General features: G+C 33.1%; 3 protein-coding genes, 1 long non-coding RNA gene and 1 pseudogene across 5 annotated transcripts in view; 3 read left to right on the top strand and 2 right to left on the bottom strand.

Moving 5' to 3' along the window:
* Window positions 1–13,599: 13,599 nt before the first annotated feature.
* Window positions 13,600–16,331, bottom strand: LOC146918915 (G-type lectin S-receptor-like serine/threonine-protein kinase LECRK2; annotated as a pseudogene). Its single transcript, XR_015010650.1, has one exon. The product of XR_015010650.1 is annotated as a G-type lectin S-receptor-like serine/threonine-protein kinase LECRK2 (transcript).
* Window positions 16,332–18,611: 2,280 nt separating this feature from the next.
* On the top strand, window positions 18,612–21,594 carry HSP70T-2 (heat-shock protein 70T-2). The gene is made up of 2 exons (XM_085712141.1): window positions 18,612–18,719; window positions 19,751–21,594. The coding sequence occupies exon 2, from the start codon at window positions 19,752–19,754 to the stop codon at window positions 21,468–21,470; it is 1,719 nt and encodes a 572-aa protein (XP_085568267.1). The 5' UTR covers window positions 18,612–18,719; window position 19,751; the 3' UTR covers window positions 21,471–21,594.
* Window positions 21,595–23,939: 2,345 nt separating this feature from the next.
* Window positions 23,940–24,573, top strand: LOC146918917 (uncharacterized). The gene is made up of 2 exons (XR_015011266.1): window positions 23,940–24,079; window positions 24,358–24,573. It is a non-coding gene; the product is annotated as an uncharacterized LOC146918917 (long non-coding RNA).
* Window positions 24,574–39,818: 15,245 nt separating this feature from the next.
* Window positions 39,819–44,680, bottom strand: LOC146918918 (uncharacterized). Its single transcript, XM_085710562.1, has 4 exons — window positions 44,608–44,680; window positions 42,096–43,532; window positions 40,305–41,032; window positions 39,819–40,220 (listed from the first exon to the last, which is right to left on the bottom strand). Exons 1-4 carry the CDS (start codon window positions 44,678–44,680, stop codon window positions 39,819–39,821), a joined length of 2,640 nt encoding a protein of 879 aa, XP_085566688.1.
* Window positions 44,681–52,863: 8,183 nt separating this feature from the next.
* The window catches only part of LOC146918919 (Protein kinase superfamily protein), a 9,185-nt gene continuing 8,122 nt past the window's right edge, over window positions 52,864–53,926 (top strand). Inside the window, exons 1-2 of the mRNA XM_085712142.1 lie at window positions 52,864–53,155; window positions 53,227–53,284. Of these exons, the coding sequence (XP_085568268.1) occupies window positions 52,896–53,155; window positions 53,227–53,284 (318 nt within the window). The 5' untranslated portion in view covers window positions 52,864–52,895. The remainder of the gene's footprint in view (window positions 53,156–53,226; window positions 53,285–53,926) is intronic.

A 53,926-nucleotide genomic window follows, 5' to 3' on the forward strand; every position in this document is an offset into this window, starting at 1 on the left:
AACAAAGCAAATAGAAAATTTAAGGCCTACAAGCTATCCTATAACGCCTACAACTGCTGCTCTCTTCAATTTGCAAACGATTGACTTTTTTACTCATTTTCTGAGGCACCAAGCAATAGCATGAATAGCTTTTAGCTAAGTAAGAAGAGACAAAGCATAATGTCCATATAAAAGTGAAATCTCCTTTTGACATTGGAAGATATTATCAGAAAGATATGAAACAATGACATGACATTTCTTAGAAACATCGTCGCAGTAGTAAGGGCCAGGCTCAAATCCCTCGTTAACCTAGCCTTGGTGAGGTGACTCTTGGAGACCTCCTAAAATAAAACGAATGCATTAACATCATACTCCCTCCGGTCCTATTTATAAGAGAAATTTGAGTCAACAAAAGTTGATGTATCTAATTAAAAATTCAGTCCAAATACATTCACTTTTTTTGACCTAAATTTCTCTTATAAATAGGATCGGATGTTGTATTCAATACAACATACAAACAAAAGAAATATTTTTTAGGGTGATTAATAATATTAACAAGAGAAATGATATTTGTACAACCATTTTGTAACAACTTTTTGACAACTTTCTCTCTCATACTCACATTATGTTTTTATTCTCTCTCTTCCTTTTTCTCTCTCTATTATTTTTGACCAATAGAAATAGAGAAAATGGAAGTTGTCATGAAAGTTGTCACCGATGGTTGTTCATATATCATTACTCTGTTAACAAACATTATTCTATATGTTTTGAATAGTACACCCAAATTTAAACATCATAACTTTACAAACAAATTAAGCTCAACACGTGAGATAACATTGCATACACAACCATGGCGCCATTTCAGGTACGAGACTGCCATGGGTCATGTACCATACATGACCACTTTTTAGTTTTTTTTTTTTTTTTACTGCAAGACCAATTATAGCCATTGGATTAGTTTGAAAGGCAATAGATGGTCGAGATTTCAAGCTCTCTTACCTGCTAAAATGTATGCAATTGAATTTGAAATTAAATGTAGTAAAGGGTGTTTTGGAAATTCTCTTCAAAATCTATAAATGTTTTTTAGGACCGTTTTTATTGTTGCCCAGATTAATTTTTAATTTTTTTTCTTCGTTTATTTTAGTTTGGGTTAAATATGTTTTTGATCCTTATAAAATTAGGGCATTTTAAGTTTAGTTATTACTTAATTTTATTAATTCTTTAGTCCCTAAAAAAAGATTTTGCACTCAATATTAGTTCCTACTCAATTCAAATTTGCTTAATTTATGTTTAAACTCTTAAGTTTTGAACAATTTTTTTGCAGATGTGTTACGAACATTACTTAAAGTTCATCCATGAAAAATTATTGCAAAATTTGATTTTTATTTTCAGATTTTGTTACTTTTATCTTTAACTTTTCACGTTTTAAAAATTCATATTTAATTCATTTCGTGTTAAAAAATTCTAAATTTTAGTAATTGAACCTTTCATAGTGTTTTAAACTTGTCTCAAAAAAATCGTTCAAAAATTTAAGAGTTTGAGGATAATCAAACAAAAATTGTCTTATCAGGGACTAAAATTATAAGTAACTTTATTTTGTATGGACTAAAAAGACTATTAAAATTAAGGGGTTAATTAAGTTTTTTTATTTTATTTTGGTCAAGTAGCCTAGTGGCTAGAGCTCGCACAATTTAATTGTGGAGAAGTTGAGTGTCCGGGATTCGAACCCCGGCCCATGCATGTAGAATGCAATATCCCTACCAACTGAGCTAAGCTCACGAAGTTAATTAAGTTTTTAATCCCTATAAATATTCACAGTTTTGTTTTTACTCTCTACAAAATGAAATCACACTTTTTATTCTCTGTGACATTTTCCTTAAGTATTTTAGGGACCAAAAATGTTGATGGAAATTTTTGATGGGGACTAAAAAGGCTGATGGAAAATTTTTGTAGGAACTAAAAACAAAATTCTGAATATTTATAGGGATCATTTACTTAATTAACCCTAAACTTAGAAGTTCCAAATTTCATATGGACCAAAAACATGTTTAACCCTTTTAGTTTTAATACTAATTTTTTAAAATGCAATTAAACTTAGATTATTTTAGTTTGGGTTAATACCGCTTTTGGTCCTTGTAATATTAGCAAATTCCGGTTTTAGTCCCCGTAAAAAAAAATAGATTCCATCCCTATCATTTGAGATTCTTCCACTTTTAGTCCCTCACTTAAACTTGTCATCAGAATCTACTGACGTGTCTAGCTGATTGTGTAATTATTTTTTGTTTTTATTTTTTTAAAAAGTAATCAGATGCCACGTAGATTAAGTTGTTTGTTTTATTTAATAATTAAATAAAAACAAATTAAAATTACAATTAAAAAAACATAAAAATCAAATGTCCTTGTTTTTCCAACTTCTTCTTCCATCGTTCATCTTCTTCTTTACATGGTCCATGTTCTTCTTCTTCCTATTCATCATAAACCCAAGCAACAAGAACAAATATATGCAGGAAGCTTCATGTTTATATAAAATAAAATAAAAACATATTCACAAATCCATAAAATTTCAAGAACAACAACAAAAAAAATTCAAGAACAACAACAAAAACAAGAACAACAACAACACAAGGTTCAACAAGAAATCCATAAATTCACATAATCACAAAATATTAACAAGAAATTCACAAATTCGAAAAGCTTCTACTCATGCCATATCTGACTCACACAAACCCAAAAAACTTCAGCACAAATTTACATTTCAATTTCATCTCTAATCTTTTATGGATCTAGATCCCCAAATTGATATTCATGAATTTTAATTAAAAAAATTGTGAGTCATTAACTTAAACACAAAACCAAAACGATCTACAAAACCAAACCTAGAAATTGTGGATGATTCAACTCAGATTCTTCTTCCTTCATCCTTTCTCTCTTTAAAAACAAAGTTTTCTCTTTCTCTCTCTAAACAACACTCCTATTCATGTTTATGTTTGTTTAAGTGTGTGGTTCAAATTTTAAGAAACTCATAAATTCAAAATTGAAAGATGAGATTTTTATAAGCCCAGAAATTCAATTGTGTTCTTTTGATAAAAGGACCAAGAATGAAAAAAAAATAAAAAAATGGGTTTCAATTTGAGATATATTGGGCCAGATTCAATTTGGAGAAGGAAGATGAAGCTTCAAGAAGAAAGTTAATGGGGGAAAGGAAGGTGATGATGGGTCGAGATTTTTGGGGCGCTGGGTCAAGCACTCAAGCTGGAGAAGGAGAATTGGGAAAGGAAAGGGAAAGATGAACATGAAGAACATGGGAAGGATGAAAATGAAGTTTTTATTTTAATTAATTTTAGTTTCTTATTTTAATTTAATTTATTTTATATCAATTCTAAATTTTATTTTCAATTAATTAAATAAATGTAAATCAAATATAATCAATGGACACAACCGATTAACAATGTCAAATATAATCAATCTGACTATTGAATATGACCTTAATTGAACAAGAAAGAAGTAGAAACTAAAGTTTTGGCAATTAGAATCTTCGGTATAAGCCAAAATATGAAAACCTATCCCGTTGGAAACCTAGTCAACATGTAAGGACATTATTCCGTCAGAGTAATATGCTTCCAAGTTGACTAGGTTTTTAATGGGATAATTTATCAGATTGACTTATACCAAAGATTTCGATTGCCGAAATTTCAGTTCCTACTTCGTTCTTATTCCAATAAGGTCATATTCAACGGTAGGATTGATTATATTTGATATCGTTAGTCGGTTGCGTCTGTTTTGGTAATCAAGGTAATGTCCTTCCATGTTGACTAGGTTTCTAATGTGATAGTTTTCAGATTGACTTACACTGAAGATTTCAATTGCCAAAATTTTAGTTCATACTTCGTTCTTGTTCAATTATGGTCATATTCAATGGTCGGATTGATTATATTTGATACTGTTAGTTAATTGCGTCCATTTTGATCGTAAGAGGAATGTCCTTTCATATTGACTAGGTTTTTAATGTGATAATTTTTGAGATTGACTTATATCGAAGGTTCCGATTGCTGAAATTCTAGTTTATACTTCGTTCTTGTTCAATTAAGGTCATATTCAACGGTCGGATTGAAGGTGAGAAAAACACAAGAAGGGGGGTTGAATTGTGTTTTGAAAAATTCTTCGTTTCTCCTAAAAACTGAACACACTGATCAGAAGCTAAGTGAGACAGCTTCTGAAGTGATGATCAGAATCTAAATGCAGCGGAATAAAACAGAGAGAGAGAGAAGAAGAACGACACAAAGCAATTATACTGGTTCCTTCCACAATCCGGAAGTAGTCCAGTCCCCCTTGCACTTCCAAGGAGATTTCACTAAGAGTAATATCTGATTACAATTGCTCAAGCACACAAGCAAGAGACTTCCTTTGCTCAAGCACACAAGCTAGAGACTTCCTTTGCTCAAGAACACAATCAAGAGACTTCCTGCTCAAGCACAACTGCAAGAGACTTCCTAACTAAACAAAATTACACAGAAAATTGTTTAAGGTTGAACACTTGATATACAATCAGAGGTGCTCACAATACAAATCAGATACAGACTCAATGGACTTAAGAATTTCTAAGATATGACTTTGAGACACAGAAATTCTAAGTGAATGCAGAACAATTTCAGCAGAGGTTTGGCACTTGTAAAAATGTTGAGTCTTTCGTTCAGCGTTCTTGCATTACCAAAACTCTAAGTCTTCACTCCTTTATATAGAGGTGTGAAAGAGACGTTGTGAAATTGCCAGCACACCAAAGAGTCGTTGTTGAAGCTTGATCTTTCACCAATGATCTTTTGCCTGATTTGGTTGTTGTCCTATGAAGAACCAATTTGAAATCCATTCCTTATCCAAAGGAACATATATGCAGGCGAGACCGTATTCTGGAGCTGTTTTCTTGTCTTGTAGCGTGGACACAAAACAGAGTAGTGGAGAACGTGGTTGTACAATTCGTACAAAGTACAATGTCAACGCTTTCGTCCAAATTGCAAGCACATGCCTTCAAACACCTTTGAAATGACCGTTGCAATGTTCCACTGATTTTCTGCTGTGTTTTCGAAACCAATAGACAGCTTTTGCAATGTAGATTCTTCAATCTTTGAATGTTTTGCAAATCCAGTTGATCTTCAGCTTCTGGTGAAATGACTTCTGATGAGGCAGCTTCTGATGGTGCAGCTTCTGCAGCTTCTGATGGTGCAGCTTCTGCAGCTTCTGATGGTGTGGCTTCTGGACCTCTTGTCTTCAGGAGCACTATTCTTCAGGAGCAGCTTGACTTCAGGAGCGCTTTTACTTTCAGGAGCGTATTGCCTTCAGAATCATCTAAGCTTCATTTTCTTTTGCTCTTTATTTGCTCATTCAGAACCAATTAATGATGTAACTTTTTTAACTGTGGTCCTGTACACTTGAACAAATATTAGCTAGTCCAATTTACAATTTTTAATACCTTGTTATCATCAAAACTTTCTAAGGTTCATTGTTAAACACATTTTGTTCCAACACGGATTTATTATATTTGACACCGTTAGTCGGTTGTGTCCGTTTTGATCGTCGGAGTAATGTCATTCCATGTTAACTAGCTTTTCTAATGGGATAGTTTATCAGTTTGACTTATACCTAAGATTCCGATTTTCAAAACTCTAGTTCCGGCTTCGTTTATATTCCAATAAGCAACTTACTCATATATCAACATAAAAATTTGTTTTCGCATATATAAGCAAATAAAATCCGTAATTGGTGTGACTCCACTATTTAAGAAATTTTTGTATATATAAGAGAAAAATATTTAATATAAACATTACATTAATACTTATGTTTTTTATTTAATATCTATAAACATTCTACGATATAAACAATCTAATTAATGGGTAGTGTTATCTTGTGCCCTTAGGACACATGTTAAGAAACCTAAAAGAAGAAATATTGTTTAAAATTTTGTGCATTTAAATGATTAAAAAGTTAAATATTAAATGCAATGCACACATTCCAATAAGTTTTTTCTATATTTGAATCATTAACTTGTGCCTTGAGGGCACAAGTTAACATTTCCCTTATTTTTTATATAATTATCTCATAGATGACCCATGTGAAAGCACTCATTTCTTACTAGTTTTGTAGTCAACCGCAAAAAATCTATTACTATCAATTTCATAAAGTTAGTATAATACAAATTTTTATTCATGTCAATTTAATATCTTATAAATTAACATCATATAACTTCTTCTTTTTTAAATATATTAACGTATTATATGGTTAATAAGAGTCAAAATGGTTTAAATGATTATAATAAAAATAATTTTTTTGACAATGGTTTAATGTTTTAAACATTATAACGAACAAAAGAATTCCAAAAATTACACTGGGAAAAAATGGTCTTGGAGAACATTTCTAAATTTTTAAAAGAATTCCCAAAACATCATATACGACATTTAATTTCAAGTTCAATTGCATTTTAAAAATTTCTAATGAAACTAAAATAAGCGAAGAAAAAAAAATTACAAAAATTATACTGGGCGAAAAAAAAACGGTGTCCTAAAAAACATTTATAGATTTTGAAGAGAATTTCCAAAACACCCTATATTACATTTAATTTCAAATTCAATTGCATACATTTTAGTAGGTAAAGAGAGCTTGAAATCTCAACCATCTATTGCCTTTCAAACTAATCCAATGGCTATAATTGGTTTTGCAATAAAAAAAAAACAATAAAGTGGTCATGTATGGTACATGACCCATGGCAGTCTCGTACCGGAGACAGAGCCCACAACCATACCCCGAACACATATAATGAAAACCGAAGATTAATTTATTTTGCATTCAATAAAATATTACCAAGCAAAATTTATTTTATTTCTTTTTAAAAACAGTCTTTGAAAACTAATTAATTTAATTTTAAAAAACAAAACAAAATCAAAAGTCAAAGGAAAAAGCTGACTTAGTAAGAACCACTGAAGTCAGTGGACCATTCGCCACACGAACAAATGCAGATTTGACAATGATCTTCACCATCAATCCATCCAGCTCTGCCTCCGAAGTAGGATGAACAAACTCCATTCCGACTCAAAGAGAGGCGCTGAAGATGGCGTCCACAGAAGAATGTGTTGTCGATGTGGATGTGTGGTGATATGGGTTGACGTGTTTGGAATTGTGGTAATTGATGACATTCTGTCATTACGTAATATTAGGGACTTATTGTGACATTTTGATAGAGTTCTCATGCAATTTATACTGTTCTGGAGTGCAAAAAGCTTAAAATTTGAAGTCTGTTCGAAGGAAATCGCGCCACGCCAATTTCAAGCCGTGCTGCGATTTTTGAAGCAAAAATACACACTTCCTGTAAAGGGGAAATCGCGGCACGCCAATTAACAAGGCGCGGCGCGATTTTGATGGGTCAGGCCCATGACTTCTATAAATACTGCACTCAATCTGAAGAACAGGGGTTACGATTTTGGAGAGCAAAGTGCGATTTTGAGACATCGGAGACGGCTAGAAGGGCGATTTCTTCATCCTTTTACCAATTCATGTATGTTTTAATTATTTCATTGATTATGCTATTTGTAAACTCGATTATGAGTAGCTAAATCTCTTAGAGATTAGATCCGAGATGAATCTTTGTAACCCTAATTGACACATGTTGCTGTGAAACTCTATTTTGTTTATGAATTCAATTCTAGTTTATTCAATTCAATTGTTCTTAATGCTTTTTATATCTTGATCACATATAACTTGATTTCGTGAGAATGAATGACCACTGACCATGGCTTTCAACTTAGACCTAATTGAATTGTTCTAATAAACAGGGTTAGTCTAGGAATAGATAATCGTTTGTTAGTGATAATAGGTTAACGTTCGGTAAAACCTTCAAGAATTAATAGACCACCTAAGGAATTAGGGGCTGTAGTTTAAGAAGAGAGTCCTAACTCAAGGGATTGATTAGGGCTATTTTGTTAATCATCGTAAACTAGAAGAGGGTTCATAACAAATAGGTGCAGTAGACCAATTAGGGGAACTTAGAGGATTCGACGGATCTGATCTCATCTTTCTCTCTTATTTTCTTAATCAAATCTAATTTCTTTTATTTGATTTCATAAAATCAAACCAAATCTTCTGCCAAGTGGCAAACTAAAAATAAACTTTACACATCCTAATTATATAACGAAATTGAATTATTGAAGTTAAAAACAGTCCTCGTGGGATCGATATTTTTACTACTTCGATAGTATTTGGTGCACTTGCCAAACGTCTATCAAGTTTTTGGCGCCGTTGCCGGGGACTGTTGAACTATTTCAACAAGGCAATTACGTTATTATTTAGGATTTCTGTCTTTTATATTTTTGTATATATATATATATTTAAAAAAAAATATTATGCTCTTTGTTTTCTTCTCATTGTACTGTGCTACTGAAAAGTTTATCCAAGTTTTGCAGCTATGATAGACAGGGTACTCCTCTATGACACAGAAGAGATTGCTAAGTTGCAGTATGAAAAATATATGCTATCTTTTAAGATCAAAATTTTGGACAACAAAATCTCGAGTTGTGATCATCATGAGGCAAATCAACCAGGTAGTGATGGTGAAGGGAAGAAAGAGATGATCAACATCGATTACAATACTCAACTTCAGAATATTTTAGATGATTTCTTGGTGTCAAATCAAGTTTCATTTGAGAAGTTTGATGTTCAGTGTGGTGATCTTGTTGAGAAAGCACATGAGTCTCAGAGGAAGCTGGTTCAGATGAAGAGTGAGTGTCACAAGGTTGAGGTGGAAGAAAAACCCAAAGTGAGGAGTGTTGATATATTCCCAAAGTCTGAACCAACGGAGGTTGAGGAAATCACTCGTGTGCAGATGGATGCACGTCCTTCTCTACGGTGGGAGAGCTTAAACTCTAAAGGTTTAACAGTGAGAGCATGGGAGCATCTACTTCTTTGCTACAAATTCATGGAATTCCTACCAAACAAGAGGAAGAAGAAGGATGATATATTCTTTCTGACATATTTGCCACCCTAACAGTGGTTGAAGCGTCAAGCTCAATGACGTAAAAGAAAGCGCTGGGTGGGAGGCAACCCACTGTTTAATTTTCAGGTATGATTTTATTGCTTTCAAAAATAAAAACACAAAAATATTTTTCTTTTCTTTTTAATATGAGGCAGGAAAGTTTTCGAAAAATTGTTCTAGTACCTCCTATCAAGAAAATCATGCAAGGTACTGATGTCTTGCATGATTCTCTCTTCAAAAGTTTTTCAAAAATTCAATAAAACTCAGGCATTTTTCAAGAAAACAAGTTTTGGCATGAGAGAACTCCCTGTTTCTACAAAATCGCGCCGCGCCTGTATATGGCCGCAGCGCGATTTTTCTCCTCAGCCTATAAAAACCTCACTATTCATCATCATTTTCATTCCATTTTTCCTACTTTTCTCTACCAAAAATTTCCCTAGACTTCCCATTCACGAATTTTTCCCATCTTAATCTACCTTATCACTTCCTAAACATCATCAAACCACAATCCAATCACAAATTCATCAATCCAAACCATTATCATTCACAATCCATCACAATCCATCATAATTTTCCCAAACTTCACAAAACTTCCTTTTCACCATCTTCCTTAACCACAAATGGCCTCTAATCCATGAAACACCCGCTCAAAGAAAGCCACCAACCCCAAGCCATCCACAAGCAAAGCCAAACGCCCTCGTACCGCATCCGAACCACCCGAAAACGACATTCATTTTATCAATGACCAAGCCCAAGAGTTCCACAAAGCCATGAAAAGTTTTGGTGTTGTGGGGGAGAGGAAGTTTGAATTCACAAAGCTTGTGAATTATCCTTTCTTTGAGGCTGAGTTACGAAGGAGAGGGTGGACGAAGTTGAATGAGATGATCGATGAAGCGAACAACAAAACCGTGATCGTCGAATTCTTTGCAAATGCACGGGTTTCCGATACACCCTTTCAATCTTTTGTTTGGGGCAAGATCATTGATTTCAGCCCTGAAGCCCTTAATGCATTGCTGAATGTTCAACCGCCAGAGGAGTGTTGGGTTGAGAAACTGAGGAGGGAAATCACTGACGATTTCAACACCACCGAGCAAGATCAAGGGGATGGCATCTTCGAAGGATTGAGGACACCGGGGGCTGGAAACTCGGATGATGATCAAGACATGGGCTGATCTACTGATGGATTGGCATTTTCTGCTTTGTATTTTATTTTTCAGTCATTTTTCTTTTAATGTATTTTCTTTGTATTTTCTTTTTAATGTCGAAGTCCATTGAACTTATTTCCCTATTGTAATTGCTCCTGCACTTGTTTATTATTAATGAATTTGTTTTGTTTCATGTGACCTATTACAGTTTAGTAACAGTTGTTTGATGAAACGGTATTCCAAAAGTTCTCAAGGAGGGGTGACTTGATTCAAAGGCGAAGTGTACGGCGTTGCTAGGTAGTCACATACTCCCAGAAATCTCAGCCATAAGGTTCATTGCCAAATCTTGTTTTTCAATTTACTTATAGTTAGATTAGTTTTCCATGCGACTACATTTCTAGAACTTGCATTGTTTCTCTATTATTGATTGGTCTCTGTCAATTACACACTGAGGCAAAAGTGCTTGGTCCTGTGAGCCTTTTTGAAGCCTACCCTGTTTTAATTTGTTGAATTTATCCTTTCTTAACCAATTGTGAGCCGTTAGGATTAGAACTTTTTGTTCGGTGACAAACTACATTACAAGCCTAGAGACTTTTAAGACTTGTCCCTTAATGTATTTTCTGAGTTAAGGCATTGTAGAATGTTGCTAAAGATTAAGTTTGGGGTTGCTATTGGAATTTGCAACCAACTAAGTTTGGGGTGGGGGTACTAGAGAATAAGAGAACAAAAATGAATAAAATATGAAATTGTCATGCAAAATACACACAAAAATGGTGTATTAAAAAAAAAAAAAAAGAAATTGAATGATGAAAAAGGGACAAAACATTGAAAATCCGAGTAACTTCAAACTCGATTGTCCCTAAATGTTAAAAATATTCTCTAGTACCTTTGCATTGATTGTTATTTCAAAAGGTGAATGATCGAAGGATTGAATTTTGTGCTTTAATTTCCGTAGGAATGCCTAACTCAAATTTTGTGTAGCCTACTTATCCAAATATATCCCACCTTTCACCTAAGCCCCGTTATAACCCTAAAGACCTCAAAAGTGTGTAATGATATTGACTTTGATTGATATCTAGAAACTTTTCAAGCGTATGGTAATATGTAGACCTGCATGTCGACTGGTAGAACCCTATTTCATATTGTTGCGTGGAGTTGTGAATTGGTGGATGCGAACAAGTCAAACTAGCTCATCTTTAGCTAGAAGGAGAATGAACTTTTGGGTACTATCGTTTTGTCAGGTAACTGTTATTTTACTGTCGTTTGTCACTGTTGCAAGCAAATTCCTTGAGGACAAGGAATGGTTTAAGTTTGGGGTTGTGATGACATTCTGTCATTACGTAATATTAGGGACTTATTGTGACATTTTGATAGAGTTCTCATGCAATTTATACTGTTCTGGAGTGCAAAAAGCTTAAAATTTGAAGTCTGTTCGAAGGAAATCGCGCCACGCCAATTTCAAGCCGTGCTGCGATTTTTGAAGCAAAAATACACACTTCCTGTAAAGGGGAAATCGCGGCACGCCAATTAACAAGGCGCGGCGCGATTTTGATGGGTCAGGCCCATGACTTCTATAAATACTGCACTCAATCTGAAGAACAGGGGTTACGATTTTGGAGAGCAAAGTGCGATTTTGAGACATCGGAGACGGCTAGAAGGGCGATTTCTTCATCCTTTTACCAATTCATGTATGTTTTAATTATTTCATTGATTATGCTATTTGTAAACTCGATTATGAGTAGCTAAATCTCTTAGAGATTAGATCCGAGATGAATCTTTGTAACCCTAATTGACACATGTTGCTGTGAAACTCTATTTTGTTTATGAATTCAATTCTAGTTTATTCAATTCAATTGTTCTTAATGCTTTTTATATCTTGATCACATATAACTTGATTTCGTGAGAATGAATGACCACTGACCATGGCTTTCAACTTAGACCTAATTGAATTGTTCTAATAAACAGGGTTAGTCTAGGAATAGATAATCGTTTGTTAGTGATAATAGGTTAACGTTCGGTAAAACCTTCAAGAATTAATAGACCACCTAAGGAATTAGGGGCTGTAGTTTAAGAAGAGAGTCCTAACTCAAGGGATTGATTAGGGCTATTTTGTTAATCATCGTAAACTAGAAGAGGGTTCATAACAAATAGGTGCAGTAGACCAATTAGGGGAACTTAGAGGATTCGACGGATCTGATCTCATCTTTCTCTCTTATTTTCTTAATCAAATCTAATTTCTTTTATTTGATTTCATAAAATCAAACCAAATCTTCTGCCTAGTGGCAAACTAAAAATAAACTTTACACATCCTAATTATATAACGAAATTGAATTATTGAAGTTAAAAACAGTCCTCGTGGGATCGATATTTTTACTACTTCGATAGTATTTGGTGCACTTGCCAAACGTCTATCAGTAATATTTAAAAGAGTAACTCATATCTGATAACAAAATTTTGCTAAAAAAATTAGTTAAATAACCAAAAATAATATTACAAAAAAAAAAACTAAAACTAGTACATGTAATTTCAAACACACACACGCACGTGCACACACATATATTTATGATTGAGTCAACCTATGAACCCTCTCAAAAGTAAATAAAACTCAACTAAAGATATGACTAACTTGCATAGGGATTTAATGAAGCTTTCAAACCCATCGCCATCTCATCCTGCAAAATGACGTTAGATAAATAATTCACAAACTCCCTCAACCCTATACAAACAAAATAAATACTTTTGAGGGTGATTAATAATATTAACAAGCATTATTCTATATGTTTAAAATAGTACACTTAAATTTAAGCATCACAACTTTACAAACAAAAGTTTAACACGTGAGAGAACATTGCATACAACACAACATACCCCAAACACATATAATGAAAAGTAAAGATTAATTTATTTGCCATTCAAAAAAATATTACCAAGCAAAATTTATTTTATTTCTTTTCTAAAAACAGTTTTTGAAAATTAATTAATTTGTAACAATATAGTTTTAAAAAACAAAATCAAAAGCCAAAGGAAAAAACAGATTTAGTAAGAACCACCGAAGTTAGTGGACTATTCACCACACGAACAAATGCGATTTGGCAATAATCTTCACCATCAATCCATCCAGCTCTGCCTTCGAAGTAGGATGAACCAACTCCATTCTCACACAAAGAGGGGCGCTTAAGATGGCATCCACCGAAGAATGTGTTGTCGACATGGATGTGGTGATATGGGTTGATGGGTTTGAAATTGTGGAGGAGGAGGAAGATGAGGAAGCCATGGGTGATGAGTGATGGAAGGTAGGCGTGAGAGAGAGATCAGAGAAAAAAAAGAGAAAAAAAAGAGAAGGAAGAGGGAGAAGAGAAGAGTGAGAGGGTGAGATAAAAGTTGGTGATCAATAACTCTTTGTTAAGAGTCATTAAGTGGTACGAAAATAGAAGATAACAGAAAAAAATAACATAAATGCAATTAGCTCATCAAGTTTTCTGGTGCTGGAGTGTAGAGTGTATTCTTATATAGGCTTCTCCACCCATTCTCAATGTCATTTAACATACATGTTTAAGTTGAACCTTAAAGAAAGATTTGATCCAAAATGGAAACAAAATTTGCTGGAAAAACAATAATATAATAACATTCACAAACTATAAGAGTTCTGATTTGCCATCATCTGATCATAAAGCAAAGGTGGAACCCCAACTTCCACTGTTCCCTCTAGCATTTGAGTAACTTTCTTCATTGAAGGTCTAAGAGTTGGGTTTGGATGAAGACACCATAATCCAACCAAAACCATTTGCTCAAACCTTTTGAAATCATTGAGCACTTCTAAGTCATCACTTACCACTATCTCTAGCTTCCTAGTAACCATGCACCTTAAAACTAAATTAACAAGAACCAAATCATCATCTTCACTTCCTCTTTCATCATCATCATGACTCTGATATGACTCAACATGCCTCCTACAACAAATAATCTCAAGTAGCACAACTCCATAGCTGAAAACATCAACTTTTGCAGTTATTGGTGCACTCCTTAACCATTCAGGTGCTATGTACCCTATTGTCCCTCTAAAATTAGTACTTGTTCTAGTTTGATCTTTGTTCAAAAGCTTGGAAAGTCCAAAATCTGCAATCTTTGCAATATGATTAGCATCAAGTAACACATTTTGTGGCTTGATATCACAATGTATGATCTGTGTTTCACACTCTTCATGCAAGTAGAGTAAGCCTTTTGCTATTCCAAGAGCCATTTCAACCCTTTGACTCCATTGAGGTCTCTCTCCTTTTCCAAACAATAAACTTGACAACGCTCCGTTTGGCATTAGCTCATAAACAAGTAGTCTATGATTATTCTCCATGCAAAATCCCAAAAGTTTCACCAAATTTTTGTGATGTGTAAGACCTATAATTTTGAGCTCAGTCATGAACTCATTCTCACTTTTCTCAATCTTCTTTTCAAGTTTCTTCACTGCAATACCAATTTCCACGTCATCTACAATCAAAGTACTGCGGTAGACTTTCCCTGAAGATCCCTTGCCAAGAATCCTACTGAATCCATCTGTTGCTTCATGCAGCTCTTGGAATGTGAATTCTCTAAAGTTGATTCCAATAGCTGTTGCAGTTAGATACTTCTTTCTTCTTGTTATTAGTCTCTTTACAAAAGGATGATAATAAGCAGCAAGAGCACCAAAGAAGCATGCAAGAGTTGCACTAATTGCAACCATAACCTTCAAAAAAACTCTCACATTAGAACTCTTGTTCTTTGAAACTCCAAATGTGTTGGACTCATTATTACTATAAGGAACTTTGAGAAGTGCTTTTTGTCCCTTGGAAGATGAACTGTTTCTAGCATTCAGCAACGGCATTCTCTTCTTAGCACATGTTGAAGTTGAAGAATTATAAGTAGCAGCAATGATATTGCAATCATCTATCACAGATTTCTTACAACTTTCCAAATCAACATCATTAATGAGAGCAAAATCAGGATAAAATTGAAAATCAGTGTCATCAAACACACGCAGCTCAAAATTCATCATTGAAGATCCACTACAATAATTGATTACAGTTTTTGGACGACACCCTTTAGACACATCTTCTTGATCGAATGGAATATGACCTTGAATACACTCACAATTCACTGATTCATTATCAGGAGAAGTGCATAAACCATAAATTCCACAAACATAATCCACTCTACATGGATCATCTATAGCTCTCCAAACCCTTTCCCAATCAGTTCCATTTTCTTTATGATACACGTATTGCTGGAAATTTCCATTTTCATCAATTGTAGCACGGTGATAGTAATCTTTTACTGGAGTTGGAGTACTTTTTACTCTAATGAGTAAATAATGTTTCCAGTTCCAGTTGCAAGATACAATAGAGAACTAGTTTCATTGAAAACCAAACTCAAATTTGAGACTAAAGTTGAAGTGTACCAGTATGAAGGATCTGACCATTGGTGTGCCTTGAGGATCAAGTTACCATCACCCTGCATTTCAAGCATGAAATTCCCCATTGAGTAGTTTGAATCTCCTTTCCCTTTAGAATAAAGAATTTGATTGCTTTTCAAGGTTTGTCCAGGTACGATTGTGTTAGCTGGAGAATTAAAACTCTCCCAAACAGTTCTTAGGTTGGAGTCTTTCAAGACGAAATTTCCATCATCTTGCATATGAGCAGAATTTGCAGCTTCACTATCTCCTCCAATGTTGTCTATGGTATGAGAAGTGGTTCCATTAGGGCGTGTTATCACAAGGTGTCCTTCAGATGTGAGTTGGAGTAAGGAATTTGGTTCAACTGAGGGACTTTGGTACCATACCAATGTTTTTTGTGGGATTTTTGCAAACCATATTCCTGGTAGAAAAAGACCATTGGGAAGAGGGTAGAATCCGAATTCAAAATCGCCAGAAGGTGATTTCCATGTTGAATTCGATCCGGCTGTGATGCTTGATTTTAAGTCTATGGCATATAAGCCATTTAGTGATGAAATTAGTAAAAGAATAATGCATGGTAGAAACATAGCTAAAGACATTGCATGCAATTGATAGGTGGTGATAGAAAAGAAGATAAAAATGTTCAAAATGACTAGTCTAGCTTGAATTTGTTGCACTAGACTGACTGATTCATGGCATAGAAAAGTTTACAAAAGAAGCAGTCAAATTTGTCCACTACTTTGATTCGTCCAGGTAGCAAGATGAATGGTATGCCGTATACGTATGTATGGTTAAGACTTGGTTGACTCAGATGCCACTAATGCATGCATGGTCTTTACTCTTTACCATTTTACCAAGTCAAGTGAATGAATCATGTTAAAGAAAAATTAATGAGAGATCTCTATGTCATTAGGAACATGCCTCCTTGAGACTGAGATACAGACAATATTGTTAGTACAGATGAAGCAAATATTCTCAATTGTGTGTGTCCATTCAAATAAGTGTCCTCGGATTTAGGTGTCTACTCACCCAAAACTTGTTGGTTCGTTACTGTTATTTGCTATTACAAGTTAGTATTACAGTTTAAGAGTATCTTATCTTCCGTGTTATTTTTTATGAACCTACATTGGATTTCATATAACAAATAGTTAGTTTCTCAATGCTACATCATACTTATTAAACTCATACTCATTTTACTCTAATAGTAAAAAATTATACAATTCTTAAACAACCATATATATTTTTTATAGGTTGTATTCAATGTTATTCCATTATCCTGTTACAATATCTATATTACCAAATGTTAAGATACTTCCAATGAATTGAATGAAAAATTAAAATACAAATTCAGCAACCTAGTAAACATGTATGACATCATTATTGATTGGAGTTTCTCTATCCTCGCTCGCCCTCGGGATAGCATTTTCTGGAAGTTACCTTTTTTTAGTACTAGTAAATAAACCATACCATATTCCTTGTACTGCCACGTTTTTCTCTGGAATCTAGATACTTCTGGACGGGGCTATTTGATATTCAAAGAATCAAAATCATTCATATTTTATCTATTTTCTAAATGAGTTTTCTTAGTTAATATCCAATTTTTTTTTAGAGAAGTTAATATCCAATTACTTGGTAGTGTCAAAATTACTCCCCAGCTGCAATAGTTTTTGATCAAATTTTGTTTATCTCTCAATCATACTGACTATCTCTGTCCCTAATTATAACTATAAGACTCTTATTTATGAGAGAAAAATTTGTCTCTTTTTATAAGATTTTTTTTGGATATTTTGAAGGTTATTAATTATTTCTTTACCAACGTACTCCTATTTATTTTACATATTTTTCTTCAATCAACAATAAATACTAGTATGTTGAAAACATAAACTAACTCTCTCTTAAAGGATAAAATTGTAAAAACAATACTAATTACAAACAAATTTAATACCTTTTTTTTTGTGGTGGCCGATGTTTGAACCCCCGGACATTGCATATATTATGCATTGTCCCTACTAACTGAGTTAAACTCACGAGGACAAACAAAGTTAATACTCTTACCAACTTTCTTAATTCCCGTGATTTTGCCTAAATGGTCTTATATTTAGAGACGGAGGTAGTATGTCCCAGATTATTTTTCTCTAAAACTTGAGAATTAAGACAGAAAAAATATTTATGATGTTTGTTGTAATTAAGTGTGAGTAGTTAGTCTTTCAAAACACTGTCATAGTTCCGATGCAAACTATCGTCAAACCATTGATGTGCCGCATCATGCCGCTGTCAGGTCATTGGAGCTCCGATGTCGGTTGTCGAAAAATTTGCTGCCGTTGGGTTGTCGGAGCTCCGCAACAGTCAACACTACCTTAAAAAAATATATTCAATATTAGACCTTGTTGCATAAAATCTCTTTAAATTAGATTCATAAAATATTAAAAAATAAATAAGACCTTGTTGCATAAAATCTCTTTAAATTAGATTCATAAAATATTAAAAAAATAAATAATACACTTTAATATATGGATCAGATGGACATTCATCCATTAAAATCTCACAATGGATTAGATTGGATGAATTAAAAAAAAAAAAATAATAATAGATTTTAATGGACTAATGAATTGTTTTAAAAGGAATGATATTAATTTTAAACAATTTTTGTGACAACATTTTTTCCTCTCTTTTTATTGGACAATAACACTATAGAAAAAGAAAAGAAAATAAGAGTACAATGATTAATGAAAGTATAAAAGAAAGTTGTCTAAAGTTGAATCAAAAGAAAGTTGTTCTAAAGTTTTTTATTAATGAAAAGTTGTCAATAAATTTTTCTAAAAATAATTCTTCAAATATAATTTCTTTTGTTTTAATTCATGCGCTTAAGATCCAAATTCATACCCATTTATCATAATTTTTCCAATTGTGTTTATAAATTAATTAACAATTTCGAATATAAAAAATAAAAAATTGAAATAAAATTTCAGAAAGTGTGAGAATGTTTTCTGGGGAAGTCTAGAACACGACCCTGTTGTTTGTATTAATTAGAAAAAGACACTTTATCTCTTTCACTTTCACTCACTGTGATCTATCTCCCGTTTGTTTTCTCTCTCATATTTCGTTCTATTCTACACACATTGTTGCTGCTACATCACCGCTCACTCACTCACTCACTCAGGTTTGTCATTTTTACCTTCTTCTTCTGCTACTCTTGTATCAATCAAGAATGATTCTTGTTTTTAATTCTAATTATTTATCGTGTTTCTTACTCATTCACACCAACCAACAGTGCCATTTAGTTATTATCTTTTTTAAATCAACTTGCCTTATAGGTGTTTGTAACTACTCCTGCTGCATCAATCAAATGTCATCAATTCTTCTTTTCATTATGGAACTCAAATATTATACGATACTTGTTTTTTCTGAGATTTTTATTTGTCTCTCACTTTGCATGCATGACACTTTCAATTTGGTCCCTGATTTTTTTAATGTTTTAAAAATGGTTCTTTCACTTTGTCAAATTTTACTCATATCAGTCTTTCAAATTCAAACAATATGCTAGGGACTAAATTGATGATGGATCATAAACTTAGGGTTAGGGACCAAATTGATTGTAACTTTTAAAATATAGGGACTAAATTGATAGTAAGTGGTTAAATATAATGACCAACTTGACAAGTTTAAAAGTGTTAGGGACCTTTTTGAATTTCTTATAATCTCAAGGACCTATTTGAGAAAGTCAGGGATTATGTTGGTGTTTTACTCATTTTTATTTTCTGATGTTGTAACAAGATTATGTTACTGTGTATAATTTGTGGTATTTGGTCAGATATGTACTTTGGAATCTGTATATATCATACAACTTTATTCCTGTAATTGTTTTAACAACTGTGAAAATGGAGGAATCATAACCAAACATTACATACTCAAATTTTGCTTATAACATGTTTTTTTGTTCTTTCCTTACAGTGCTCTGTTCATAAGGTTGATTCTATTCTACTATGATTGTACGAGTTTTTTTAGACCAATAGTGCTTAATATTAACATAAATGAATGAATTTTTCAAACCATGTATGTAATTATATCTGAAGAGCTGCATGTAATTATATCTGAGGAGCTGTTACTTATCTAAGCTATGATTTCAATGTGTTTTGCTTTCTATATTAGATTGTTCGGTTGAAAACTCTCAATTTTTCCTGTTAAATGCAGGATGGCAGAACGAGAACCTGCATATACCGTTGCATCTGACAGTGAAACAACTGGGGAGGAAAAATCATCACCTCTTCCTGAAATAGCGATTGGAATTGATATTGGCACCTCACAATGTAGTGTTGCTGTGTGGAATGGCTCCGAAGTGGAGCTTTTGAAAAACAAAAGAAATCAGAAGCTTATGAAGTCATTTGTGACTTTCAAAGACGAAGCTCCTTCTGGAGGAGTTACCAGTCAATTCTCCCACGACCATGAGATGCTGTTTGGAGATACAATTTTCAATATGAAACGCTTGATCGGCAGAGTTGATACTGACCCTGTGGTTCATGCAAGTAAAAATCTGCCATTTCTGGTGCAGACCTTGGACATTGGCGTTCGTCCATTTATTGCTGCGTTAGTGAACAATGTCTGGAGATCCACCACTCCAGAAGAAGTCCTTGCAATGTTTCTGGTGGAGTTAAGACTGATGACTGAATCTCATCTCAAACGACCGATAAGAAATGTGGTGCTTACTGTTCCGGTTTCATTCAGTCGTTTCCAGCTGACCCGTTTAGAGCGTGCTTGTGCGATGGCTGGTCTTCATGTTCTCAGGTTGATGCCTGAACCAACAGCAGTGGCGTTATTATATGGACAACAACAACAGAAAGCTTCTCAAGAAACTATGGGCAGTGGAAGTGAGAAAATTGCTCTCATTTTCAATATGGGTGCTGGTTATTGTGATGTTGCTGTGACTGCTACCGCCGGGGGAGTATCCCAGATAAAAGCATTGGCAGGAAGTACCATCGGTGGAGAAGATTTGGTTCAGAATATGATGTGTTATCTCTTACCAGATTCTGAAAATATATTCAAGCGTCATGGGGTCAAAGAAATTAAATCAATGGCATTGCTTCGAGTTGCAACCCAGGATGCAATTCATCAGCTTTCCACCCAAAGCAGTGTTCAGGTTGATGTAGATTTGGGAGATGGTTTGAAGATATGCAAGGTTGTTGACAGGGCGGAGTTTGAGGAGGTGAACAAAGAGGTGTTCGAAAAGTGTGAAAGCCTTATCATCCAATGTTTACATGATGCAAAGGTAGAAGTTGGGGATATAAATGATGTGATACTTGTTGGAGGATGTTCTTATATCCCAAGGGTGGAGAATCTTGTTACAACCTTATGCATAATAACAGAAGTTTATAAAGGTATAAACCCTTTGGAAGGTGCGGTTTGTGGTGCAGCAATGGAAGGAGCTGTTGCTTCAGGCATCAGTGATCCCTTTGGAAACTTGGACTTGTTAACGATTCAAGCCACTCCTCTTGCCATTGGAATTCGAGCTGATGGGAACAAGTTTGTACCTGTAATTCCAAGGAACACCACAATGCCAGCACGTAAAGATCTACTTTTCACAACTATTCATGATAATCAAACTGAGGCATTGATACTTGTGTACGAAGGTGAGGGAAAGAAGGCAGAAGAAAACCACTTGTTAGGATATTTCAAGATAATGGGAATACCTGCAGCACCAAAAGGAGTTCCTGAAATCAGTGTGTGCATGGACATAGATGCTGCAAACGTGCTGCGAGTTTTAGCCGGTGTTGTGATGCCTGGATCCCGTATACCTGTGGTGCCTGTTATGGAAGTGAGGATGCCAATGGTTGATGATGGTCATGGTTGGTGTGCTGAGGCCCTAAATAGGACCTATGGTGCCACAATGGATTTGGTTACCCTCAAGAAGGCATAAATTGATAATAATGCATCATTGTACCTATTTTAGTTGTTTTTCTGTGTTCCAGAATAGAAGTTGATTTACATGTATAATGTTTGTAATATAAATGTAATAATACATAGAAGACTTCATTTCTAAAGCTTCCACCTCGTCTGTGCATACCTGATGTTTAAATTTCCTTCTGTACCAGTTGGTTTATTTGTTAACCCACTAACACTGCCCCTCAGTTGCAGGAAGAATAATCTCAGGAAGATATATGTGCAATAGAGGGAGGAAACTTAATGTGTTATAAGAAAGAGAGGTGAGAAAATGGCAAACCTATTGCGATGTATTTATCTCACTCTCCCTCTGCAGTGTCCTCTCCTTTGCTGCAATTTTTATGGTATCCTTCTCTGTTTTTATTATTGCTATCCTTAAAATGGAGTGACTCCATATTTCCCTTCTGGGCATTTGCATTTGATTTTTGTACTCCAAAATTGCAATTGAGCTTTTTAACTGTGCTAATGAAAAGGTCAGTACTAAAGTTGATTTCAGTATTGTTAATTGTCATATGCTTTGGGATATTTATGAGTATAGATTCATCTTACATTTTTATCTTATGCTTTGTCGTTAGCTGTTATTGAATTCAGTTTTTATTACTCGAGAATCAAGCTTTGAAGGACCTTATTTTCCTTTTGTCTACGAATATCGTATAGTACAGTATGCTTAAGCTCAAATTTCTCACTTTTTTAGACCAGACGGGATAACAGGCTATGTTCATTTTACTCACGTAACATGCTATGCTGAAAAAGCAACAAACAGTATTTCCTTTCTATCTCTGTTATCTTCTCTTTTGTTTTGCTATTTTCTTTTACTTTGGTATTATTTTATCTTTGATGTTAGTTCAATGCACACACACTTTGCTCTTTAATTCCAACATTTTTGAAAATACCAACGATTTTTTATCCTTACCACTGTTCTGAATCTTTTATGCACAATGAAGAAAGAGGGGAAAAAGTAAAATAAAAGCATTTCTATAGGACTCTTAACTGGGTGAAATCATTCATGTGAGTAAGTTTGAATGCTGAGTCAGCAAGACATTGTCTTCACACTTGTAAGGCACCCTAGTGGAACAGGTGGCTAACAGAGAACAAAGCCTTGTGTATGTGTCTTGTTGGACACTCTTAAAAAGGTGCTTGTACTTGCTTGAAATGCAAGAGCAAGAAGGCCTATATGTCAAAATAGGAAACCTTACGAATGTGTGCCTTTTACTACCACTATGGATTGATTGACATCAAATGAGGTGGAGTTTCACATGGGAAAGGTTAATCCTTTCCCACCATGGGAGAGTTTTTTGTACCATTAGATTAAAAGAGGAGTATAGATTTTACGATGGTCTGCCCACACTATATATTTTCCCCTCATCATCTTCAACCTCATGAATGAAAATCTGCTGTTCACTACCACCAAGAGACTACAATCCATCTTCATCGAGATGTTCTTAAAAAAACCCATAAAATTAAAATCAAAGAACAATCCAAAATCAATCTTCATGTAATTAAAAGATCAATCAACAACAATGCTCAACCCTTTCTGTTTTCTTTCTTATTTACATCTGAATCACACCAACTTTCTCTAATTATCTCAAGTTCCAATTTTTTTAGGACCCTTTGATTTATTTTCAAGCTTTCTGTCTAAAATTTACTGACTTGAGAACTCATACATGCAACTGGGTATCGGAAAGACTGAACTTTGAAAGTTCATTTTTGGAGAAAATTATGAATGAAGTGATTTAGTTATTTGACAAGTTAACATGTATCAATATTTCCGTGAGTTATGTCATATGGGAAGCCAAAGATTACTTTTTTTGTTGGAGCACTTGCTGTTAATTGTTTACAGTTTCAATCAATTTTGGTTCCATACGAAAATGAAAGAGCTCCTTGGTCTTCTTCTGATTTCAATAATGCTGGATTGAACTTTGATTTTAATTTTCTGTGATTTTTAAGAACAACTTGATGAAGATGGATTGTAGTCTCTTGGTGGTGGTGAATTGCAGATTTGCATTTTCATGAGGTTGAAGATGATGAGGGGAAAATATATAGTGTAGGCAGACTATGGTAAAATCCATGCTCTTCTTTAATCAAATGGTAAAAAATAAACTTTTCCATGGTGGGAAAGGAATCACCTTTCCCATGTGAAACTCCACCCATCAAATGATGGTGAAAACAAAGATTTATATCTTCAATCACAAGCCACTCTTTAGTGAAAGAGAAAATTGATGCACCAATAGAGGCTTCTTTTTTCTACTTTTTCAGTGAAAGTGTGAGATACAAAGCTAATTGGTGGAGTGTTCCCTTAAGGATAAAAGCAATGAAAGGGACATTTTACCTACAACAAATATTAATCTTGTCATTGGCCTACCAGGGAATGTGAAAATGTCCCAAAACATGTAAAACAACCTTGTTAAAATCTTCACCCTTGTTTAAGCAAAGGCTATATATTTCAGGTTTTCCTCTTCTTGGTATTTCCTTCAAGTAATTGACACCTACATGTGCCACACTCATTTCATCAAATGGGGTGGTTGCAATCCCTCTTCTCTCCTTTGAAGAAGGTTTGGTTCAAGTTGCATTCAACTCAAAACAAGAGTATGTTCCATGACACTTTTCATACCCTGCATTGTCTGTTTTTCCTTCTTTCTTGTAATGCATGCTAAGTTTTACAAAAATGCATGTGTCCTCTTTTTCATTGTTCTTAGTATTTTGTACAAAGCTTCTTATCCTTGGAAAAAAAAAAAACAATCAATCACAAACTATACAGTTCCCTCCTTCACCTTCACTTCAATGAAATTTCATAGATACAGAAGTAACATTATGCAAATTTATACACTACTCATGCCAATATTTTTTTTTTTAAATTTTTGCAGGAAGAGGGATATACATTCTGTATGAAGATGTCAAATCTTGCCCCTATGAAGATGTGCAAGTCCTCTGGTCGATACTAGTGGAATCACATTCACCTTCTTTGCCGTCATGAAAATGAAGAACAAAACATAACTGAGAAGAGGCTTGTAATAATGTACATAAAATATTTTGATATCATCATGAATTATCACATTGCTTTTTTACAATCTTCTTTTACAGATTCTCTGCCTCATTTTTACACTTTCTTTAATGCTTGATTATCCTCTTTATCTTTTCCTTTTCTTTCTTATGTCATCCATTTTATTTCTCACTTATCTTTCTTCCCCTGTTATATTATAAGTGTTGAAATTGAGTGCAAAAATGGATATAGAAATAATTTAGCGAATATTTATGATGGCCATACACAGAATGTTTTATTTTTCTTTTCCTTTTAACTTTTGTAACAATAATATTAGAATAGAATGATTGTCTTCTTTTGGAATTTGTGTCTTATAAAGCATCCACTAAGTCCTCTCTTTAATGCTTTCCATTAATTTGTACATAACTTTTCAAAATCTGAGTAGGGTAGTGGGGTAAGAATGTATTAGCCTATATATATATATTGTTTGTTTTTTTCCTAAAGAAGTAAGGATAAGCATTTTATTGGTAAGATGTCTATTTGAAGCTGTTGAGATGGTAGTTTTTGTTGTTCCTTAGTCTTCCTTATTGAGGTTGACAATGAAAGCTACTTTGTAGTGAATATAACAAACTAGCTACATATAAATAACAAGTATGTGATAGGCCTTAAAGAAATACAAAGTTGATGATAAGAGTGAACGATCACTTACGTATAAGAAAATAAAATAAGACCTCAAGGTGTCTTTCATGGCAAGTAAAGGATCCAATTTCATGCCAAAAAGTTATTAAAACTGCAATATAAGAAGCCATTCATTAGAGCACAAATGTATGATATGGTCATTACCAATGAAAACTGCAGTAGTTATATGAAAGGAAACAGTACCTTTCTAGGATTAAGATCACAATATTGCAGAAAAAAAGCTCCATGGCTTGCAGGTGGAGTTAAACTCTGATGTTTTGTCTGTCTATAAAGAATTGAAATTGCATGGTTGAGTCATATTGCTACTTAGTCACAGGTTTAAGTATGGGACCAATAACAATGCTGAAGCAATCACAAACACAGTGATAGTCTACAAGTTTTATGTGAGATAATTTTCAAAATACTCCCTCCGTTTCAAAATGAGTGTCGCTTTAGCCAAAAAAATTTGTTTCAAAATGAGTGTCGCTTTCAGTTTCCAATGCAATAATAACTTTTTTTTTTCAATTGTACCCTCCAATTAATACTCTGCACACTACTTCCAAAGCATTACTTTTAAAACTAACCAATAGTTAATAAGGATAATTTGGTAAAATAACCATTCTCTTTCTCTTAATCATTGCATTTCTTAATATGTGTGTAAACACCTAAAACGACACTCATTTTGAAACGGAGGGAGTATAATTGAAAAGTTGCATTGTTTAACGGTTCACACCTAAAAATAAATAAGCGGTTAGCTGAGAACTGAAAACAGCCAAATCCAATGTTAGTTGAATGAAATACAACTCAGCTGATTGTAAATCTTACTCCCTCCGTTTCAAAATGAGTGTCGTTTTAGGTGTTTACACACATATTAAGAAATGCAATGATTAAAAGAAAGAGAATGATTATTTTACCAAATTATCCTTATTAACTATTGGTTAGTTTTAAAAGTAATACTTTGGAAGTAGTGTGCAGAGTATTAATTGGAGGGTACAATTGAAAAGAAAAAGTTATTATTGCATTGGAAACTGAAAGTGACATTCATTTTGAAACAAATTTTTCTGGCTAAAGCGACACTCATTTTGAAACGGAGGGAGTATCATCTAGAACAACAATGATATTTGAACACCTTAATTTTTCATACACTCGTTGACACCTTATTTTATCTCTATCTTTTTATCGTATCACCAACATATTATATCTATCAATCACTCTTTTTCCATTTGTTTGAAGGTGACCAAACATTTTTCTATTTAGAATACTTTTTCCTATATAACCCATAGCCCTATATGTCCTGAGCACTCTTACAATGGTAGTTCACCCTAGAATTCATTCATACTAAAGATCACCATCCTCGTTTATTTTACTAGAAAACTAAATGTTCTCCAAATTAACAAACTAAATTGTCGCATACAATTGGAATAGAAACTAATAAAAAAAAACAGATATAATTCTAGAGAGACACAATTAATTTTTTTGGTAAGAGCCACACAATTAATGAATTCACGTTTTTCTTATAATTAATAATTGATTCTTGAAATATTATTTTTTAACAAATAAATTAACACCTCTCAAAAAAATAAATAAACAATTGACAGTATACCAAATAATACGATAATTTAGGACCCTTTTTTTGGTAGTGGCCGAAGTATAATTTAAGACCCTTTGCTTAGGCATAAAGAGTGACTTACTGTGTATGGTAATCAAGAGTCCGCAAAATGAACTATAGAAATAGAACTAAGCAGTCAATTTAACTTCTCTATGATGTGAACATGAAAATATAACTACCGCTTAACTATGAACTAAAAATATGCAAATTTGCACTGCCAAAAAAAAAATATGCAAATTTGTGGACACAAGCCTTACAGGTACATGAGAAAGGTTTCATACTCACTTGAGAATAGCTGCTGGAAAACCAATTTTGTTTGTTCCCTAATGCTGATCAATTTACGAATGTTTTCAGCATTTAAGAATTTGTAAATTAATGGTACATATGACAGTTGATGCATCAATTTGATCTAGCTTCTCCAAATCACTTTCCACAATTTCAAGCTTATCTACACATGAACTTATTTGTCAATGAGAAAAACTTTCTTGGCTTACCTTCTCTTCCTCAACTTGGAGCATCAAGCTTCAATTTGTTTAGCACGGTGCACATATATTTATATCTTTAATGCATATCCAATTATTCATTTTAAAAAGCTAACTATTACTATTAGTCATGTTATCGAGGGCCCGTTTGGATAAACGACTTAAATGAAATGAAGTGCTTATAGCATACACAAACTTACCTATAAGTGCTTGCATATAAGCTGATTTAATAAGCTATCATGGTGAGTTTACAATCATGTTATAAATTATTTCCATAAGCTCTCCCAAAACCAAGCGTTACAAGCTCCCTAGATGAAATAAAACTATGAGTTTGTTTGGGAGTTTAGAGGGGAGCGGAAGGAAAGACTTTGGGGGGAGAGAAATACAGAAAAATTGAGAAATCTTTGATAAATTAATGTTTATGATTAATATATTTTTAATTTTAAAAATATTATAACAGCATATATTAAATTTGAAGAATTCATATAAACCATTTCAAACCCCCCAAAACCCTCCTCCAATACAATTTTTTAGTTCCCCGGGTTTTATTTATTTTTGAACAAGAATGATGAGGGTTTTATATTTTGAAGAAAAATAAGCATCTCAAAGTCCCTCCTTTCAATGTCTTTTATTTCTTCCACTTACTCCTTCCTTTTTTTTCAAGCATTTTCTTCCCTTCCCCTCCAAACTCGAAAAAAAAATCCTATCACTCAGAGCTCAGAATTTTGTAAATAGAAGTTACAGTCTCAAATGGTGAACTAAGCTCACTATTGTGGTCGGTGGAGTAAAAAAATGTAACTCAATGCTCGTGAAACAATTTTTTTTTAGGAAGACGCAGTTACAACTTAAAAAATATAAATAAACCTTAAACCTAACTGAATCTAAAATATGTTTAAAAAAATGGAATGAATTGATTGTGTTTTTTTTTTTCCCTTAGCTTCCACTGAATCTAAAATATGTTTAAAAAATGGAATGAATTGATTGTGTTTTTTTTTCCCTTAGATTCCAAAGGTGCGTACAAGTTTGCTTTATTTATCTATCCTCTATTTACCGTCTATTTATCATAGAAATTGACATAGGTGAAAGATTAATCGTACGTATGAGTGGAGTCCACTTATTAAAATGAGTCTCATTAATTAGAGATGAGAACAGAATCAGACCGGCCTACAACCTAATCTACGACAAACCATATCAGACTATACTTTCTTTTTTTAAGAATAGAAAAGGTTTTTTTAGAAACCTATTTAGCTAAAAAAAAGTAGACTACATGCCATAAAAAAACCTCTCAAGCCTATCAAGCGGACCAGACTACTTAAGTAAATATGAATAATATTATTTATTAGTAATATTATTATATTATTTTTTTTTACTTTGAATTAAATCATAAATTTGTTAACCTTTTCAATAAATTAAGCTTATTAGTATATGTTAATATTTTGCATATTAAAATGTATTATTATAAGGTAGAATTGAAATATGACATAATATATAGTCAAATTCTCTAAAAATTCATGTTAAATATCAAGAGAGTTTAATCTCATTGATCTATTAGTTTGTTAGTCTATAATTTAAATTTAGATCACATTGCATATTTGAAGATGATCATATGAAATAGACTTTTAAACAGGAAAACGTGCAATATCAGACTTTCAATAGGCCAAATCCATGCCTAAAAAGCAAGTCTATGACAGACTGCATGTCAAACTTATTGTTGCATGTCAAACTTATTGCTTAAACTTTTCGACAAGCCAGACTTAGGTCTTACAAAGCCTAACTCGACCTAACTTATTATCACCCCAGCTCGGCCTTGCGATTCGACTCATGCATCTGCATCATGACATTTATTTAAATGAAAGGAATTTATGTTAATTCTACTTAGCTTAATGGTTTACAATTAATTGTATGACTTTGTTCCCTTAGCTTCCATATGTGCAACGAGTTCATGTTTGCTCCACTTATCTACTTTTTATTTACTATTCACTTATCTAACCTATTAGGAAGGCCAACTTATTAAAATGGGTCCGATTAATCTTCCACTTTTGTCTAATTTTCTCATTCATAGACAGTAAAAAGATGGTAGATAAATAGAGCAAATCGACTCATGTGCATCATGAACTTATTCAAATGGAAGGAATTTCTGTTAATTTTTTTTAAGAAAATTTATGGTAATGTTAATTAGCTTAATGGTTTACAATTAATTGTATATGTTTTCCCTCAGCTTCCATATATGTACCTGCATCATGAAATTTATTTAAATGTGATGTGATGTGATACATCTAGACTTAAAAGGTATACAATTTTGAATTCTCCTCCTTTACCTAATAGAAATTGCTCGCTCCCAACTGAATTGACCGTTTTTCCTCTGCGTGAGTTAACTCACACTGAGTACTATTTTAGAAAGAAAAAAAACCCAGCAGGCAACCACACAGCTCCATTTTTTCTTTCCCTCCAACTCCAAAAACTCAAAAAGTTTGAATTTTTGGGTCAAAATCTTCATTCCAAATCATTGCAAATCGTCAGGAAGCAAGTTTCTACGGTCATCAAGCATCAAAGAACAGGTAATGTATCCTCAAAACTCATCCGTCTTTCCTGTTTTTCTGCAAGGTTCATCATTTTTTTGTACTAGGTGATAGGGCTCAGCGTGAGTTAACTCACGCTAGTTGTATGGGTTGCGTGAGTTAACTCACGCAGGAAGTTAACACTAGCGTGACGTAAGTCACGCTACTGTGATGCCCAAAATTTGAATTTTTGCGCCACTTTTTTTCCTTGCTTTGCTTGTTGCACAAGTTATTTATTTTTTTCGTTGTTATTTTTTTATTCAACAGACATAGATTGACATGGTTGAATATGTGGCGGATGATGGCGTTGAACCTAAACCGGCCAAAATTGAAGCTTCCAGCGAAGCTTCCGGCGTAGGCGTAGGTTTCGGCGTAGTCAAACCAACTAAAGATGTGAAGTTTAAAGTGAAAATTCCTTTTCAAGCTCACATTGTTCACAACCAAGCAAAACCAAAACCGGTACCTACTGGTAACTTTAACTTTGAAGAAAAACCTAAATCGGTACCTACCGGTGTTCGTGTTATTGAAGTAAACACTAGATTATTTTTCATTATATTTTGTGAAGTGAAACATGTCTGAAGATGCACAAGATCCAGTTGAACTTCATGTTCGTTATGTAGCCGTGAAAAAGAGGGCAAGGTTATTTGTAAACCCCACCGACAAGTTGGACGAGTTGAAGGCAAAACTTGACGACTTCTTTATCCATATTGGTTCAAATCATAGAACATGTGTGGTAATAGTAAATGTGTCGGGCGTGGACTTGGGGAGGATAAGGAAGAGGACTTTTGAAAGACCGTGTATTTTCCACAACTTGTCGAAGATGATAGCGACGTTGATTACATGTTTAGGGTGATGGTTGAAAATAACACTTTACATCTTTATGTCTGATCCGTTGAAGTGTAATATTTATTAACGTGTAATAGTGTAATTTGGTTGAATTTGTGTCAGTACCGTTGAATTTTAATGAATTTTTGTTTATGTAATTTAAAGATGAATTTGAGTAATTTTGACCGTTTATGTGAAATTATGTGATTTTGGAAAATTAAGGACGAATTGGTGTAATTTGGACCGTTTGGATGGTTTATGCGTTATTATGTGATTGTGTGATAAACGGTGAATTTGTGTAACTTGAATCGTTTCTGTGCGATTATGTGATTATGTTGTTAAACTGGCGTAATTCGGTTCAGTTATGAATGTGTCTTGATTACGGGTCATTTATGACTTTTCAAAATTATGTTCAGTTACTGCATTGCATTTAATGCAGTAACTGCTCTCTGCTATGAACGTGAGTTAACTCACGTTGAAATTAACACTAACGTGAGTTAACATGCATAGGGGTATTTTCGTCTTTTCAGTTGGAAATGAGGAAAAACTGTTGGGTAAAGAGCAGAATTCTACAATTTTTCAGAGAATCCATGGTAGCTCGGTGCACACACCATATATGAATTAAGTTCACTGGTGTGGAGTAACAAATTCAACTCAAAATTCAACTCAATGCTCAGCGAACCAATTTTTCTTTAAGGAAGACCCAAAAGGTACAAATTACAAAAAATAATAAATAATAACCTTAATTTAATAGAATCTAAAATATATTTCAAAAATGGAATGAATTTGATGGTAAGCTTTTTTTCATTTAGCATATGTGCAACGAGTCCAAGTTTGCTACATTCATCTATCATTCATTTATAAACTTCAAAAAAAAAAAAAAACCTATCATTCATTTATTGTCTATTTATGAAAGAAATATAGACACAAGTGGACTAATAAGATATATTAATGAGTTCCACTTATTAGAACAAGTCTCATTAATTATCTTTCACTTTTGTTTATATCTCTTTCATCAATAGACTGTAAACTGAGGGTAGATAAATAGAGCAAATACGCATCATGAAATTTACTTAAATGGAAAGATATTTTTTTTTAAGGAAATGGAAAGAATTTATGGTAATGCTAATTACCTTAATATTTACAATTATATACTTACCTTTTCCCTTAGCTTCCATATCTGCATCATGAATTTATTTAAATATCATACGTCTAGGTAGAAAAGATATACAAAATTTTCAGAGAGGTATGTTTCTCAACCTTTGTTTCTCTCAATTAATTTGATATCTTGTTATTATATCTAAAATCTAACTGGTTTGTTAATCTTTGTAATAACATGGCTGGACAGTGTACAAGTTGGACTTGGTGGAGTCGTCCATTTTTCATTTCTCTCTTTCTTCCAAGTCTCGTACGTACTTACTACAACTACTGCTCTCACATTATTAAATTATTCACTTTTTTTTTTTTTTTTTATATTAAGATTCAATTATCACCACCTTGTTTCTCTCTATTGGCAAATTGTTTGTTTTAGTCAAAATACTTCGTTCCAAATCGATTTTTTCTTTTTTAAAGATAATCGGATTTATTATTATTACTGGAGTATTTGTGGTGGTGTTGTCTGGATTAGTTTTAAAGTAAAAATTCATTGTTTAAATGACTAGTTTTAAAAATCTGATTAGATTTAACTTAATTGTGTTTCTCTTTGTTGAACTTGTGTGTATTTTTTTGCTATCTTCTCTGACACAAGAGAGATAGTAGTTTGCTGGTAGTAATATATCTCATTTTGATTTCTTAAAAAAAAAAATGTCGTTTATTTTGTATCGATTTCTTAATACCCAAATGTATAAATTGTAAATTTTTTGTTAATATCAATGTTACAAGGACATTAAAAAAATAATATGTCTTATATAATATATATCCTTACAATATATTAAAAATTAATATATTGGGGACAATGGAGAACACTATTAATCCTCTTTTATTAAGAGAAGAAAGAGGATAAAAGGAAGACTAAAAAAATATAGGTTTAATCAAGTAAATGATCCCTATAAAAAAGACCATCCTTACGAAATTTTCTTAAATTTTAAAAATATTTGATATGTTATTGAGATCCATCAAGATTAACATTTATTTATGGTGGTTAAAACAAAAGTAAATAATCAATTTTAGTTTAACCACCGTAAAAATTTCAAAGTCGATGACATGCTTAATCATCTTTTGATTTGCTCATAGTGGACATTCTTTAAAATATCAATAAACCTCAATGATATTAGTAGTGGTAATTTCAAGTTCACCTTTGGTTTGACTGCTATGCAAATTTTAAAGTCGGCAACTGTGCAAACCATTTTTTCTTTTATTAGTTGTGAAACAATGTTAACAAAATAGGTATATTTTGATGACTTTTCTCAATATTTAATGATTTTCTTTATTTCTCTCTTACCCTCCTTTTTTTTTTTTTTTTCTTACTCACCAGTAATCAAGAAAATGAAGTGGCTGAAATCACTCATTTCTCGATTGAAGAAGGTTTGGAAGAAGAAGAAGCTTTCAACCCAAACCAAGAGTATGTTCCATGATACTTTCCATACCCTACAACATGTAGTTTTATTTTCTTCTAATGCATATTATTTTTCACAAAAATGCATGCATCATCATCATCTCTAACTGTTCTTAGTAGGGAAATTCTCCCTAGTTGGGATTGGGATAGCGAAGAGGGAAAAGTCTCTCAAGTGTAGTTCGGGACGAGAAAGGGTTCATACCCCTACTCATAGGAACTCATACCAAAACACAATATATATGTATATACAAATAATTTAAATGTTTATATTATTTGTGAGTAACCAAAAAAAATATTATTTGTCTTTTTGCATAATGTGTGTATTTTTTTATTTGATGTTTCACAATAATGTCTTAATATTTTATTTATTTTAGGGTTAAATTTTAATTTGTTTTATTCCCTCATTTGATTGGAAATGATAGAAACTTAATTGATTTTTTCATATTGATGGATCCCGCGGGAACTATGGGGATCCATGGGACAACGACAAAGAGAATAAAAAAAAAAAAAAAACTCCCTGAAATGGGGAATGGAGACCGGAGAGGGAGTACTCTCAACCTTATCGCGTTGACATCCTTAGTTTGTAGCACTTTGTACAAATTTTCTTGGCATTGAATCAATCAATCACATACAATAAAGTTTCACCCTTCACATTTATTTCAATGAAAAAAATCTTCCACACAATTATTTTTTTATTATCTTCTTACTCATGTCCATTTTTTTCACACAATGATTCTTTTTTGTTGCAGATACAGGGTTATATGATTTGTACGAAGATGTGAAAAATTGCGACTATGAAGACGTGCACGTCCTCTGGTCAATACTACATGAATCACATCCACCATCGGTGCAATTGAAGAACAAAAAATAATTGAGAAGGAGCTTGAAATAAAATTTAGAAATCACATATTATCCCATTGTTTTTTTTAAGACTCCCCACCCCCCTCTTTTTATTTTATTTTTAAAATACCCTATATACCCTCTTTATGTTTCTTTTTCCTTTATGTGATAAATTTTATTTCTCACTTATCTTTCTTTCACTAGTTAGTTATACATACATTATTATGAGCGTTCAAACCAAAATTGATATAAAATAAAGAGTAGTGATATTTTGACAACCATTTTGTTACAACCTTTGAGACAACTTTGTTGTTATCTCTTTTCATTGGTCAAAAACGATAAAGAGAGAAGAAGGAAGAGAGAGAATAAAAACATAATGTGAGTATGAGAGAGAAAGTTGTACAAAAGTTGTACTAAAATGGTTGTACAAATATCATTTCTCTAAAATAAAACAAAAAACCAACTCCAAAAAAAAAATTGCATAAAACCAAATATATTTTTTTTGACAAATAAAACCAAATATTATTAGATGTCGTTTTGGAAAAATATCTCGGATTTTTAAAAACTTATTTTAAAACCAAACTGCATAAGTGAATTTTAAAACTTATTTTTCTTATTAGCATAATATATTGCATTATCTATTGTTTGGTAGTTTTTTTTTTCAAACAATACTTATAATTTTAATTTAATCTATATTTTTTCTACTCCATGTTTCAAACATAATCGATCATTTTTCGTTTTGTAATATTAATTTAAAATATATTTTATCTAATATTAATTCTTTGTCAAATAGTAGGATTACTATTAATATAAAAAATTACAATTGTATTTTGGATATCAAAAAATTGAACCAAATAAAACTACATTTAGTTTGATCAGATCATATATTTTTAAAGTGTTATCCAAAATGAACCAAACCTTACAAAATTTTTTTTTTTTGGATCAGATGGTTTTTCCCCTCAAAACTGGTCTAAACCACACCGGAAACATTGTTATACTCTATATCAAAATAGGCTTTAAGCAACACCTTTTTAGCCTTAGACAAATCTTTATAAACACCGTCTATACTAGCATTGTTGTAAGTTTAGATTGTGCTCCAAAACCAAGTAAAAGTGGTGTCTAATATCACTGTTAGATAGCATTTTATATATATGAGTGTATTACCGTTAGACAACACCTTCTTATACAGGCGTTATCTTATGTCACCATTAGATAACACTTTATATTTATAAGCGTTGTTGCATATCATCTTTAGAAAACGTTTTTGTCCTTAGAGCTTTTCTTACATCACCTTTAGATTGCGCTTTTGCATAGTATTTGGATTGTGTTTTTGTATTTAATAGAACATGAAATTTTATTGACATATAAAACCTTCCAAATATCTTAAATTTTCATAAAATTGATAACATATCTCATACAAAGTTGAAAACTACACATATCTAAAATTTGCAGAAAATTGATAACTTTTATATAATACAAAGTATAAAACTACATATCCAAAATTACATAATGCTCTTGATCCTATAAAAACAATGATGCATCACTAAGGATGATAAAAAGAATCCACACTTGCGGATAAAATCTTTTACTGACATGAGACAGATATTTTAATGGATATTCACAAGTAAACTATTCACAAGGTTTTCAAAAAACTTTGTATACCAGGAGGGTTAATTATGTTTCTAGTCCCTATAAAATAGCGACCTTGTAAATTTAGTCCTTACTTAATTTTAATAGCATTTTTAGTCCCTATAAAAAAAAATTTACTTATAATTTTAGTCCCTGCTAAAACAAAGTTTGATTAATTATCATTAAACTCTTAAATTTTTGAATGATTTTTTTAAGACAAGATTAGAACACTATGAAAGGTTCGTTTACTAAAATTTAGAATTTTCTGACATGAAATGAATTAAATATGAATTTTTTAAAACGACAAAAGTTAAAGATAAAAATTAATAAAATCTGGATGTAGAAATCAAATTTTGCGATAATTTTTTGCGGAAGAACTTTTAGTAATGTTCTAAACATGTCTGCAAAAAATTGTTCAAAAATTTAAGAGTTTAAGCATAAATTAAACAAATTTGAATTGAGTAGGGACTAATACTCAGTGCAGAAAAACAAAATTAGGGACTAAAAATGCTATTAAAATTAAGTAAGGACTAAACTCACAAGGTCGCTATTTTATAGGGACTAGAAACATAATTAACCCATACGAGAATACTTAAAACAATTTTCTCTGGTTTGTAATTCAATCCTTACTCTCTCGTGTATTGGAAACTTTCAAAAAATCCGAGGAAAAAACTGAAAAATAAAATAACTTAATTTATACTCCACTCATCATTAATCACAAGACCATTTATAAAAAGTGTATGTCCCTGAATATTAAACCATCTAAATATAAGATTAATTGTTTGTTAGGTGTGAATTTTTTTATTTTTATTTTGCAGAGTTTGGTCCTTTCTCTCTCAGATTGGCTCGGATTTGTTACAGTAAGTTCAGGTTTCATATGAGATCATTTTTGGCATTTTACTTCTTTAAGAGGTTACTCAAAGTATATCTGGATGAGGATGAGTGTTCACTTTTTTATTGGTTTAAATTATGGCGAATCTCATACTTTAAAAATTGGTTCCACTCAAAGTAATGAGTCATATAATGATTTCATCCAATAAGAGAATGAATGTTTAAAAAAGTCTTGAAAAGAAAATGTCCCTAACATTTCTTATATTAAAATACATTATCTCTATCAATTTAGTATCACATAAACACTACAAATTCATTTTCCAATATAACAAGTTATTATTAAATATATCTAAACATAAATTTAATTATAATTATACAGATTTGACATAAATTTATTATTTTAATAATACTTTTTCATGCTTAAAATATATCTAAATTTATTTTCAAATATAAAAAGTTATTATTAAATATATCTAAAAATAAAAAGTAATTTTTTTTAATTTAATAATAGTTATACATATTTGACATAAATTTATGAGAAATGCTAGCATCACACATTTTAACACACACTTTCCAGCACACTTTCTTTGATTGATTAAAATTCACATGAGACCGACTAAATCTATATGGGACCCATGTAACGCCCGTTTCGATTATTTAATTATTTTAATGAGTTTTAGAATATATTTATATGATTAGTGTGATTTATATGATTTAAGAGAAATTTATGAGACGTTGTGACTTTTTTTTTTTATATAAGGTTGTTGATGCAAAAAGCATCAACTATATATTAAAAAAAAAAAGAAACCAAAAAGAAGGGGGGACATAAAGCCTTAACCTTTCAACCATTTACAAACCTGTAACAGGGTAAGCCTAACCTATCCCTAATGTAATCAGCTCTAACTTGTAAGTGAATCTCATTCATCCATAAAATAGAATTACACGACATACCAATATTTGCTAATCTATCAGCACAACAATTACCTTCCCTAAAAATATGAGTGACCAAAAAGTTCATCTGCCTTGATAGAGAAAGACAATTCTCCCATCTAGTTCTGATTCTCCAGGGAACTAAAGAGATAGATTTGAAGGCCAGCAGGACTAACATAGAATCAGTCTCTAACCAAAAGTTAAACCAGCCTTTACTATGAGCAATCTCAATAGCCTGCATGGCTCCTGATAATTCAGTAAATAAAGAGGATCCTAAACCCAAGTTTTGAGCAAAACAACCTATACATTCAGCTTCGTTGTTTCTGAAGATACCACCACACGCAGCCTTCGATGGAATACCACCGGCTGCACCATCTGTGTTACATTTAATCCAGTCAAAAATAGGTGGATGCCATAAGACTTCAATGATCTTTGGGGCCTTAGGTGGATGAATAGCAATATTAAAAGTTTTAAGAATACTAAACTCAGTTATAGAATTACAAGCAGCTTTGCTTGTATTGTTACCAGACAAAGAAACATTAGCAACAATCAAATTAATAGCAACTCTCCAGTGAATTTTCTTCTTTGAGAATCTTGATTGATTCCTCACAAACCAAATAACATGAAAGATATTGACAAGAATGGCTTGAATAACAACTTTGCACTGTGGGGACCATCTTCCATTCGTCAAATGCCAAACATCCTCAAAAGTGTTGAATTGAAGCCTCCTATTGAGAACAGAAGCTAGCCAACTCCATAAATTAACGACAAAACTGCAATGAAAGAAAAGATGGGTGGCAGTTTCATGAGCCTTATAGCAACAACTACACATAGAGGCTAAAGACACTCCCCTCAAAGCAAGTTGATCATCGGTGGGAGTCTTTCCATGCATAAATCTCCAAGCTACCAAAGATTTAGAGGGAGGAATGTCAGAAGACCAAATAGCTTTTGACCACTCAACCTTCTGAGAATGATAGGCTTTGAACACATAAGCTTCTTTAAGAGATAATTCACCATTATTAGAGTGTTTCCATATCCATCTATCAGAAGTCGGATGCATTGGAAGAGTTACTTGAGACACAAGATTAGCCAAAGTGGGAAAGTAAGCTAGCAGAAACTGTGGAACCTCCCATTGACCATTACGGATGAAATCACAAACCTTGGCAGAAAGGTGACCAGAGATATGCGGATTAAGATGAAGTTGATGGGATAAAGGTTCCCCACACCAAGAATCATTCCAAAAATTAACAAAAGTTCCATCACCAATTAACCAAGTGGAATTAGCACTAGAAATAGAGAGTTCAGACTTCATACTACTCCACAAAGAGGAATATATATGGTAAGAAATAAACTTACCATTCTTCGAAATTCTAGCTCTAAGAAAGTTGGCCCATTCCTTATCTGAAGTCAACAACTCCCAACACATTCTAAGGTTACTAGCTTCATTGAGATGAACAAGACATCTAAGACCCAGACCCCCTCATCAAAAGGTCTGCAAACCTTCTTCCAAGAAACAGTCACGAGCTTTCTTTTTTCAATGTCTCCACTCCAAATAAAGTTCCTGATGCATTTCTCTAAGTCTTTGAGAAGGGATACAGGCTAAGCATAAATTGAGATTGTATGAATGAGCATGCCCTAAATGACTGATTTAACTAATTGGACTCTTCCTGCCATAGAAAGAAGATAGGCATTCCAAGCTGACAGTTTTAGCTTTACTTTGTCGGCTATAGGTTGGAAGTGGATCTTTTTAGGCTTTCCTTTGAAAATTGGAGCCCCCAAGTAAGTGAAAGGGTGGGAGCCAATTCTAAAACCAAGCATGTTAGCGATATTGAAAACTCTAGCAGGGGAAATGGAGCCTGAATATATTGTTGATTTGTTGGAACTAATCATCTGACCTGAAGATAAAGCATAATCCTTGAAAAGATCTTGAAGAGCTTGAAGACCAGAAGCTTTTCCATTACAAAAAACCATGATATCATCTGCATAAAGAACATGAGAAGGAAGCAAAGTATTTCTAGGACCTCTAACAAGCTCCAATTTACCATCTTCTACCAACTTAGATATTCCTCTACTAAGGACATCTTCTGCAAGGCAAAAAAGAAGAGGGGAGAGAGGATCTCCTTGTCTGACTCCCCTTTTACAACTGAAAAAATCATGGAGCTTTCCATTGATAGAGATAGAGAGATGAGCTGAATTCAAAATAGTCTCAATCCATTTACAGAATTTATCATTAAACCCAAAAGCTTTTAACACTCTCAAAAGAAATGACCATTCAATAGTATCGAAAGCCTTTGCTATATCAATTTTCATTGCTAAATTGCCACCAAAAGATTTATTGTGGAGAGAATTAATAGCTTCAGAGGTCAAACATATGCATTCCTTGATTTGCCTACCTTGAATGAAGCCTTTCTACTGATTAGAGATTAACCTTGGCATCAACGTCGCCAGCCTCTCTGCTAGAACCTTTGTAATAATCTTAAACTTGAAGTTAGCAAGAGCAATAGGCCTATATTGCTCAACAGAATCTGCTTCAGGGGTTTTGGGGATCAAAACAATATCATTAGAATTGAAATTAGGGGAAAGCCAGTTGTTGACGAAAAAATATTGGACAGCATTGATAACATCCTGCTTCACTATGGACCAATATGTGTGAAAGAAGAAACCTCCAAAACCATCAGGGCCAGGAGCACTATCACCATTGAGAGCAAAAACTGCATTCTTAATTTCTTCAACAGAGGGGATCAAGGTTAAAAGAGAATTAGTATGCTCATCCACCAAAACTGGAATGACATCTTCCACTAGAGTGTTATCCTGCAAAACAAAAAAGTTAGTAGAAAACAAATTTTTATAATAACTGGAAATATGTTCACAAATTTGCTCTGGGTCAGTCAGCACTGTATCACCATTTCTTATGGTAGAAATGAGGTTGGTCTTGGCTTTTATTTTGGCGATTCTATGGAAATATGAAGTGTTTCTATCCCCATTTAAATGCCAATTTGTTTTTGACCTTTCTTTCCAATAGGCTTCTTGTTTATCTAAAGCTTTATCAAGGTTTATGTGAGCAAGTTTTTGTTGGTGGAGGAGGGAGTTTGTAAGACCAAGAACATCAATCTGAGCTTGAATATGATGCACTTCTTGCTCAGCAATATTCACATGTTCATGAATGTTCCCAAACACATTCTTGTACCACTCTTTTAAGTTGTTTTTGAGATGTTTCAGTTTTTGAGAGAGAATATACATAGGGCTACCAAAAAAAGATTTGTTCCAAGAATTTTGAACCAAGTTAATACAGTCATCATGCATGGCCCACATCTTTAAGAATTTAAATTGAGAACCAAATCTTGAAGTTGTGAGATTAAAATCAAGAAGCAAAGGAGAGTGATCAGATGGATGTCTCAACAAAGTTGAGGAAGATAAAGAAGAGCACATATCTAACCAACTTTGATTACAAATTGACCTATCAAGCCTTCTCTCAGTGAAAGCATTACCTCCCCTTCTATTGGACCAAGTAAAAAGAGAGCCCCTTGTAGGGAGATGTATGAGATGATTTGTTTCAGACCAGTTAACAAAGTCTTCCATAGGAACTCTAGCAGGACTGTGAGCACCTCTATGCTCATGTGCTCCTAATACAACAACAACAACAACAACAACAACGCCTTATCCCACTAAGTGGGGTCGGCTACATGGATCAAATGCCGCCATAATGTTCTATCAAAGCCCATATTTGGATCCAACTCATTGACCTCTAAATCTTTTCTAATGGTTTCTCTAATAGTTTTCTTAGGTCTTCCTCTACCTCTTTTAACCTGACTCTCCTCCATTTGATCTACTCTTCTTACCACGGCGTCTACGGGTCTTCTCTCTACATGTCCAAACCATCTAAGCCTATTTTCTACCAACTTTTCTACTATAGGTGCTACCCCCACTCTCTCTCTAATGATGTCATTCCTAATCCTATCATGTCTAGTCTTACCACTCATCCAACGCAACATCCTCATCTCCGCTACGCTTACTTTACTCTCGTGTTGGCTCTTAACCGCCCAACACTCCGTACCATACAACATTGCCGGTCTGACTGCTGTCCGATAGAACTTTCCTTTCAGCTTAAGTGGTACTTTCTTATCGCACAAAACACCTGAGGCTCTTCTCCATTTCAACCACCCAGCTTGAATACGATGATGTACATGAGCCTGAGGCTCATGTGCTCCTAATATTGTGTTAAAATCACCCAAAATGCACCAGGGAATTTGGTGGTTTAGATGAAGTTGGGAAAGATTGTGCCATAAGGTTCTTCTAGTAATATAATTGTTAGAGGCATAAACAGCAGATAAACCATAACTAATATTATTATCTGTAATGGTGAAGGAAACTGATTGACTTGTGATTTCTAGTATGACAGGATTCAGATGTAAAGAACAGAAACACCAAAGATTAGGGAGGTGTGTGGGTCTATTGTTTTGTGCAAAAAGCTTAAATCCTAGTCTAAATAACCAAGATAGAGGGAAGTGGTCAAGATTCATCATAGGTTCAGCAATAAGCAAAAAGTCAGGTTTTTGTTGTAATAAAATTCTTTGCAAAGCTAACCTTGTTGGGGAGTTAGCAATTCCCCTAATATTCCAATAGAGGCACTTCATCTAAAAGGTTTAATGGGAACACCCTTTGATCTGGTTGCATAAGATTTCTTACCTGAAGAAGAAGAAGATTTACTTTGTGACCTCTTCCTATGAGTGACTAACTTGAAGCCTGAAGCTTGTAAATTGGCATGATCTTCAAATGCTATCTGCTCATCTATTTGTTTCTCCAAATCAAGATTTTGTGCTATCTCCATATCCTGAAATTGGTCTTCTACTTCATCTTCTGCTAAATTTGCCCAAGACTCTTTAAGAAAATTCATGTCCTGCTGGATTCTGATTGGAGTAGGAATTTTCTGACTAGAATCCTGACTTTCCCCATCTGTAAGCTGTTGTGTAGCCTCAACAAACTCCGAGGCATGTGAGCTAACACTATCCTTATCAGATTGTGATGGAGCAAAGTTCTTCGAAGCACCATGTTCTACTACCTGAAGCAATGCATCTTGTTCAGCTTCATTGTTCAGATTCGGCTGCAATTCAATATCTATATCTCCCTTAGAATTCCGAGAGCTTTGAGTGTGTTCCTTTTGATGAGTACCATTTTTTTCTACTTCCACTGGTTCACTCTGAGCATTTGATCTTGGTACTTGTAAATCTACTAAAATAGGTGACTTATTATTATTACCCCTTTTGTCATTCACCTGCATAAACTCTTGCATAGGTTTCTTCCCATTGGCATTGTTCAGATTCTTATCATTTGCACCTTTATCAACCTCTGCTGGCTTGACTTTTCTACATTCATTCACATGATGTCCCACATTCTTACAGTACTCACAAAAATGGGGAAGATTCTCATAATCTAAGTCAACGAAAAAGGCAAATCCCCTTCTTTCAACCAAAAGCTTATATCTAATTTCCTTAGACAAATCCATGTCCACCAACACCCTAGCATAATGACCAAAGGTTCTTTCATGAATAGGCTTACTTACAGCAGAATCAATACTAATGGGGTTACCAACACCACTTGCAATAGCACACAAAATTTTCTTTCGCCAATATTCCTGTGAAAGTCCATAAATGTGAACCCATACTTGAGCAAAGGTGTTGTTTTGACGGCTGGGACTGAAGTCCTTCGTCCAAGTAAACAGTTTCAACAGACTCGGGTTTAATACCCACGTACCAACTGATCTCACACTGCGAGCGTATTCGATAGAAGAGAAAGCAAATTCATAGTACCCTTTGCCAATAAATTGTATACCCCAAGGACCAAGGTTTATCCAGATGGGGCGCAACTTCTCTTTAAGAGCCAGAACAGTTAAAGGTGTGGCCCCTTTTGGCCAAATGATTCGTGCGTGGAGATTATTTTTGCAAGTTTCAATACCCAAAAGGTACTCTTCTTCTGGAATACGTATTGAGAATTCGTTTCCTTTGAGGGTGGGTTTTGGAAGTTGGCTTAGGGGGGTGTCACAAGCATTGTTAAGGGCTTGGGCAAAAGTTTTTTGAGCTTTGGGTGTGGATTTAGGGATGGATTTGGATTCAAACTTAGAGGGTTCTGATAGGCGTTTGGCAAGTGCACCAAATACTATCGAAGTAGTAAAAATATCGATCCCACGAGGACTGTTTTTAACTTCAATAATTCAATTTCGTTATATAATTAGGATGTGTAAAGTTTATTTTTAGTTTGCCACTAGGCAGAAGATTTGGTTTGATTTTATGAAATCAAATAAAAGAAACTAGATTTGATTAAGAAAATATGAGAGAAAGATGAGATCAGATCCGTCGAATCCTCTAAGTTCCCCTAATTGGTCTACTGCACCTATTTGTTATGAATCCTTTTCTAATTTACGATGATTAACAAAATAGCCCTAATCAATCCCTTGAGTTAGGACCCTCTTCTTAAACTACAGCCCCTAATTCCTTAGGTGGTCTAATAATTCTTGAAGGTTTTACCGAACGTTAACCTATTATCACTAACAAACGATTATCTATTCCTAGACTAACCCTGTTTATTAGAACAATTCAATTAGGTCTAAGTTGAAAGCCATGGTCAGTGGTCATTCATTCTCACGAAATCAAGTTATATGTGATCAAGATATAAAAAGCATTAAGAACAATTGAATTGAATAAACTATAATTGAATTCATAAACAAAATAGAGTTTCACAGCAACATGTGTCAATTAGGGTTACAAAGATTCATCTCGGATCTAATCTCTAAGAGATTTAGCTACTCATAATCGAGTTTACAAATAGCATAATCAATGAAATAATTAAAACATACATGAATTGGTAAAAGGATGAAGAAATCGCCCTTCTAGCCGTCTCCGATGTCTCAAAATCGCACTTTGCTCTCCAAAATCGTAACCCTTGTTCTTCAGATTGAGTGCAGTATTTATAGAAGTCATGGGCCTGACCCGTCAAAATCGCGCCGCGCCATGTATATAGGCGTGCCGCGATTTCCCTCAAACAGGGAGGATGTAATTTTGCTTCAAAAATCGCAGCACGGCTTGAAATTGGCGTGGCGCGATTTCCTTCAAACAGACTTCAATATTTAAGCTTTTTGCACTCCAGAACAGTATAAATTGCATGAGAACTCTATCAAAATGTCACAATAAGTCCTAAAAATTACGTAATGACAGCATGTCATCAGGTTCTGGTTCAAGAAGACATTCCCAGGGGGTGGCGAATTGGTAGGATGTCATGGTGTTGTGATGGTACGGTGGCGAAAGGGGATCGGTGGATCTGTGGAGCAGTGGACAGTGAGTGGGCGGTGGCTGGGTTAGGGTGAATGCAGCGGATGTTCACAGGGTAAGGGAGGACAGTGCGGTGGCTGATTGCTGGTTTATGAGGAGACTGGTGGCTGGGTTAGGGAGACCGATGGGTTGAAGAAAGGGTTAGGGAAGAAACACCGGCTGCTCACAGGGTTAGGGAGGACAAATCGGTGGCTGGTGGCTGAGTTAGGGGTGGCTGGAGGTTGAATTAGGGAGAACGAAGGGATGAAGAAAGGGTTAGGGGAGAATGTAACGCCCCATTTTTATTTAATTATTTTTAGTAGATGTGTGAGTATTTTTATATGAATTTATTTGTTAAATAGATGATTTTATGTGAAATATGTGTTTTGGGTGATTTTATGTGATATATGGTGTGATGCTATTTTATTATATGATTTATAGAGTTGTGTTTTATTTGAATGAATATTGTCTTATTATTTGTGGAAATAATAGGAGAAATAGAAATAGGTAGAAATAGTATTTATTTTGGTTTAAGGGGAATTAAGTAGAAATTAATAGAAATTAAGGGAGTTAAGTGAGAAAAGGAAAGAGTTATATTTTTGAGAGTAAAAGAAAGAAAAGTGAGAACAGAAACATTTTCACGTACAATTGAGAAACAACTGGTTTTGGAGAGGAAGAGGAGAAGAACCAAGAGAGAGCTAGGAAGGAATCTGTTGCTGTAGCTATTCGTTCATTTTTGCTGAATTAAGGTAAGGGTGGGATTCCTTTCAATAATCGTGATATATAATTTGAAAATTGATGAATTTGTTGTTCTTGGTTTCTAGGGTTTGAGAAGTTATGATAGATGATGAATTATGATGAAACTTGTTGTTGAATTGCATAATTATATGTTGTTTTGTTCCTTATGTTGTATACTAAACCTGTAAACATGTTTCTAAGACAATTTGGGTGATTAAGGGATCAAAGATGGGATTTTTGGGTGAAACTATGTTGAAATCGCACTTTTGAAAAGCTGTTTTTTTGACCTGGTACTGTCAAAAACGTGGCACGTTTTGGGCATCTTGGCACGATTTTAAAATGTCGAAAGTTGGGTTTTTCTGGTCGTAAAAACGTGGCACGTTTTCCAAAATCGTGACACGTTTTCTGCAAACTTTTTCCTTGATTGTTCACTGATTTTCACCCGTTTCTGTGTTGAATTAGCTTTCGGTGTAAACATGAAAGTTGTAGATAATTAAGTTAGCTTTATAATGGCCTTGGTTTGGAGTGGAAAAGATTTGTGGATTTTGAGTTATGATAAAAATAGTTCAGGTGGGTCTTCAGAAAATTTTAAGAAAACTTAGCATAACTAATCTCTAGTTAGTCCAAAAACTTATGGTTGGTTTTCCAACTTCAAACTTAAGTGTTAGGGATTTAGTTGAGGTGTTTTATGGATATTTGACTTATGTTCTATTGATCAAAACTTAATTGCTTTTGGGGGATGTTTTAGACTTTGAGATGAATGTAATTGATTTATATATATGCTATGTTGTTGATTTCCGTTGTTGACGTTGTTGCATCATCTAATGTCAAAGTTGGGGAGTGTGTCATAATTGTTTTAGGCACATATGTTGTTGTTGTAGTCGCTGTTGAAGTTGTATGTTGATATACACAAGTTGAGTCCATTTGCATACTCACATCTGTTGGGGGCTTATGCCCTGGAATGTTCATCATTCAACCCGTTGGGGGCTTATGCCCTGGAATGTTTATCATTCACCTGTTGGGGGCTTATGCCCTGGGATGCTTTAACCATCCAAATCGTTGGGGGCTTATGCCCTGGAATGCTTAGCATTCAACGCGCGTAGATTGGTACCACATGCATGATGCATTAGTTGTCGTTGTTGTTATTGCATTGTCGAGTTGTCGTTGTTGTCGTTGTTGTTATTGCATTGTCGAGTTGTTGTTGTTGTTGTTGCCGTCGTTGCATTGTCGAGTTGTCGGTGTCGTTATTGATAACGAATTTGTTGTTGTTGTTGTTCAGCGTTGTTGGAGATGATTATGTTGTTGCTATATGTATATTTTTATATACATTGTTAATGATGCATGCTGTGATATGTTGTTGTTTGTTTCGGACATGTTGAGGTTGATGTTGTTGTTGTTCTTGATGATGTTGTTGTTATTGTTCTTGAAGATGTTGTTGCTGTTCTTGATGATGTTGTTGTTGTTCTGACGTTAATGGATGATATTAAATGATGTTAAGTTGATGATGTTGCATAGTCGAGTTGGTGTTCTTTGTTGATAATGACGTTTATGTTGTAGTGGATGTTGTCTAATGCTGTTGAAAATGAATATGATGCTGAGTTATATATAATTATATATATATATATATATATATATATATATATATATATATATATATATATATATAGAGGGGGGATATTTTGACTCCAAGAGTAAGTATAATAACTTACTCCAAATCTTGACCTTTAATTCCAATATTGATTAATGGCTTAGATTAATTGATATGGTAGGCTTTAATTTCATTTTCTATTGTAATCAACACTTATCACCACAAAATAACAAAGCAATAAATGTCTTTTAATTGATTGATTTTTTTTTGTTCTCCCATTACTTATTTTGTTTTCACGCTAAAAAAATTCCTTCAAAAATATATGTATTTTTTTTTTTTGGTATAAAATATATGTAATTTTTATTCCAAGGAAAGGGTATTTCTATTCCTTAAAAAAAAATCACGCATTCAATATAATTAAAGTAATTCAAGATTTTAAAAACATGATTGTAAAATAAGCACCAAATTTGTTATTTGACCACAATTTTTTTTTCATCTCCCATTACTTTTTTTACGCTAAAAAAATTGCATATTTTTTTTTAAAGAAAACAATTGTAAAATTTAAAGAATTGCATATTTATTCTTCTCCCTTTACTATTTTTTAAAAGGCTTATTTTATTTTTTCCTAAAAAAAAAAGACATATTTTATTTGGGTTCTTCATTAATTATAATTCTTATATTTTTTGTCAACACAAATTTTTGTAGTAATCTGTCATGAAAATAAAAAGACGATTGTTTAAATTTTGAAGGGAGAAGAACAAATATGCAAATTTCTTCAAAAAAAGAACAAATATGCAATTCTTTACAATTGTTTTTTTTAAAAAAAATATATGCAATTTTTTTAGCATAAAAAAATAAGATTTTTTTTGGTCAAATAAAAAATTTGGTGCTTATTTTACCATCGTGTTATTAAAATTTTAAAATCATGAATTACTTTAATTATATAGAATGAATGAATATTTTTTTAAGGAATAGAAATATCCTTTCCTTGGAATAAAAATTGCACATGTTTTTGAAGGAATTTTTTTAGCGTGAAAACAAAAAATGTAATGGGTTTTTTAAGGAATATAAATATCCTTTCCTTGAATAAAACTTGCACATATTTTTGAAGGAATTTTTTTTAGCGTGAAAACAAAAAAAGTAATGGGAGAAGAAAAAAAAAAATCAATCAATTAAAAGACATTTATTGTTTTGTTATTTTGTGGTGATAAGTGTTTACTACAATAGAAAATGAAATTAAAGTCTACCATATCAATTAATCTAAGCCATTAATCAATATTGAAATTAAAGGTCATGATTTGGAGTAAGTTATTACACTTACTCTTGGAGTCAAAATATCCCCCCTCATATATATATATATATATATATATATATATATATATATATATATATATATATATATATGTATATATGAACTTGATAATGCTTGTTGTTGAATTGTTGATGTTTTCATTAATTTGATGAATTATATATTATTATTATTGGATAAGTTTCTCACCCCTTCTGCGTATATGTTGCCTCGACCGTGGGTAATGTGCAGGTACTGATGACTTGTAGGTTTGGTCGGCTCAAGTGTCTAGGGCTCTGATACATACTAGGATGGGGAAATCGTTGCGAATGTCTTCTCATTCTTTTATGTATCACATATTTTGGAAAAGACTTGCTATTAGAGTTTATCGTTGTTGAAAATAAAGTTGAATTATGTTGGGGCCTTTGTGCCAAGATTTTCATTAATGTTGAATTTTGGTTGAAATTATATTTTAAAGAATTATTCCGCTGCAGTTTATTAAGATTCTTTATGTTGGCCTTAAATAAATAGATATTTTCTATTTATGAATTTTTGAAAAGTAGTGTGACACTCCGTTGTGTGATTACTCTGATTATAATAATTAATATTACGTTGTTGGGAGAACGGGGTGTTACAGAGAAAACGATGAACAATGTGCCATCGCCAGAGCAAGTTTCACGTTTTTCTCCGCACAGTCAGTTTATTATGATAATAAATTACATCAACCAAAAGTTAAACCAGCCTTTACTATGAGCAATCTCAATAGCCTGCATGGCTAAACATCTAAGCATCTTTTTTTTTCTTCTTATTTTATTGTTTAATAAAATAAGATTTGAAAATAAAATAAATATTAAGTTGTGGGGTTATTTTGTGTAGAAATATATATGTTATTTGGTATAGAAATATATTTGTTATTTTGTGTAGAAATATATATGTTATTTAGTGTAGAAATATATTTGTTATTTTGTGTGGAAATATATATGTTATCTGGTGTAGAAATATATTTGTTATTCAGTGAAGAGGTATATTTGTTATTTGGTGTTAAAATATTATATACATATATATTTTGATGAAATATGCTATTATTTGTTATTTGGTGTATTAATATTATTAAGTGGGAGAGATATATATTTAATTTAGAAATAAATAAGATTATGAGGAAAAGAGTAATTTTGAGGTGTAAGAGAAATTAGATGAGGGGTTATAAATAAGAGAAGTTAGGTTTAGAAAGACATAGAACGTACGATCAGTTTTTGGAGAAAACAAGGTTTAGAGAGAAGAGAAGAGAAGACAAAGAGAAGAGAGAAGAGGCTGCATCGATAATTTTAAGGTAAGGGTGAGACTAACATTCAATCTTATTATGTGTATGATTCTAACAATTAGATTTAACGAGTTGTAGGAAGAGTTTTTGAGAGATCGAGAATTAGGGTTTAAGTGAAGAATTGAGAATTAATGGTTGTTGTTGTTTGATTTTGATGATTGGAGAAATTAGGTTTCACTCAAAATTGATGAAATATAATGTTGTTATTGATGAATTCATGGCTGCTTGTTGCTGTTATTGTTATGATATGTTTTTGTTAACGATTTATGCAATGGATAATCATAATCATAGAACTTGAATTGAAGTGAATTTATGTTGTTCTTGAAGGTTTTCATGAAAAATGGGTCAAATGGTGATTTTTGTTGAAATGGTGTTTTAGTTCAAGTTTTATATGGATTTGAGTGTCTTTTCATGTTTAGAAACGTTTAAACAAACTTTGGGACCAAATTTGGGCTTAGGGAATTCAAAATTGGGATTTTGGGATGAAAAATGGAGTTTTCCCGAGAGCTATCTCTGACAGCATTCTTTGTTTCATGTTTTTGCATCTTTTTCACACATTTCAGTTTTGAATTGACTTTAGGTGTAAATACGAAAGTTGTAGGTATAGATGTTAGCTTTCTAATGCCGTTGGTTTGACTTCAAAAGGATTTATAGAACTTGAGTTATGGTCAAATTACTGCACGTAGGTCACACTGAATTTTTATGGACTTTCAGCACAACTTTTCCGAATTTAAAACAAAAACTAGTATTGATCGGTACAGAATTGGTCTTAGGCGTAAACATGAAAGTTTTAGATAATTTTGTTAGCTTTCCAGTGGCTTTGGTTTGACGTGAATATGATTTTCAGTTTTTGAGTTATGATGAAAATACTCCAAGGAGGTCTTAGCGAAATTGTACGGTGACATCATTCTCTGTTTCATGTTTTTGCGTTTTGTTCATATGTTTCTGTTTTGAATTGATCTTTGTTGTAAACATGAAAGTTGTTGATAATTGTGATATCTTTCCAGTAGCCTTGGTTTGACATGAAAATATGTTGTGCATGATTATTTATGTTCTTACAAAGATGCATGATGAATTGTTGATACTTGAATACGATGATATATGATGAATTAATTGTGTGTTGTCATGTTGCTGTTAATATTATCAATGTGATATTGTTATATGAGTATTAATGTGAATTATATATGATGTTTTAAGATGCTAAGATGTTAAGATGTTAAGACGTTAAGATGATATGAAGTTGTTAAGTCGTCGAGTCGTTATGAAGTCGTCAAGTTGTTAAGATGTCATAGATGTTCATGAAGTTTCTAAGACGTAAGATGTTGAGTCCATGCATACTCATTTATAGATGAGGGATCATGCCCTGGAGCTTTTGCTCAACCCACGACAATGTGGGCTTATGCCCTAGGAGCTTTTGCTCAACCCACGACGATGAAGGCTTATGCCTTAGGAGCTTTTGCTCAACCCACGACGATGAGGGCTTATGCCCTAGAATGGTACCACATGCATTTGCATTTCATGATGATTCGAGATGGTTTAAGACGTTAAGAGTTGCATAGTTGAGTTTAGATGCATTGTCGAGTCAAGATGTTAAGTTGTGATGTTTTAACGAAGTAATCTAATGATGAAATATTTGTATGATGTTATGTGACGATGATTGTGACTGTTATATGATGATATATTGCTAAGATGAGTTGATATTAACTATGTATTTGAATATAATTGTTGAATTATATGAAGTTTGTGTTGTTAAATGTAAATGATGATTTATATACTTAATATTATTGTTTGAGAAATCTCACCCCTTCTGCTTGAAAATGTTGCTCTTCGTATGAGTAACTTACAGGTAATCAAGATTAGGCGTGGTCGTGAGTGGACTCCTCACAGTGTGTCTTTAGGTGCTCTGATACGTAACGGAATGAAAGTTTTGACATTGTTTTCTATTTCTTACGTATTGTCTTATGAGAATTTATAATGAAGTTGTTGGAATTGAACTTATTATTATGTTTAGACTATTTATGAGACCTTTATGATGAGGCCTTGGTGCCAAGGACTACTTTTAGAAGTTGTTAAATTCCACTGCGAGATATTAAGTAATTTATTGGTTGAATTTCGAAGGATAAATATTTATTTAATCCATTTATGATTTTTATGAAATGTGACATTCTGTTTACGATGAAAAACTCTGATTTTATTTGTGAAAATTTTACGTTGGGAAAACGGGGTGTTACAACCCACATGATTTGTCAGGACCCATGTGAATTTTAATCAATCAAAGAGAGTGTGTTGAAAAATGTGTTAAAATATGTGTTGTTAGTATTCCTCTAAATTTATTATTTAATAATAATTTTTTCATACTTATGATTTTTTTCTACAAAAGTCTTGCAATAAAGGACGGAAAGGGTGTATAACTTTTGTTAATAATAATTACTTTGTAATGCAACAATTATACCATAACTTTTACATTTATTTTGCTCTTGAATACTTCGTCCATCTCTTACTCTATAACTACTCCCTCCGATCATATTTATAAGAGAAAATTGGGTCAACTAAAGTTGATGTATCTAGTTAAAAATTTAGTCAAAGTACCTTAACTTTTGTTGACCAAATTTTCTCTTATAAATAGGACCGGAGGGAGTAGTTTACAAAGAAAAGTAGTTGGAGAATAAATTTATTTGAAAAATATGTAACTACTACTCCCTCAATCTTAAGTTATATGTCGTTTTGGAAAAAAATTGTATCAAATTATATGTCGTTTTACAATATCAATAAAATATTAATATTAGTGTTTTTGTGTCAAAAAAATAAATTAATATTAGTGTTTTTTTTAAAATCCATTTGGAGTTGACCTAGTGATTGACTTGAGATCTTGGAGTGTGTTTCTCTCAATGCCTTAGGTTCGATGTCCTCTTGGTGCCAATTTCGGTGGGCATGTCTAGCCAAAGCCATTAGAACGGGGGCCCCGCAAATGAACGGTGGGATTGGTCCCCTCAGATTAGTCGGTACTTGGATCGGATACCAAGTTTAAAAAAAAATATTAATTTTTTTATTATATTCTTAATTATTTATTACTCTCTTTTCTTGTAAAATAACTCATATTATTATTTTTTCATATAAAATTAATTATATTTTTTAGGATGTCCGAAACATCTTATAATATAATTTGAGATGGTGGGAAATAAAATGATATAATTAGTTATATCCCGTGCATTGTGGATAATGGAGTGTGGGTGATTATCCGTTTACAAGCATGGGCGTTGCTGCTTTTCCTCTTCTTCCTGCTTTCATCTTAACCTCCACTAAATCCACTCTCAAATTTCAAGTAAAAGCTAATTATAATGATAATAGTAATGGCTTCAACTTTATCACAAACTCGGATTGGTTCCAAGTGGGTCGAGCCATTGGCAACTATGGTTTCATGAACGTTACTACTACTTCTAGTACTGATCAATATTCACTTGGTGGTGGATTGAAAACTCAAGATGTTCAAGAAGGCAGCGTTAAGATCAGGTACTTAGTTACCTCTACTTTAACCATTCTCATACTGATTAATGATGACAGCTTGATTGATTGCAGTGCAGGCTTTATGAAGGCAGAGTTTCCCAGGGTCCACTTAGACAAACTCCCGTTCTTTTTAAGGTAGGTACTGCTTTTTTATTTAATTTATTGAATACGTACTGTACATACATGCTCAATTTAGTTCATGAACTTGGAATCTGTTTCGATCCACTTATAGTATGTTCGTAAGGTATTTTTGACTAGTCTTGTGTGTTAATGAAGTAGCTTGTTCATAAGCGCTTATATACCATAAATAAACTGCAAAATAAGTTTTTTTTTATCCAAACAAATTACAAAATGTTTATCAGATTCGTCCCTTGATCCAGATGTATTACTATTATCAAATGGACCCATGATATTATTCATTTAATTTGAAACGTCTCCTCAACATAGAAAGCTTAACGTCATTATAGTCCTTACAAGAAATACCCACAGACGGACATACATGATAAAATTGTTGCAATTTCAACTATCATTTTGGAATATTAACATTGAGGTTGATACAGCCGTACAATCTCAAAAACCAAATTATGCATTTAAACAAGTGTCCTTAAGACATTTCATTAAGAATCAAAATATCTACAATTCATATAGCAAAATGATTTATTTATCACATTGACAATGTTTAACTTGTATTTCCAAGACAAACTTTTCTTTTATTAATTCCTTAACCAATTGCCTTATGACACTCGTTCGTTGGCAAGACCCTATTATATATAAGCC

Source organism: Medicago sativa, chromosome 5 (assembly GCF_051527215.1).
Source record: "Medicago sativa cultivar Bolivia chromosome 5, Bolivia_mono, whole genome shotgun sequence".
Lineage (NCBI taxonomy): Eukaryota > Viridiplantae > Streptophyta > Magnoliopsida > Fabales > Fabaceae > Medicago > Medicago sativa.

Bases quoted from the DNA above. Each gene is read 5' to 3' on its own strand.
- HSP70T-2 (XM_085712141.1), top strand. From the start codon at position 19,752: ATGGCAGAACGAGAACCTGCATATACCGTTGCATCTGACAGTGAAACA.
- LOC146918918 (XM_085710562.1), bottom strand. From the start codon at position 44,680: ATGACATCCTACCAATTCGCCACCCCCTGGGAATGTCTTCTTGAACCA. The intron at 43,533-44,607 runs GTAATTTTTAGG...AACGCCTATCAG, and splicing joins TGATGACATGCTGTCATTAC to AACCCTCTAAGTTTGAATCC. The intron at 41,033-42,095 runs GTAAGAAATCTT...TTGTTGTATTAG, and splicing joins TAAATCTTCTTCTTCTTCAG to GAGCACATGAGCATAGAGGT.